This window comes from Myotis yumanensis, unplaced genomic scaffold, assembly GCF_028538775.1.
Source record: "Myotis yumanensis isolate MYYU_CA2020_CCGP unplaced genomic scaffold, mMyoYum1.0.hap1 SCAF_13, whole genome shotgun sequence".
NCBI lineage: Eukaryota > Metazoa > Chordata > Mammalia > Chiroptera > Vespertilionidae > Myotis > Myotis yumanensis.
The window spans coordinates 184,173-254,335 of NW_027223764.1; the positions used below are offsets into that span (position 1 = coordinate 184,173).

Genomic DNA, 70,163 nt, shown 5'->3' on the forward strand with positions numbered 1-70,163 from the left:
AGGTCTTGGGCAGCCTGCTCCTCTGGCCAGCTCTCTGCTGGACCCGGAAGTGTGGTTCCTGCTCGGTTGCTGACTCAGTCAATGAGCCCCCATCTGAGACAGACCCCTGTGTCGGTTGCAATAAAACACAGCTCTCGGTCGCCATGCTGCTAAGGACTCCCTTGTCTCTCTGCAGAGCATTCCGAACGGCTTCCCACAGCCAGCGATCGATATCCCAGTGGGTCTCTACTCTGTGAATGGAGGACCCACTGCCCGGACGGATATGCGCTGACGCCACCTGTGGGTCTGTCGCCGGCTGTAATGATGCTGAGGCTTATTAGCTGTTGCAGCAAGCAAGGTCTTCTGGGAGTTCTCGTCTATAATTGGCTTTTACTGTTGTGGGTTCTGAGTGTCAGAAATAATGAGGTGACATTTGGATCTGACACAGCATCATTAGAGGACTGGTAATGCAGATTATCAACACGTTCATTTAAGGGAGAATAATAAATCAAGTGGAGAAACACTTGAGGAGTAGTGAGGGCCATGTCCAAATCCTAGTATATGCTCCTTCGGTCCACGAATGGCAGCAATTACTTCATGGCGCTGCCCCCCGGGGCCCGTGGGCCCCAGCTAAAATAACGCCTCAGGCCCCTGGAAAACACCTTGGTGGGTCTCTGCGGAGAAGCTGAAGACCAACTGCTACGTGCAGGGTTGGGTGGGGTGCCGATTGGTCCATCGGGACCAGGAGGTGGGGCGTGTGGTAGCCCAGCCTTCCCAACAGCTTTATAGGCTGCTACACGATTCCAGCAATACCACGGTGTTTGAAAAAATCATTTACTGTTTATAATAGTCCTTAAATTGTGGTGAGTTATGAGTGAGCAGCATTTCACCCTAGAAACACTGCAGGCTGTGTCCTTACCACTCAGAGCAAACCAGTGCGGAGGCTGGTCTCCAGCTCCACATCCTTTCTCTTGGGCTGGGCATTATGAGAGTTCGCACAGCTTTGCTCATTATGAGATTCATAATTTCTGGTACCGTTGTCCATGGGAGCAATGTTTGTGGGTTGCCTGAGAGTTGGAGTGTGGCCCAGATCTAGCCATTTCACCCGTGCATCTTTGACCCACACACCCACCCCAAGCTAGGATATCTAGTACCCAAGAAGGCCAGGTGTCATGCTTTCATCGAGGGTGGGATGTCTGTGATGCCGTCCCTGCCGTCCCTTCGGCCTCCATCTACCCCAGTTCATCTCTTTCTGTCTCCATCTCTGTCTTTGCCCACTTTGTCCTAAACTCTTCTTACCTTAATTTTTAAATTTTATTTTAAAGGATAATATACATATAGAAAAGAGCCCAAATCATAAGAGCTCAGCTGAGGGAATTCTCATCGACTCTGACCAGCTCCCTACGTCCCCTGTAGTCCCTGCCTGTCCCGGGCAGCCCCACCCCTGCCTCCGACAGCGTAGATGTGTCTGCAGCCCTTACAGTTCATGTGAAGGGAAACGTGGGGCTCTGTTTGTGAGGCTCCCCACCTGGTGAGTGGCTGTAAATGGCCGTTCTCACTGGAGGGCACTAGCTCCTTGTGCGCATGAGCCACAGTTCACATGTGCACCCTTCTATCCATGGGCATTGTACGTTCCGACGGGGGGCTGTTGTGGAGGGTGTCCCTAGGAACATTCCAGAATCTGTCCCCTGTTCAGAGAATGCTCCCATACCTGTCCTATGGTTATAGAGGCTTAGAAATCGCACAGTTGCCATCTTCAAGCTGGAGACCTGGGAAAGCTGGTGGTGAGGTGCCTGGCCTGAGGCCAAGGCCAAGGGTATGGATTCCAGTCCCAGTGCCAAGGCCTGAGGCCAGGAGCGGTGAGCAGGAGAGCATCGCCGTCCCAGCTCTGCGGTCAGGCAGTCGGGGAGCAGAAGCCCAACCTTCCTCCTCTTCTCTGTTCTGTCCGAGCCCTCAGTGGAGCCAGGAAACCCACCGTGTTGAGGGGAGTCGCCTGCTTCGCTCAGCCCACGTATCCAATCCCTAACCCCTTCTGGAAACATGCCCCCCACACATACACACACAGAAATGATGTTCAACCAGGCATCTGGGCATCCATGGCCCAGTCAGGTTGACACGTGAAACGAGCCATCAGAGGCTCTTTAGAAGGTGTGGGTCGGGGAGAGAAAACGCGAGGGTGATGCAGGGCTCGGGGGATGTTCCTACCCCTGGTCTTGGGGGGCAGCTGCTAGGACCCAGGAGGATGAGCCAAGCTGGAGGCGAGAGCCTTCTACTAGGTGTACCAGTTAATAATGTGGATTTTGTAATCAAAGAAAACACGATAATTTCAAGAGAAACATCAAAAGTGCTTTATTCAAAGTAATGTCCATCACTAGCTACACATTTCCCCATCTTTCAGGTAATTTGTGGATATCGTCCCAATAGAACTTTTCTTGTTTTGAGGCAAATCATTCAGAGACCCAATTTTCCACTTCTTCATATGTTTTGAAGTGCTGCTCAGAAAGTGCGTGTGCCATTCATCAGAACAAGTGATCATCTGAAGGAGCAAGGTCTGGTGAATATGGCAGGTGGGTTAATACTTCCCAGGCAAGATCTTTTAACATGTCTTGAACTGGTTTTGAAGTGTGTGATGGTGTGTTATCATGAAGCAAAATTACTTTGCCATGTCTTCTGGCACATTCTGGTCATTTCACAATCAAAGCATGCTTCAAATTGATTATTTGTTGTCAATAGCAATCAGTATTAACGGTTTCATCTGGTTTTAGAAGCACATAATACACCACACCTTCCTGATCCCACCAAACACAGAGCATTGTCTTCTTTCCGAAGTGATTTGGCCTTGCAGTCAATGTTGATGGTTGACCTGGATCAACCTATGATTTTGTGCGTTTGGGATTCTCAAAATAAATCCACTTTTCATCGCCAGTCACAATTCGATGCAAAAAATTCTTTCGTGCAGTTGAAGCAACATTTTACTGATGACTTTTTGGTTTTCCATTTGTCTTTCACTCAGTGGATGTGGCACCCATTTTCCTTCCTTTGAAACCTTTCCCATTGCTTGTAAATGATCAGAAATTGTTTGCTGAGCAACGTTTAATCTTTCTGCAAGTTGTTTTTGAGTTTGATACACATCTTCATCCAGTAATGCTTGTAATTGTTGGTCTTCAAACTTTTTTGATTGACCTGGACGTTCTTTGTCTTTCACATCGAAATCATCACTTTTAAAGCGTTTAAACCAGTGTTCACAAGTATCTTGAGATGGAGCATGTTCACCATAAGCTTCCCGAAATATTCAGCAGCACTTTTCTTCAAAATAAAGTAATGAGTTAAAACTTCCCGCAAATGCTCTTTTTTTTTGGCACGAAATTTGACATTTTTAGGTGTAAAAATATCTATGATATTAACACCTTCAGAAAATTTGACATATGAAGTTTTGAAGCTTATTGTCAATACAACAAAATAGCATACATATCAAATGTGTAAGTCCATCTATTGAAAAAAATCCGCATTATTAACCAGTACAGCTAGTAACAGGCACTGGGGAGAAGAGGGGCCGTGGTAGAGGGACCCGGCCAAGCTGGCGAGACAGAGACTGGGCCAATGGGACATCACACCCCAGCTTCACTTCCTGCCTCCGTGTCCTGGTGGTGCCTCTCAGGATGGAACCAGCAGAGGAGCCTCTAGGATGCAGTGCAGGTTGGAGGAGGACGGAGGGCGAAACTGTAGGGTCAGCAGAAACCATCCAGACCCAAAGCCAAGGTTGGTCTGTGGGGTGAGTGGGGTGAGTCAGGTGAGGAGGGGAGGAGGAGCCAGCGCAGAGAGTGGGCGGAGGCCCAGCCCCCCAAAAACCCATGTGCAGCCAATGAGCTGCGGTTCAGGTCAGAGCAGTTTCTGCAGGGCGGTGCTCCTGCTGCATCAACAGGATAGGTTTCCTTCTTCCCGGGGAAGAAGCAGCAAGTGAGGGGGTCTTGGATAGAGTTGAGAAAACACTAGAATCTTATAGCCACACCAGTTGGGCTGAGAGTCAGAACAGTCCTAGAACACAGAGGGTCCAAGACCCTCAAAGGACAACCTATGTGACTATATCATGCAATTTACCTCCACCTGGACACAACAATCCAAATATTTCAAATGCATATTAATTTAAACTATCTGGATAATTAACTCAAAGTTTCTCCTTAAAGGAGTCTTCTTTTTTGTATGGTACATCTCATTTATGAGAAAGAATTAAATTGATGGATTTTTCAGTTAAATGGCACATTTTCCCCTTTTCTCCTTTTGACAAACTCCAAAGTGACATACATAGATGTAGTTTTTTTGCTCATAGGCATTTAAAATACATTTTTCTTGTGGGAGCCCAATGAAACATTATGTAATAATTTATACAAAGAGATGTATTGAGGTTTCTGGGGCTGTTAGGAGTCTTCAAATGTGAACTTAAACACTTCTGGGTCATTTCTGTGATTTATTGTGAGGTAATAATAAATACATATTTAGGTGCCCATTAACATTAGGTTTCCCATAATCTGAAGATTATGGAGTTCTTCAACTTTATGATGCACCCCATTAGTTGGCAGCATAGAGCCATTATGACATTAACATAGATTTGAGCAGTAATAGAAATACACGTACAGGAGGTTAAAGGAGTAAGGTCCACTTCTAATGGCTCCCTGAGCCACTTGGAGCAAGGGAGTGCTTGCTTGGCACATTGATTTGAATAATGGGGTCATAAGATTTTTAAAATACTGATTTCTGAGTGCTATCCTACAGTACCATTTCCTGTAAAACATCTGAAAATGTAAGCATTGAAAGTAGCCACATGGAGCTATTCTTTTCCTCTTCCGTTTTGAAGATGCCAGGAGGTTAAGAAAGCCCCTGATAGAGTCTGTCAGGGACACTGTCTTCTGCCCTCTGGGGGATGGGGGTCTTTAAGGAGAGGGCCAGCGCATCTGCAGGAGCCGTGTGGGAACGTCTGCAGGAGCCGTGTGGGAACGTGCTGGAGAGGAGTGAGGACTGCACGGCAGGAGAGCGAACTAGCCCTGCCAGTAGCTACAGCTCTCCACGTCTGCAGTTGGGTCTTTATGATGTTAGTCCTGTTGGCGCCCTTCCCCCAGCTGTTGAGAGGAATCTGATTTCACAAGTTCTTCGTTGTGGGTGGAGCCGTGGGTGAAGCCACGCAGACCTGGAGGCAGGGTCCCCAGTCCCTGGGCCAAGTCAAAACCCTGTAAAGATGGGAGTTACGGGACCCAAACTTGGCTGAGTCTTGAGCCCACATTCAGTGGTTTAACACAATGGCTAGTGGGTTCCACAACAGTCCTTGGTGTTGATGATATTGTGTTGTTCTTCCAGAGGCTTGAGGCGATAACCACACTGACTTCCTCCGCAGTGGGAGCTCGTGGGCGCAGGGCTTGGCTTTGTGCACATCAGCGTCATCAGAGGCGTCCGTGCTCACTCACTGGGCCAGTTGGAAAGGGCACGTGTCTCATACACATAACAGGACGCTGAGTATCCAAGTGCATTTTGTCTGGTTGTTTCTAAAAGAGAAACAGTGCTTCCTTGTCAATGAGCCGACGACCTTCCATTGCAGCTTCTGTGGGAACGTGAGCAACACGGTCGGAGAACCGTTGTCTTCAGGTATCAGCCCTTCCCTGGCATCTCTCCAATCTCGTGATAGGATTTGCCTCTGAACCAAGCAGGACAGTGACATTCATATTCCCAGCTCTCTTTTTTACAGAAATCACACAAAATGTGTTTAATAGTTCAAACAGACTCAATCTTTTCACTTTATCCTTTGCTCTTTTAGAATTTAGAATCTTCAGAGTGGTATAGTTTCCTTCATATGAATTTTCCTAAACTATTTTTAAAAAGTTGAGGACCTAATATAATTTCTGAACCTCACAAAATAAAAATATTATTGGTATTGCTCTAGCAAGATGGAAGGTTTCAATTACTTGAAGAAAATGTCATTTTAATGAAATGCATCGTCTCATACAAAGTTTGATTCCATACTTGCTAGAAAGACACAGAACTCAGGCTTTTCTGTCACATTTCTGATGGATTTTATGATTCTCATTTCAACTCTGACAGTATTCGAAGGATACATTCAATACTTTCACTAATGACATTAAACTGCTGTTGTTGTGTTTTTCAAGGGAATAACTGGGACAGAACCAGCTCTCCTGGTTCCAGGCTGCTGGGCTCTCAACTGGACGCTATTGTTCAGGACATAGTAGGCACCTGTGGGGAGGGAGCCGCCTGCCTCCTCTCTAGCATCTCCCAGGCAGCAGTCTACCAGCAGCTTGATTGGCGGCCCTTGGGTCTCTGGCTTATTGGGTCTCAGGGTGGATTCTGGATCCCGGCTGGACCAATTAGATTTGTTCTCTTGGGAAATACATGGAGAACCAGAAGCCAGGCGTGGAGACAGGTTGTGTAGCAGAGACAATGGCTGGCCTTCGTCCCTGGTTCTGGGAGGGAGCTTTAACCCCTGGAGCATCCCACGTGGCAGGAGTGTGTTTGCTGTTCATGGTGGTCCACGGGACTACACCTGAGTTTATGCTCCAATGGCTCCAGGGGGAGGGGAGGGGCGGGGGCTGGTCACACCAGAAACACTGACCACGTGTTAGAGGGTTGGGCTTTGAGTCGGGTGGCACATCCCATGGAGACCAAGTCCAGTCACGTGGCCAGTGGTTCACTCATCTTGTCTACAAAAGGAAACTCCAGCGAGAACTCTGGGCACCCAGGCTTGGCTGAGCTTCCTGGTTGGTGAGCACAGATGTCGGGAGGGGGGTGTGCCCTGACCTCATGGGGGAGGACGCAGAAGCTCTGCCTTGGAGACCCTCCCGACCTCATCCTCTGCGAGCATGTCTTTTCCCTTGCCTCGTCCTTTACAATAAAACGCAGCTGTAAGTACACACTTTCCTGAGTTCTATGTCTTTCTAAACAATTATGGAATCTCGGGTTCATGTGAACCTTCTGAATTTGTAGCCAATTGGTCAGAAGAGCAGGTGGCCCGGGGACCCTGACCTGGTGACTTGTGTCTGAAGTGCGAGTCTTGTTGGGGACTGAGCCCTTAGCCTGTGGAGTCTGTGCCAACTCCAGGCGGTTACGTCAGAGCTTCATGGCAGCATTGCAGAGGCACGTCATCTTAACGGTAGAGATTTCAAGCAAAAACCTCAGGCTCCTCAGCCATTAGGACTGCTTCTGAGAGCGTCCTTCCAAGAGTTTCCTTTCGCCCTCCCCGCTCCCATCCAGCTAGAGCAGGGCTGTTCCTGGCAAAACAAAGAGACTTTGGTCATTTGGGTGGAGGAGGAGGCCGTCAGGAGCCCATGGTGCCCCTTCCCAGCTGGGGTCTTGCTCCTGGTTTTCCCGAATCTGCTCCCCTGGAGGTGGCCAGAGGGAGACCACGGTCCCTGCGGCCCCATCCCACCTCGCATCCCCACATCTGGTTTAGGCTGCAGCCGTCTCTGTTTCTTCCTCCAGGACAGCCCCCACCACAGCAGATGCTCCCAGGGGATTGGACGAGGAGTGGGGGGGGGGGGGGGGGCGGAGGGAACCTCCAACTGCAGCCTCCGGAGGCCACCTGGCGCTTTCCTGCAAGTCTGCCACTTGACCTGTGTGTTCACATCTTGATGTTTGTTTCAGGAAATGACAATAGAAGAACCTTATTGTCTTCCTTTTTCTTTAATTTCTAAATATTAAATTTAGAATTAAGGGTTTCTAAGGGGAAACCAATGATCTATATTTTCAATATACGCAAGAATGGACGATACAATGAATATTTAATTGAATATTTTCTGGAATACTTTCTAAAATATTCTGAGTTAACTTTAGGCGTAAAAAGGTACAGATGTTTTTTCTCTGTGGCCTCCACTTACTTTCTGTTTTCCTTGGATTCCTTATGTTATTATCGGGATGTGACTAGTTGGACTGTCAGTATTGTTTTGCTTTCTTACTTACTTGGGTGATTAAAAAAAAAAAGTCTCCCAGTGTTTTCACTAATTTACATGTGGAAAAATTTTAATGTACATGACAGTTTTATTTGGACATATATCAGCCCTAGGAATCTTTGGGTGTTTCTACAGTTTTTCTGATGAATATTAAAGTTAGAACCACCACTTCATAGTTTTGTAGTTCCTCTAAGTGCATAATTTTGTAATCCTTTCTGTCCCTTATAAGTGGCAACACCTCTCTTCAAATAAACAAGAAGGGGAACTGGAGTGTCATGTTAAAGAGTCAGACAGTAGGAAAGTGGTATTTTATTCCAGAGCCAAGCGTGGAACGGGAGAGGAGCCCAGGGGATGGTTGAAGAGGAAGGAACAGAGCATGGCCACCTGGGGGCTGGGAGGAGGCCCTTAAGGGGTGCAGGGGAGACAGGAAACAGAAAAGGGGAAAGAATGGGTGTAGGTAGCCTTCAGGCCACCATTACTGCCTCTGAGGCCCTGGCCCTTCTGGGTGTTAAGCACTTAACGCTCATTATGTCAGCCCTTACCCAGCAGATGCCAGGTGTTCACTGTGGGTGACATACACATTTCTGGTGGCATTTTGAGCCTCGTCTCACAACTCCAATGGCAGGTGACCTCCATGCTTTTCCGTTATGTCAGGTGGGCCATTTGATTTCTGATGCTTCACGCAAAGCAGTTATACAGGGCTCAGCCTTGTGTTTTGTCAACTGCCACCTACAGTCTACAGCCCCCCCCCGCCCCCCCCCCCCGAAGTGCCCGATCTCATCTCTAAACCGCCATCTCCATCCCTGCCCAGCCGTCACTCCTGTCCTGTGGCCACAGCCAAGCCTGGCTGACATTCGCACCTGGAGTTCCCGGGAGACAGAGCAATGCCAGTGAAGGGCTCAGGTCACAAAATTGGAAACAAAATCTCGTACAGCTGAGTCTCAGTTTATACGTCAACAGGCAACATAATATTTTATTACAAAATTAATACATGTGGTTTGCTAAAAATTAAAACCCAACAGATGAATATAAATTAACTAGTGAAAGACTTATTCCCTCAACCCTCTCTTGTCCAACTTCCTAGCTAACAGCTCGATGTACCCTTAGCCAGACCTGTAAACACACACACACACACACACACACACACACACACACACACACACACGGCTGTTGTCCTTTTCATTTGGGAAGAAAGTGTGATGATGCAAGGTATTCCCCTAGCCCTCAGCAGTACGCCAGGGACACCTTATATGTCCACATGTGTTTTACAATTGATCTCTGTTCCTTATTCCCTATCGATTGGTATTTTGGTTGTTTCCACTTATTTGATCATTCAAGAAACATTTATTAAGCATTTATGAAATGTCAGCCTCTAGACCAGCGGTTCTCAGCCTGTGGGTCGAGACCAGACCCTTTCACAGGGGTCACCTAAGACCATCCTGCATATCAGATATTTACATGACGATTCATAACAGTAGCAACATGACAGTTATGAAGTAGCAAGGAAAATAATTTTATGGTTGGGTCACAACATGAGGAACTGTATTTAAAGGACCAGAAGGTTGAGAACCACTGCTTTAGACCAAGATTCCTGCCCTTGTGGAATTTCTGGCTGTGGACACTCACATACCCCCTTCCTGACCACAGACAGAGGTGGGGTCTGGTCCTGCCCCCAAACCACACATCTGACTCTAAATAGTCTCACAATCTGTGATTTCATCTCTGTGGGAAGGGTCATCTCTTTCCCAGAATCCTGGCTCCTGTGAACCCATGTGAGAGTGATTACATTTTAATCAGAAATGCGGAAAGAATAATTGAAGTCATAGTGGAAGAGACCTTTTGTTTGGGAAACACCGATGGGATTTCTCCCTTGAATTTGGCTCCTTCCCTTTCTCTGCAGATGTAATTTAAACTGTTCAAAATCTCATCACTCTGAGGCTTCTTTGGCTTGGAAGTGTCTGGGGGCTGACAGGTCTCACGGGAGATGTGACATCGTCCTAAAGCTTCCAGGGGAGGGAGGGTGTTAGAAATCAGAGATCAGTTTCAGCCTCCTGGCAGGAAGAGTTTGGCTGGCCCTAATTCAACTTGGCTGGTGTCCTCCTAAGAAGAGGGAAACGTGGAAGAGCCACACGAGGAGGCCAGGTGACGAGGATGGAGTGGAGTTTGGAGTTACGCAGCTACAGGCCAAGGAACAACAAAGGTTGTTTTCGCCGCTCCCTTAGTTTCTCAAGCTGACAACATTCTCCCCTAAAGCCTTTGAGAGAGAATATTCCTGCCCACACCTGGATTTCAGACCCTGGCCTCAGACTGAGAGAGAATATTTTATGTTGTTTCAAGCCGCCCAGGTTGTCGAACTTTGTTACAGCTGTCCAAGGGACTGCCACAGCCACCCAGGGGACTGACACACACAGTCACCCAGGAACTGACACACACAGTCATTCAGGGGACTGACACACACAGTCATCCAGGAACTGACACACACAGTCATCCAGGAACTGACACACACAGCCACCCAGGAACTGACACACACAGCCACCCAGGGGAGTGACACACACAGTCATTCAGGAACTGACACACACAACCACACAGGGGACTCACACACACAGCCACCCAGGAACTGACACACACAGCCTCCCAGGGGAGTGACACACACAGTCATCCAGGAACTGACACAGTCATCCAGGAACTGACACACACAGCCATTCGGGGGACTGACACACACAGCCATCCAGGAACTGACACACACAGTCATCCAGGAACTGGCACACACAGCCACCCAGGGGAGTGACACACACAGTCATCCAGGAACTGACACACACAGCCATTCAGGGGACTGACACACACAGCCACCCAGGAACTGACACACACAGCCATTCAGGGGACTGACACACACAGTCATCCAGGAACTGACACACACAGCCACCCAGGAACTGACACACACAGTCATCCAGGAACTGACACACACAGCCACCCAGGGGAGTGACACACACAGTCATTCAGGAACTGACACACACAACCACACAGGGGACTGACACACACAGCCACCCAGGAACTGACACACACAGCCTCCCAGGGGAGTGACACACACAGTCATCCAGGAACTGACACACACAGCCACCCAGGAACTGACACACACAGCCACCCAGGGGAGTGACACACACAGTCATTCAGGAACTGACACACACAACCACACAGGGGACTCACACACACAGCCACCCAGGAACTGACATACACAGCCTCCCAGGGGAGTGACACACACAGCCACCCAGGAACTGACACACACAGCCTCCCAGGGGAGTGACACACACAGTCATCCAGGAACTGACACAGCCACCCAGGAACTGACACACACAGCCACCCAGGGGAGTGACACACACAGTCATTCAGGAACTGACACACACAACCACACAGGGGACTCACACACACAGCCACCCAGGAACTGACATACACAGCCTCCCAGGGGACTGACACACACAGCCACCCAGGAACTGACACACACAGCCTCCCAGGGGACTGACACACACAGTCATCCAGGAACTGACAGTCATCCAGGAACTGACACACACAGCCATTCGGGGGACTGACACACACAGTCATCCAGGAACTGACACACACAGCCACCCAGGGGAGTGACACACACAGTCATCCAGGAACTGACACACAGCCTCCCAGGGGACTGACACACACAGCCACCCAGGAACTGACACACACAGCCTCCCAGGGGACTGACACACACAGTCATCCAGGAACTGACACACACAGCCATTCGGGGGACTGACACACACAGTCATCCAGGAACTGACACACACAGTCATCCAGGAACTGGCACACACAGCCACCCAGGGGAGTGACACACACAGTCATCCAGGAACTGACACACACAGCCATTCAGGGGACTGACACACACAGTCATCCAGGAACTGACACACACAGCCATTCAGGGGACTGACACACACAGTCATCCAGGAACTGACACACACAACCACACAGGGGACTCACACACACAGTCATTCAGGAACTGACACACACAACCACACAGGGGACTCACACACACAGCCACCCAGGAACTGACACACACAGCCTCCCAGGGGAGTGACACACACAGTCATCCAGGAACTGACACAGTCATCCAGGAACTGACACACACAGCCATTCAGGGGACTGACACACACAGCCACCCAGGAACTGACACACACAGCCCAGGGGAGTGACACAACCACCTCAACACTTCCTGAAACCCACGAGGCTGGGCTCACAGTCCTCACAGAGATGTGTCCAACCATCGGGAGGGTTCGAATCTCAGACTGTGGATCAGAGGAGGCTGTGAGGAGCTTCTGCATGCGGGCAAGTCCTCACGGCCACTCTGCCGCTGGCGTTGGAGCCACAGGAGAGGCCAGGAGTGGGAGCAGCCAGGTGTGAGACAGCCCCCAAGCCTGGTGTGCTGAGGAGAATGACAGTGGAAACGGCACCTAGGGCTCCAGGTGCTGCTGAGACTTCACAGCCCAGCTCTCTGAAAGCTTTTTTGTTATCTCACCTGGTGAGGTTGGTGGTGGGATTAAGAGGAAGCTGCTCACATTACCTTCGGCTTTAAGCTGCCTCCTTCTGTCACCAACTGCAGTGACAGGTTAAAAATGAAAGTGAGAACCTCACTCCATAATTAAAGAATGCAAAGCAAGCCACAAAGAGATGCCATTGTTCACCTATCACATTGTCCAAAGTCATGAAATGTGGTTGGGGTGGGGGAGGGGAGGTGGCCATCAATGTCAGAAGGTCAGTGGGAGTAGAGATACTTTCAGCTGCTGAAGGACAATCTGAATGTCTACCAGGAGGCGTGATGCCTGAGGCTCCTGCACAGGCAGCTCAGCCTGCGTGGTAGGGACCTCCCTTACTCTCAACAGTCCTTGCCTCTGTGCAGTTTTCTTCTCTTAGCTACTGAGCTGGATCTTATTTCTTCACCTCTCCCTGGGCAATGTAGCTACCATTGGTAAAATTATAAACCCCAAGCAATTGTTTCTTAATAAGTTTTAGGAAGTGACACCGATGCTGGATGCCTGAATGTTAGAAGAAGGCTCGTTATGATTACAGGAGCTAATTAGTCATGCACCAACCAGCAGGGCCAGTAGTGTGGGGAGAAGAGGCCTCTCTGGGGAGAAAATGGCTCACTGTGGTCTTGATGGATTACAAATGAGAGGAGGGATTTGCATAAAATCTATCCTTATAAAGAGAAATGGGGGAAATGAAAAAATTTGAAAGGCTTCTGTTGTCTAAATGAAACAGTAAGCTTCATGTCTTACACTTATCAGGTGCGTAAGGGTTTAAATGGATGGATAGGTGGACAGCCAAGTGGACAGGTGGACAGAGTGCACAACTGGATGCTTAGGTGGGTGGTGGGTGGATTTGTGGGTGAGTAGATGGATGGGTGGGCAGGTCCTAGTGATGCAACATTTACAATGACAAATGCACTGTGTGTTCCTGATGGGCACCATGTGTAGTAGAATTTATTAGACACCCTGTTTGTGGCCCACAACCTGTGACAGTGTTACAGACAGTGAGTTTAGCGGGCAGAAGGTGCATGTTTTCTTTGTCCCAACTATCCATAAGAAAAAAGAACTATCAGTCAGCCTTGTTAGGGGAAAGACTGAACTATCTTTCCATTCTCTGTGTAGAAAATAACACAAAGTTATTGTCAAGTGAATTGGCAAAAGAAGTAGGAAAGAAAGGAACACAAAGTGTGCTAAGCAGCTAACTCATAAAAAAAAGTTATTTTTCTGGATTTTGGAATATCTGTTGAGCTTTAAATTTTTTATGATATATTTTCTCATTCTAAAAATATACTCACTTTTATGTTTAATTCGGTATTTGATTTTGTATGCTTTTCCTTGAAAAGGGGCCCCAAACTACTTATATTTCAGGCCCACAAAACTGGATTCCTCCTTATGCATCGCGTAAACCACACTCCCTGGTCCCCCTCCCCCAGTTCTTCACACACCTGACGATGTCCCAGCCCCGGGGAAGCCAGCCCCCTGTTGGCTGACCGCCATGCGCCTGAATGTGGCGGATAAACATGGGGCTGAGGGGATGTTTCTGAGCTCAGAGTGGGCGCCCACTCTGCTCCAGCCCAGGCCGTTTTCCGGTCAGTTCTCCTCCCCAAGCTTCCCGATGACCATTTCACACCATGTCTTCCTCAAATGTCTCACACCTTCCCTGTCTACTGTCCTGCAGTCTCTCCTCCTGGGCACCAGGCCCATTGCTTCAGAAGATGCAAAGGTCTGAGAGGAGCAGGTGCAGTGGGAGTCCCCACCCCCACCCCCTATTTCCCTTGACCCAGCCTGGAGGTCACAGAAGAGGGGTTGCTTCCTGGGATCCACCTCCCTGTAAACTACTTGCACCCAAATCTTTGCTCCTGGTCTTCTCAGTCTTCACACTGCACCCCAGACCCACTGGGCTCTCGCCAGCACTTCCCCACCAGGTTCTCCTCACACCTGTGCTGTCGTGATAGCTTCTCTCTTTCTCTGTTCCCACCTTTGCACCACGTCACAGTCTGTTCTACACTGAGCAGCCAGAGTGATCTTCGTCTTTGAAATGAGTCAACCAAGTCATGTAACTTCCCTGCTTAAAATCCTCGGATAGTTTCCTATCAAACATATCACAGCCCCTCCCTTGCCTACACCTGGCTCACGCCCCTCCCCTCACTCAAGGTCACTCATGAGTCTGTGCTCTCAAATGTTCCAAACTCCTCTTGCCTCAGACCCTCTGCTCCGAACCCATCACCTCCGCCTTCCTGGGCGACTCCTTTGCTTCAGTTAAATCTCTGCCCAAGTGTCACCTCCTCACTGGGCCTCCCAAGGGACAGGATGCCAGGTGGGTTCTGCCATGTTGAGGTGACATCACTAACCCCCCCCTCGCCCCCCCAGGAGGCCATTCATTGCTCCCTTTCCTGGAGTCCAGCCCTCAGGATAACAATGCTTTGTGCATGTTTTTGCCACTGCCACGATTTCGTTCTGTAATTTCTCCTTCCTCATAGCCTCTGTGCACGAGGAATTTCCATCAACGCGTGATTTTTATCCCTGTGGTTCCTGCACTGCCTTTCAGGGAGGAGCAAATGCTGGTTGTACACACTGGGTCCTCGTCGCTGCCAACAGTGAAGGAAATGCAGGTTTGCAATGTAAACTGCTTTTGATCAAATGAACCCATAAATTAGCGAGGCTGTGACCCTAGCACCAACAGTTTCCCTTGGGAGGCAGAAATGTACCCAGGCGTTTCCTCATTAAAGGAGAAAGCACCTGAGCCACCTCAGGCCAGTGTGAGATTAGCATTTTATAGCAATTGAGTGCGTTCTTTCGTCTTTTCTGCTGTTACAGACTTTAATGGCGTAAACAGGAGGGAAAAACATTAGTAAAATATGAAAGGGTGAATTCAGCAGACTGCTAATTCTTTAGCAGAATTAGACTCAGATGCCTCCAAGGTATTTCTGGCTGCTTTACAGAAAATAGCTAAATAATTAATTCACTTTATGTGTCCTCCTGTGGCCACAAATGCCAGATCTCTTTAAAATGTGGTAACATTCCTTTCTGAGTTTCTCGGAAAGTGACACAGGAAGGGTTTTAGGCGGCGGTGCTCAGATTCTCAGTGTCTTACCTGCTGTTGGGAGGACGAGAGATTGTCAGGTGTCTGCAGTGGACCCTGGCCTGCCTCGTGCGGGCGGGGGCGGGAGGGGGGGCAGCTCCCATCACGCAGGAGAAACAGCTGATGACATGTAGGGGAAGGTGTGTGGGTCCATAAAGCAGGGAGCTTCCTGGCCGCCCTGAGACTGGCCCAGACACCCAGCTTCGCCTCCTGGCCGTTGTAAATCCTGTCAACATGCCGGGGGCTGGCCCCGAACAGCAATTGTCCATATGCTTATTCTCTAGAACTTTCTAAAAGTGGACCTTTTATTTTATAAAGAAAGTCAACATGGGTTGAAATAAATTTCCGTCAATTCCAATGGGCGGTAAGTCATGTTTGTTTAATAGAAGGGTGGAAAGTCACAGCAGTGCTTGCAGGGTCAGCACTGAATGCCGGTTGGCGTGTTCTCAGGCAGTGGAAGTGGTGGGAGTGGCCATTCCGGGCTCCCCATTGGCCAGGCCCACAGGCCTCTCCTGGGTCACCAGCTCCCCGGCCACTCGGTCATCACTGGTGGCCGAGCCATGCCAGTCTGCTCGTTTCAAGTCTCCATGCATTTTCCTCATCTTTCTCTGCCTTGATGCTCTTACTCATTCGTCTCCTCCATGGAGCCTTAGCAGATCTCCTGTCCAAGCTAAGGACCTCAGACTTGTTTTTAAATGTTTTTATTGATTTTTAAAGACAGAGGAATGGGGAGGGATAGAAAGATAGAAATATTGATTGGCTGCCTCGTGTAGGCCCCCTATTGGGGGTCGGGCCTGCAACCCGGGCATGTGCCTTGACCGGGAATCAAACTGGTGACCTCTTGGTTCATGGGTTGATGCTCAACCACTGAGCCACCGGCCGGGCAGGACCTCGGATTTTCCCTCAGGTCCCTGTGCCTGTGAGTGTTCAGCACTCAGCAGAGGGATGGAGATGACGTGTCCTGAGCCTCCAAGCTGGACGGGAAGCCCCAGGGTGTCAAGGTCCGCTTCATGGCCGTCATCCCCAGGCCTTCCTCTAGGGCAGCCGTGGGCAAACTACGGCCCGAGGGCCGGATCCAGCCCGTTTGAAATGAATAAAAAAAAAAAAAAAGACCGTACCCTTTTATGTAATGATGTTTACTTTGAACTTATATTAGTTCACACAAACACTCCATCCATGCTTTTGTTCCGGCCTCCGGTCCAGTTTAAGAACCCATTGTGGCCCTCAAGTCAAAAAGTTTGCCCACCCCTGCTCTAGGGGCTGCTTCTCTCCTTGCTCAGCACGTGGGCTGCGCACAGTGTACCAGGTGCAGGTCACAGGTGCTGCTGGGACAGGTGTGGAGGCAGGAATTGGACATTCAGGGAGGGGCCAATCCGAGAAATAGTCATGGCTTTGCCGAACGCCCAAGTTAATTAAGACATTGGTTTCATTAATGCAACTAAAAAACTCAACTAACCAAAAATGACTTCACCTTCCCATACATTGAGCCAACCTGTGTCAGAATCCTGGGAAGAGAGCACAGCCGCAGGGAGGATCCTGCATGCACAGAGAGAGGGGAGGGTCCCACAGAGCGTTCATCCTGCCTGTCCCGGCCCGGCTGCGAACGGCCTCATCTCCCCTGTGGGTGTGCCAAGTTCCTTTCTCTTCAGCTGTGAGGCTGAGGGGCTGGCGAGGACATTCACCTGACTTCCTGGTGAGGTAGGAAACCCTGCGGGCGAGGAAAATTAAAAACTGCATCAATTGGTCCGCAGCAGGCCCGGAGTCGACGGTGGGTGCACAGGTAGGGGTCCTGAACCTTGGATGAAGCTCAAATGCTGAGTCAGAAATAAGCCAGGAGTCAGAATCCGAGAGGCACTGACCGGAGTGAATGAGGAGGCAAAGCAGGTAAACGAGAAATGTTAGGAAGATGACCCGGATCGAGCTGTGTGACCCCTGGCGGGCCTCATGCCGAGCCCTGAGGGATGTTCCCAGGGGGCACTATGCAAAGCGACAGCACAGTGCTCTATAACTTTTTATTTCAGTGTGAGGTTTTTGATATATATTTTTAAAATCCCAACACTACTTGACTACATTTTCATTATAGAAAAGCAAACATTTCAGATTTAGTCAGAACCTCCTTTCTCCTCCTCTTTCTCCCCGGAAAAAGAATTTGAATTTGCTGAGTAAGAATTTGAATTTGCTGAATAAGAATTTCATGAATAAGTATTTGCTGAATGTGCTTTCAAAACACCCCCAACATTTCATAGCATGCATTTATACGTGTGTGTGGGCACGTGTGTGCGCACGCACGTGTGTACGTATATAGGGCTTCGTGTCTTTCCTTTTTAAATACATCAACAGGATTATTTCGTGCATAGTGAAGAGTTACCTTAACTTTTTAACTTGACACCATACCATGTAGATCTTCACATGCCACTGCATCTTGATTAAAGTCGTTTAAAAAATTGTTCCAGAATATTCCACACACTATGGTGGTACCAAAGTGCATTTAATCCATGTCCCTATTGATAAATACTTGTTTTCTATGGTTCAGTTTTGGGCCATTTCATTAGCTACCTTTCATATTCCTCTCCATAGATGTGCAAGTATATTGGCAGGAAAGATAGTTAAAAGTGAAATTGCTGGGCTGAAAAGGAGGATGTATTTCAAATTCTGTCTGCTGCTTAGAGATAGGATGATTCTGCAGATCTCCCCCCAAAAATACCCATTTTTCTACCTTGGTATCCGCCCTGCCTAGTCCTCCCCATCATCACAAAGAGGCTGATCTTGTGTCCAGCCGCCTTCTGTGCTGCCGCTGTCGCCCCCGAGGATCTGATGCAGGACTCTCTTCTGCAGGACCTCCCGCCTGCACTCCTCTCTGTCAGTCACTGCGTGTCTCCACCTTGGGCAGGTGTCCCCTGATACCCGAAGCTCTCAGGTAGCCCTACAGTTATTTGTACTTTTGCAGGTGTTAACTAATTATTTATCTTGTCTTCCAACCTTGACTCATTTATTCGTTCTTATATTCATTTACTTATTCACTCATTCATTCATAACACTGGCTGACAACTCTGGTGTAGGGTCAGGAGTCCAAATGCCGGAATCAAACTTCCTGAGTTCAAAAACCAGCCTGTTTCTTACTAACTGTATGACCAAGTTGCATAGCTTCTCTGCCTCTATTGGTACCCATTTCATAGGCTTGTGGGGATGACTAATTAAAACACTCCATAAAAAGTAAAGCACTCTAAATCAATGCAATCTATTGTCCCTCATTACATGCCAGGCAGTGTGCCAGCTGCTGGGGATCCAATCGGGAAGAAAACAAAGAACTGTCCAAAAAATCAAAAATTTCACAGCAACTAAAAAGGAAATGAATGCAGGGTTGGGAGGGGAGATTCCTCTCAGATGGTGCCATCAGGAGACGCCTCTTTATAAAGATGGCTGTGAACTTGGGGCAGAGGGATAGATAGGGAGGCATAAGCTCTGAGAGAGTTGGGAGAAGAGCATTTTAGGCAGAAGAGACAGCAAGTGCAAATGTCCTGGGGCAGGAACAGGGTGTGTAGGAACAGCCCATGTGATGGGAGAATGGAAAACAGAATTGAGGGGTCAGGTCTGGGTCCTGTTCACCAGGTATTGTGATACCCAGTGTAGGACATAGCACTGTGTGGTACCCACCAGATTCATAGAGTGAGTGAGTGAGTGAGTGATGAGTGGATGAACGAGTGAGGAAAGGGATGATATGAATGGGTGAGAGCCTTTCTTCTGCTCTCAGATACCATCTGCCCTGTTCATTCCTCCCATTCATTCTGGAGAAGAAGCAGGTGAGCCTCCTAACCAGTTGGAGAATGAGAGAGGCAAGTAGACCTTTAGTTTGGAGGGATTTGACGGCCTCTCAAGTGACATGTGGCTCCTAGGTACTGTCATTCCTTCCAAGAAACTGATCTGTCTGGAAGATGAAAATTTTGTGACTCAGGGGCACATAAAAGGTGCAAGGACGTTTCAACCAGACCTGTCAGCCCCATGCCCAGTAGTGAAGTCATTCGTCCTGAAGCAAACCCAATGCTGAGAGGCCAGTCACCAGGAATTTGCTTACAGGCCCGGATGGCCTGGGTTTCCGCTCAGTGACTGGTGTCCTGAGGCTGTGTCCACCCTGCACACACTTCTGCTCTGCGAACCTCACACTCGTCTGACCCTCTGTGTGATGTGCTTGCTGAAGGCAGCAGAATAGTGATATTTAATACCATGGAAAAGAGAAATGGGGTCCGAATGAGCAGAAACAAGCCCCTGAATCCGGTGACATGGGATTAAACAAAAACCGTTAGCAGTGGTTTTGCACTGTAGCTTTTGCAGTATTTTAAGCATGTGCTGTCTTACTCATTATCATGACCACCCTCACTGAGACAATCACTTACTAGTGGCACCTGATCCTCAGGGAGATGCAAGCTTTCCCCCCGACAGTGGGATGTTCCGTACACCACCAGTCGCTGTATTCTCCCAGGCAGCTTCATGGGGCAGACAGACCTGTATCTGCATTAAGGCTGTGTCAACTAATAGGAGAAGTCCACCTTACAAAACACACTCCTTCATTCAGATCTGCAGAATAGAGTTTTGAACAACTGCATCCCAGGGCAATTGTTTTCGATGTCCACAAATCCTGAAATAGTGGGATGAACATTGAAGTGGTTTTCATTGTTTTCCTGTTCGTGGTTCCCAGCCCTCTGTCTGTTCACGCCATGCCTGGCTTCATGGGAAAAGCCCTCCAAACAAGTACACTCCCCGGGGCTGAGTCGGCCTGTTACTTGTTTTTTAAAAAATGAAATCTTTAACACCAGGGCGATCTTGTTCATGAAACTTTCCAAATCTGAAGGGCAAGGTTGCCGAGGCAACACGTGGAAACTGACAGTGCCTGTCACCAGATGAGCAGCTGCCTGGCAGGCTCCTCCCTCAAGGGCTGCCGCCCATCCAGGCAGCCAGTGCCTTCCTGGCCTTTGCAAGAGCTCATTCCAGCCCCGACACCGACCACCCCTGAGGCTCCTGTCCTATGGGAGCCTCGGGACATAGTCCACGAATGGCTTACATCCTCCGGCATCTTCACCACATCACCATCGAACCTGTCAATAGAGCGAGACACTTGTGTGATGGTACAGTTTTTACCATCTGTTCTTGTGCCAGTACCAGGCAGTTTTGAGAACAGGGGCTTTGTAATACAGCTTGTATCACAGGGGTAAAAAAAAATTTTTTCGAGACTCATAGGAGCCCAAAGACCAAGGAAGAACATAAGCAAAGGTCATATTTTCTTATGTTTTTATCTTTTAGAATAGGAGACCTCTAGAAACACTACAAACTATACATCCTAAAAGATGGCATGGAGTAGAGAGAAGAACATGGGCAACTGTTCACAGGACAAATATTGAGCACCTATTATATGCTAGACACTGTCCTAGATTCCAGGATTGAAGGGGCTGAGTCAGGTGGTCTCCAGTTAGCACCTTGCTGACGGTGTGTGAACAAGGTGCTTTATGGCTTGTTCAGTGGAGAGAGTGCCCTGGAGTCTGCCTTCCATGGTGTCTTGTACACAGCAGGGGCTTAATATTGTCAGTGACGGTAATCAGGGTGCGGAGCAGTGGATTTCAAACCAGGACGCCTGGCAAAAGTCCCTTTAGCCACTCTGCGCCTGCTTCGTTTTTTAAAAAATGGGAATAGTAATTCTCCCTGCAAAGGTGTGAAATTAACGAGGTGATGTCCCTGACAGGATCTCCCTGGCTGGCACCAGGGCACTCCCTGAGGAATGTCTGTGAGGCTGGAGCGGGTGTGGGGGAGCCGGCCTCTGAACAGGTCACAGTGGCCATCTTGGACTTTCTCCTACAGCAACAGGGGCCCTGGAGGGTTCTAAGTGACAGAGACTGGCTGGCTCTGAGGTTTGGACGCCCCTCTGGCTGCTGCCTGGAGAGTGGCCTGGGCTGGAAGGACAGCTGGCTGGCTGCTGCCCTGATGCAAATGAGTCACAAGGACAATCTGTGCCAGGAAGTGCGGCCGGAAGGGAAGCAGCAGGTGCACATGGGTGGGTGCATGGGAGGTAATTAGCAGCACCTGGGCTTCCGATTGATCCCTGGTGGGCGTGCAGGAGGCAGGCAATTGATGAATCACTTATGTTTCTCTCTTTCCCTAAAATCAATAAAACCATATTTATAAATAAACCCAGGAGGGTGGTATTTAACATCAGGCGGGAAGAGTGAGAGCTTGGGCCAGTCACACAGCCCCTTGGGGCTTCAGCTGCAGCACCTGCACTCGGAACGATGGCGCTTTCTCCACAGTCCAACGACCTGTCCATCAAAGCAAACGAAGCTGTTGCCCAGTAACAAGGGAGGCACAGGAAAGCCGGGCTCTGTTCTGATGTCCTCGATGGCGCCAGAAAGAGAAGCGCATTTGCTCACTGCCCAGCAGCTTCCTCAGAATCAGAGGCCCGGGGCAGGTGAAGGAGTCAGGCCTCACAATTAGACTCTGGCCCCCAACTCCACCTGCTCCAGGACTGAGGTGGGAGACAGGGTGGAGGTCTTGGCTGCACTGCGCTTTATGGCCACAAGAGGGCTCACAGCTCACAAACGTTTTTTCCTGTAAATCTTCATGTTCTTTTTTGCGTCTCATTGAAACGTTTGAAAAATTGCTATTTAATTATGCACGATTTCTGGACAATTGCAAGCACTTCTATGATAGCTACACATTAATTTTGGCACCTTAATCTTATGAATGCTTAAAGGCGTTTTCTCATGCAGAGCAATTCAGATGCTAATGATTAAATCAAAGGATTGTTTTTAGAATTTCCTGGAGCTTTTTCCTTTGAAATGAAACTTCCCCAGTAAAAGTTTCCTTTCCTCGTGCTCTCGATCACCCATTGGGGTCACGTTAACAGTGGCAATTGTGCTCTCCCTGTCACGCCAAGTTGCTGCCTCGGCGTCAGATTTGTCAGGCTCCTGCACGAGCATCGAGTCCTGCTTACTGATTCGCTGCACAGCCCTCCAGGTCAAGCTGGAGAAAAGGAAAAAGAGGGATCTACAACAGAGATCTGGGAGCGTCACTGTGCAACAGGGTTCACGCTGAGATGCCAGATCGGCACAAGCACAGGCAGGGAAACGACGCAGGCCCAGCCCTTGCTCAGATGGAGAGGACGCCCGTGGTCATGGTGACTCCTGTTCATGGAGGTCAGCAGCAGCCTTGAGTCCCCTCCCCCCATCAGGCTTGCTTTCCTGCCCTGGTTCCTCTGAGCAGCGGCCGTGCTAAGCAGGTGCTCAGGCGGTCACAGGCAGAGGTTCCCAGCCACGTACTCACCCAGCAGCGTGCGGCTGTGGCGTTGGCCACCGACCTCCGTCACGTACAATAAGGGTCTGCCGTCAGGATGGGATTGGGACTCAGTCTCCTGAGTAGAGGGGCCTTTGCAGAAGGCGGTGACGCTGACCCCCAGAAGCAAGACCTTGAGAGCAGATGTCTTCAGTGCCCAGCCATCTCACGAGAGGCGTGTTGGTTTCCCTCTGTCGTGAACGCCTTGCTGGCTGTCTCACCCTTCGGCACCTGGCCCGCTGGTCCCCAGGACCTCTGCGACCTGATGCAGGAGCCCCTTTGTTTGGCCTCAGCCGGTGGTTCTCTCCCTGTGGCCACAGTGTACTTTCTGCTGCTTGTTCTTGCTTGTTTCTTGGTGGTGGTTTGTTGTTGTTTTGAGTCTGGCTCTTTGTCTTTTCTGTCCATGTTATAAAATCCATCTAAAGAATTGATTATTAAGTTAGTTAACTTTGGTTTCTGTTCTATATGAACAAGTCCCTCGATGTAGCTACTTTCCTCGCTTCTCAATTCTTTTTTTCTCATCTGAGACTGAGTGGTTTTTTAAAATATATTTTTATTGATTTAGAAGAGGAAGGTGAGGGAGAGAGAGAAATATCAATGATGAGAGAGAATCATTGATCAGCTGCCTCCTGCACACCCCACACTGGGGATTGAGCCTGCAACCCGGGCCTGTGCCCTTGCCCAGAATTGACCTGGGACCCTTCAGTCTGCAGGCTGACACTCTATCCACTGAGCCAAACCGGCCAGGGCAGACTGAGTTATCTTTTTTGCTCTTCTTGCCCAGGGCTGGCTCCACCCTCCTTTTGTCTCCTGCAGATCATTTCCTGAAGCTAAAACCTCAGCACTTTCCCTGAATTTAAGAAACCTTCCAGCCAGCACCTCCTCCCTGGCTCTTCCCCTGGCTGTTCATCTTCAGGTCCACACGACCCCTCTTCCTGGAAGCACAGAGCTTGGGACAGAGGGATTCAAGTCCCCAGGTTCAACTCCTGCCTCCACTGCTTACTCCTGTGTGACTTTGTGCCCAGTTCTTAATTTCTTTGTATCTCAAATTCCTCATCTGAACGATGGGCATAATAATATACAGGTTATACTGTTGAGTAAGAATTAAGTTAATGAAGAATGTAAAGTTCCTAAGACAATGCTTGGCTATAGCGAATGCTGAGAAACAATAGCTGTTATTGCCTTGGCTGGTGTTGCTCAGTGGGTTGGGTGTCATCCCGTGCACCGAAGGGGTTGCTGCTTTGATTCCCAGTCAGGGCACATGCCTGGGTTTCAGGCTCCATCCCTGGTGGGGGCCATGCAGGAGGCAGTCGATTGATGCTTTGCTCTCACATTGATGTTTCTCTCCCTCTCCCTTCCTCTCTCTCTCAAAATCAATAAAAAATCTTTTTTTAAAACCCCACAAAACTCCTCTCAAATACACTCTTTCATCTCCATTTTCAACAAGGAGAGAGTAAGCCCAGGACAGGCAACATGACGAGAATGTAGCAGTGCTTGTTTGGATCCTGTAGAAAAGAAAAAAGTCTGTCTTCATACAGCTACACAGCTACAAATACGAACACCGGATTTCTAAGATCTCCCTTTCAAACCAGCATGGATTCTTCAGTTAAAGTTCCAGAAGCATGAGAGATGGGCAGTAATTGTTTTCAGAACTGAATCATTAAGATCTAACAATCACTCACTGAGAGAGGTCATTGAGAGGACATGACAGCTGGTTGGCCCATGAGCTGAACAGTGAGTGAGTTCCCCATCCCTGGAGGTATTCAAGAAGACATATTTATTGAGATCATCATGGAAGATACTCGTGTACTGGGTTGAACTTGATGACCTCTTCTGGAATTCTTCTTGGATCCTTGGTCGTGTAGGCTTATCAGCAAGTTCACACCAGGTAACCCTGGAAAGCCTGGATGTATGGTCCTTATAGGTGAGGGTCGCCATGGCGACTGTCTCATTGGGAAATGAGATTATAAAAAATTGTTGCTAAGTGGTATTCTCCAAGGTGGCTTTTTCTTTGAAAATAGTCTGGTCAACATGGGGTCATCCTCCTGGACAATGCTGTTTGGGGATTTAAAAGACCCTGCAGCAGAGGCACGGCTGGGGAGGTGATTTTCTTGACATGCCCATAAGCTCGACAGGAAACGAGAGATTTCACAGAATGGCACTTGGAAAGCATTGGGGATGCTGCACTTACATGACTGGCTGCATCCCGAAGTGATTTTTCAAAGATGAGCCTCACACTGAGTCACGGAGCTGGTTTGTTCAGGGAAACCTGTTTGCTCTCTGATGAGAGCGTTCTGAGCCTGCCGGGCGCTCCGCTCTTCACTAAGAACACGGCACGGACCAGAGGAGCTGCGGGCTGGGCACCTGGGTGCTGGGCTGGATGACTTCTCAACCTGCCTCCACTGCCTACTCTGCCCACGCATTTATCCGCTGGGAGCAGCATGGCACCCAAGGGCTGTATTTGGTGAGTGCTCACAGCTGGGCAGCTGCTGGAGCCACCACCTCCACACCCGAGCACTTGGCTGTCTGCCTGTGGGATGTGTGACACCAATCGGGCTATGTCAGTCCTTTCATAGGGAGCAAAGCGTTACTGTCCTTGCGAGGGACGGGTCCTTAATTATAAATTCTTCCGAGAGAGAGAGAGAGAGAGAGAGAGAGAGAGAGAGAGAGGGGGACCCCCCCCCCCCCCCCCGTTCCCCCAGACTACCCTGTCCCATGGCAGGGCCACCTGGCTCCCGCCGAGTGCTGCTGGGGAAACTTCCTAGAAACAGAATTCCAGGTCGGGGAGGTGCGGGCGCGGGGTGGGGGGGGGGGGCCCGGGGAGGGGGGCGGGGGAAGGCAGAGAGAGGAGCGCGGCGCCGGCGCCAGCGCCAGAAGCTCAGAGGATCCCCGGCGCGTCTTGTGCTGCAGGCCACGTGCGTGCCTGTGCCAGGGGGCGTGTGCCGGGGCGCCCACCCGGAGAGGAGAGCGGGTGCGGCGGGGGGGAGCGGGGCGCCCACCCGGAGAGGAGAGCGGGGAGGCGCAGGGACCGCGCGCGGAGAACAGCGAGCTGCGCAGGGGCCGCCCACCCGCGGGGAGCGGCGCGCAGGCCGGGGGCGGCGGGGTTTCCCCTCCCGCGTGGAGGGGGCAGCGGAGGAGGAGGAGGAGGAGGAGGCGGCGGCGCTCGGAACCCGGAGTCCCCAGGCGCGGGGACCCGGGACGGGAGCGTAGGACGAGCTGCCACGCGTCCCTGAGCCCTGGCCGGAGGCGGGAGGTTCGGGTTGAGCCCGCCCCGGCGCCCGCCCCCGCCCGCGGCCTGGAGCGCCTCCCCGGCCGCCCTGGATCTCGGGAGCCGCCGCGACACAGTCGCCGCCTGCGGGGTCCGCTCCGGCTGCACCATGCGTGAGCTGGCCGTCGAGATCGGGGTCCGAGCCCTGCTCTTCGGCGTCTTCGTGTAAGTAGGAGCGCACAGGCGCGGGGACCCATGGACCGAGCGATGGTGCGCCCCAACTTTGTTTGCGCCACCGCGTTCCGGCGGGGCCTGGATTCCAGGTCCCGGCCCAGCTCCGAGCCCGGGAGGCGCCCTTTGGGACCGGGGGACCCTCCTGCGACCCTCCGCGCGGGTCTGAGACCTGCTCCCGCCGCCGCCACCAGCGGGTGGGGGAGCGGGTCCAGCGCCCTCGGGTCCTCCTCGCCGGCACACCTGCCCGGGGTTCGGGGATCCCCTGGAGACGGACGCGCCCTCGGGAAGTTTCTACTCTGAGCTCGGAGCCCGTTTGCAGCCCTGGCTCCGGGCTCCTCTCCCGTTGCTCCCGCCGCCCCAGGCCAGGCTCGGGGTCCTGGTGAGCGTTTCCCAGGAGGCGTTTGTGGTACTTTCGGCTGGAAAATTGTTGCTGCGGAAGCTCGGGAAGTGGGGGCCACCCCGCAGCCCCGGGTGTGGGCTCCATGCGCCCGCCGCCCTCTGCGCGGAGGCCAGGCCCCAGGACCCTTTAGGCTGCGGCGGGTCCCTGGAATAGAGACGTTAGAGGAGGCCATCCTGGCAGAGATGTGGGTGCCCCTGGGCCCGCCACCCACCGGTCTCCGGCCCCGCAGCAGGGAGCCCTCGCGCCTCCTCATCTCACACCCACCCAGGCCTGCCTTCTCCTATCACCAGGGCTCACACCGGCCTTGTCCCTCCATTAGCATCCGGTTCCCTCTCCCTCTGCCCTCGCTGTTTCTGACACAGGTCACACGTTAAAGTTGCGTGAACTTTCTGGATCTGCGGGGCTGTTTTGCTCGTTCGTGTTACTGAAAAGCGCGCTGAGCCATTCCAGTCTGGAGGCCCCTCCTCTCGGGGTCTCTGCCGGAACCCAGTCGCTGAGGGCAGGTGGGAGGCTGGGAGCTGCTGGCAGCCGGGCACAGGGACAGGAGTGCCCTGTCTCGCCTGCTTTCCGTCCTGGGGTGAAAGCCAGTGTTACTCCCCCATCAGGAGGCCTAGCCCCCAGGTGCAGGCAGGCCCCTCCCGCCGCAGGAAACACCCATGATTCAGGGGAACAGGGGCCAGAACTTCAGTGGATCTTGGGAAAAGGGAGAACACATTTCCCTCTTCTTACTCTACTTTTCTAGCTTTGAAATAAACATTCAGACTAGTGATTGGACAGTTTCCAGTGGCAGAGAGACTAAACTCCGTGAAATGATGTGTCAGAAATGAGAGCATTGGGTGCAGGTGGAACTGAACCTCTGCTGGGTGACAGCGATGCTGAAGGGAAGTGAGGAGACTCCGAGTGGCCTGGTTTGCCTGCTGCTGGGAACCTCACGGTGGGACAGGGTCCAGCATGCCCGGGCCGTTTCGGCTCAGTGGATAGAGCGTTGGCCCTGGGACTGAAGGGTCCTGAGTTCGATTCAGACTCAACCTCATCCCCGGCCCCAGGTTGGGGAGCGTGCAGGAGGCAACCAATTGATGTGTCTCACATGTCGATGTTTTTCTCTCTCCCGCTCCCTTCCACTCTCTAAAACCAATGGGACAATATCCTTAGGTGAGGATTAAAAAAATAAGAAAGGGTCCAATCCTATTTATATTGTTCTCAGGTTTTCCTTCATGTTTCCTCAAGCAGTTAGAGATGTTTACAAATACGTAAAGGTCTGTGCAGTGGATTTGAAAATTCAATGATTACTGTTAACGTGCTTCTTGCACCCCTTAGGATGATACGTAAAGCCAGCCAGTTTATACTCTTCTCTCCAAACGCCCCCTTGGTATTAACGACCTCATCCAAAGGGAAACACCTGGGCATGGATGGCACTTTTGGCCGATTCCCTGGTTTTCCTATCAATCGCTGTGCCAACTTGTGGCTCCATCACCTGCAAAGACCAGCTCTAGTGCTGGCGGGAGACTCCCTGTGGGAATCCTGACTGTGCAGAGCTGTAATGGGCAGGCAGATGGCAGCTTCCGGAAGGACAGGCTCTGGGCTCACAGACACAGATGACCCTCTGTCTTCTCAGATAGGCCCTGCGAGGTGACAGAGGCTGGCGGGGGAGTTGTATTCTTCCTTTGCCAGCGCTGGTCGGATGGCAAGGTTGGGTGGGCTGTACTCACTTCTGCTCATGAGGAAGGTGGTCTCAGCCGAAGGGCCTCACCTGGGCAGGTGTGGAAAGTCCCTTGGGGCAGGCAGAACCCAGTATCTCTGCTGCCGGGTCAACCTAGCTGATAGAATTCACCTGGTTCCGCTGGTGTTTCTACCCTGTTGATTGCCCAGGATAAGAGAAAAATCCGGTTGGAGGGATACCTTGTGTTGCAAACTGGTGCCTCTGGGGAAACACCACCTGTGGACACACCTGTTCTCTGACCACATTTGTTCTGTACGAGGCCAGAAAGCCCATCCCCCGTTGCCAGGTGCTCCTGTAGAGTCTGCATTTGCAGGAGTGAAGTGCATCTGGGACTGCGATGGGGGGATGACAGGGTCCCCAGCTCACCTGGGGAACCGGTGCTCCGTGTGCAGCAGGTGCTGGTGACTCGGGATTCTAAGGTGCTCCCAGCCCCCAGAACTGCCCTGAGAGATGCCCCGAGAGGCGCTCAGTGCCTTAGGGACAGTCCAGCCTGAGAACTTGAAGTCACTGGAGGAAAATGAGGGATGAGTAATGCAAACTGGAGCTGCCACAGGAAGGGCGACCGAACAGGAAAGGCACTGGTAGGGGGACGCAGAGTTTAGGAAAAGTCGAGGTGGAGGCTGCGCTGGGCACCGTGAAGCTCTGGCCCAGAGGCCCCTTGGCCCTCACCTATGGGTGTGGGCAGAGCAGGAGCAGGGCACACGGGATTCCTGTGTCCGGAGCGCCCCGTCATCCAGGGGAGATTCTGGGAGCGTCTCTGCAGATGCTGAAGCCCACGGCTGCGTGAGCAAGACAGTGAGGAAACATGGCGGCCGGTCAGCAGCCCTGAGACCAGTGCCCCCTCCTTCCAGTTTTACTCCAGTAGTGACTGCTTGCGGGGCTCACCGTGTGCCAGGAGCTGAGGAAGAGGGTCACATTCTGTGAGGAGCCCGTAGACGGGAATGCTGCCATTGCTGTTCGCAGAAGGAGACACAAGCACAGGCGGGTGAAGGCGCTGCCGCCTCACAGAGCTGAGATCTCGGTCTCCGAGCTTCCACTGCCTCGTCCGGGCTCTCGATCACCTCACTGAGCTGCTTTAGCAGAAGCAGCAGCCAGCGTGGGTCAGTCAAGGGCCTGCTCTGTGCCAAAGCTACTCCGTCTCACTCGAAGTGGACACTCTAGATTCTGTCCACCTTACGAACAAAGAGACCAAGGTCTGGAAAGGTGAAGCAACTGCCTGAACACACTCCACTAGCTGAGCCATCGCCTGGATTTGGACAGGCAGTCGGCCCCGCACCGTCAGCCACTGAGCTAGAGCGTCCAGCACCAGCTGCAGACTGAGCGGAAGTGACCGCATCCTAGAAGGAGGCCCTGACGCGGCCTGATCTCCAGGAAAGCACATGTGCGGCCTGGAGCCACGTGGGAGGGAAGAGCATCACTCAGTTGTAAAGTCTGACTCAGGACGACACCTGAGCAGTGGGGAGGCGGCAGCTGTGGCCCACATCCTCGAAGAGATGGGAGTAGGACACGCTGCAGACCCTGAGGGTCTTCCTTAGGTCTTTGGAGCCCAGAGGGCGAGGTGTGTGAGTCCATTGCTGGTAAGAACATACATGGCCCTGTTAGAGAATTATCGGCAGCCCCTTCTCTCTCAGCTGGAGCATCGGGGACAGGCATAGAGGGCCTGGCCCAAGACAGCTCTTCGGACAGAATGTCCTGGATCAAAGACCTGGAGGCCTGGGCACACATGGTGGGTGGGGATTAGGTCACAAGGTGTGGCCTCAGCACAGAGTGTGAGTGTGTGTGTGTGTGTGTGTGTGTGCGCACGCGCGTGTCGGGGGAGGCGGGTGGTGGTGGCAGGAAATGAGCCAGAGTGCGACGTCTTCATGTTCTTCACGGAAGCCTGGGTGGTCCCTCAGAGGCACTGACTGGGGATCCCCAGGAGACTTGAGACAGAAAAGTGTGTGATCAGACCCCATGGACACGGGCCCTGTTCACTGTTGTCGGTGACGGTCCATCCGATCATTGATGTTTCTGTCTCTCTCCCTCTCCTTCCTCTCTGAAATCAATAAAAATACATTAAAAGAAATGGGCATCCTTCTGTTTGAAGTGCTATTGGCCACTGTGAAGGAGCCACTGTACCCAGATTCCTGAGGCCTGATGAGCTTTCTCCCCAGCGATCAGCGCGTAGCACTACGAAAGGAGACATCCCTTCATACTGTGGGCAGCGTCATCTTAATAGTTCTGGAGACAATGCATTTATGCCCCACACAAGGCTCATGAGAGCTCCGTGACTCGAACTTCCTATGATGGTGGCTGTTTGCACGTCAAAGTCATCTTAGTGACATTGCTTCTCTGAGAAATACATCTTGATGTCCTGTGAAGGAATCGCACTTGCTGGTTCGCAGGGAGGAGGTGGGTTCAGGCAGGACCATGACTGGCCATATGTCCCCATCGTTCAACTAAAGGCACAGGGTGTGGGGGGAAGAGGCTGGAGACGCCCAGAACAGGAGCCCCGGAGAGGAGCTGGGACTGTGGGAGCCAGGAACAGCGTCATTACCCTCTTTCAACATGTGAGAGAGAAACGGCCCCCAGAGGAGCCCTGGTTGTCATTCTGTCTCCACCAAGAGAAGGGGCAGGAAACAGCGGAAGCTGCTGGAGCATTTGGGGAGTTTCAGACAAGTACAGCCGCCAGTACATGCTGCTTTGTCCTTTACCAGAGGGTTTGAAAAATGTGTTTTTATTGAAACACTAGAGGCCTGGTGTACAAAAATTTGTGCACTCGGGGGGGAGGGGATCCCTCAGCCCGGCCTGTGCCCTCTCGCAGTCTGGGACCCCTTGGGGGATGACCACCTGCTGGTTTAGGCCCGCTCCCTGGGGGATTGGGCATAAGCTGGCAATCAGACATCCCTCTGGCAGCCCGGGAGCCCTCGGGGGATGTCCACTTGCCAGCGGGGAGCAGGCCAAAGCTGCAGTTGGACATCCTTAGCGCTGCTGAGGAGGCGAGAGAGGCTCCCACCACCACCACTGTACTGGCAGCTGTCAGCCTGGCTTGTGGCTGAGCAGAGCTCCCCCTGTGGGAGTGCAGTGACCACCAAGGGGCAGCTCCTGCATTGAGCGTCTACCCCCTGGTGGTCATTGTGTGTCATTGTGACCAGTCATTCCCAGTCGTTCTGCTGTTAGGGTCAGTTTGCATATTACCCTTTTATTATATAGGATAGAGGCCTGGTGCATGGGTGGGAGCCGGCTGATTTGCCCTGAAGGGTGTCCCGGATCAGGGTGGGGGTCCCTGCTGGGGTGCCTGGCCAGCCTGGGTGAGGGGCTGATGGCTGTTTGCAGCTGGTCACACCCCCTTCAGGATGGGGGTCCCCACTGGGGTGCCTGGGTGAGGGGCTGATGGCTGTTTGCAGGCTGGTCAAGCCCCCTTTTCCCCCCCAGTGGGGATCCTCACCCCATGAAGGTTTGGCCAGCCTGGGTGAGGGTCTGATGGCTGTTTTCAGGCTGGCCACACCCCGTTTAGGGTGGGGGGGGTCCCCCACTGGGGTGCTTGGCCAGTCTGGGTGAGGGGCTGAGGGCTGTTTTCGGGCTGGCCAAGCCTGCCGGCGACAGAAGCTCCCAGCCTCTCCTTTATTTCCTTTTCTTTTTTATTCTGGGATTTATTTACCTTCTATAATTGAAACTTTGTAGCCTTGAGAGGAGCTCAGAGCCGGCCAGGGCGGGCGGGAGGGAAGCTTGGCTTCCTCCATCGCCAGGGGCAACCCAGCCTCCTGCTCACTCCAGCTCTGTGGCCACGGCCGGCTGAAAGCAGGTATCTGGGGTTTATTTATCTTCTATAATTGAAACTTTGTTGCTTTGAGTGGAGCTCAGAGCCGCCGCTTCAGGCAGGAGCTTGGCTTCCTCCATCATTGGGGCAACCAAGCCTCCTGCTTGCTCCAGCTATGTGGCTGCGGGCCGCCATCTTGGTTGGGTTAATTTGCATATAGTCGCTCTGATTGGCTGGTGGGCATGGCCTAAGGCATAGTGAAGGTACGGTCAATTTGCATGTTTGTCTTTTATTAGTGTAGATTAGTTTAAACCACATGAACTTGCTGGCATTTCACTGTTTTGACCTTAAAAAAAATAGGAATTTGATTTAGTTCAACCTAAAAATAGCCAAAAGTCTCCTGTGGTCAGCAAACTGCGGCTCGTGAGCCACATGCGGCTCTTTGGCCCCTTGAGTGTGGCTCTTCCTAAGCCTTAGGAGTACCCTAATTAAGTTAATAACAATGTACCTACCTATATAGTTTAAGTTTAAAAAATTTGGCTCTCAAAAGCAATTTCAATCATTGTACTGTTGATATTTGGCTCTGCTGACTAATGAGTTTGCCGACCACTGGCCAAGACAAAGTGTGTGATTCATAGTTATACAGCTGCCAGGGACCCCCCCCCCCCCAATCCCCACCCACCATTGAGGGTCCCACCACCTGACTTCTGGCACCATTTTTGAACTCCATGTAAATGGAGTCTTACAGCGTGGACTGTTTGGTGTGGCATTTGCCCGGCATGTTTTTTCTTAAATCCTCACCCAAAGAGTTGTTTTTATTGATTTTAGAGAAAGAGGAAGTGAGAGAGGGGGAGAGATCCCCTACTGGGGATTGAACTCGAAACCTGGGCATATGCCCTGACTGGGAATCGAACCTGCAACCTTTTGGTGTATGGGCAACGCTTACCCAATGGAGCCACCAGCCAGGGCTGCGCAGGTTTCAGAGCTTCCTCCACGTGGTGTGTGGTGGTGGCTTGTCGACTCCATTGCTGTGAGCATCTCGTCTCACCCTGGACCTCCGCTCCTTTACTCCTTCGGGGACCTGGGTTGTCTGTTGGTTTGGGCTGTTAAGCTGATGCTCCTCTTGCTGGCGAATGGTTTGTAGTCTCTGTTGGTCTGTACTCAGGAGTGAAGTGCTGGGCGTTCACCTGAGGTTCAGAGGATTGGCTCCTCTCTCTACAGCCCTTGTTCTGAGAGAGAACGGCCCTGGACGGTTAGGGCTCACTTTTATATTTCTTTGCAATTTCTATTATTGTGCAGGTAAGTTGAAAGTAAAAAGGTGGGAAAATATATTCTGTGCAGACATTAACTCAAGAAAGGTAATGTAGCTATGTGTTAGCATTAGATAAAGTAACTTCAAGATAAGCAATATTAACACAAAGAAGGTGGTCACCGTGTAAACATGATTGTGGGTAAAATAAGAGTTATAGGCTCAGCCGGAGGGTCTGATAGGCTCCTGTCTTAGGCTCGAGTTCTGCACATCCAGAGGCTGTTTTGGGTGCTGGCTGGTTCTGAGGGAGGGCTGTGTTCATTGCTGATTCTGGGTGAGTGAGGTGTTACAGTTGTTACCGAGTCTGCCCCTTGGGGACAAGGGGAGAAAGTCCTCCGGCTGCTGAAGTAGTTGGAGGTGAACAGCAGAGCATCCAGAGAGCAGGCATTGGCTGTGCTCTGGGGTGCAGCGGGGGGCGGGGTGCTGCCTGGGCCAGGCCTCAGGCCTCAGGACTCTGACCTCCCGTGCAAGGTTTTTATCAGCAACTTGGATGAAGACATAGAAAGCAGGCTTATCAAATTTGCGAATAACAGAACCAGGATGGAAGGCTAATCTGTAGGATAATAGAATCAAGGTTCATAAAAATCTTGGCAGGAATGATGGGCTGAACCTACAAGGGAGCCTAACAGGATTACCTGTGAGCCCTGCTGGGCCAGCAGGAGGGCCTGCAGCTGGGGGGCCGGGGAGGCCCAGCCTGAAGCAGGTTGTGCCCAGCAAGGCCTGGGGTTCCCAGGTGGTGATTTTAAATGTAACGTGTGTGTGATTAACTGCAGTAGGAGCTGCAGATCTCAGGATGTGAGCTGCTCAGTGCCTCCTCTCCCCGGAGCCCCACTTCCAGAGGGCCCCCCCCCCCACACACACACACCCTGACGGATCTCACACGGGCTTTCGGGCCCAGCTGGGCTCTGACTTTTCCTGGGGAGCTCCTCCGAGTCTGCAGCGTGGAGTGGGTCATGCTCGGCTGAGCGCCCAGACAGCCTCTCCCACCGGACGGTGCTCCCCAAACGTGGCCACTGTCTGACTGTCCATCTTCCGCTTCGGACTCGGGGCTCCTGCAAGTAGGGACTGTCTGCCTGTCAGACCTTTGCCCTGAGCAGTGACTTTGTGACTGGCACACAGCAGATGCCCGCGGTGCCTGGCTGGGGCTCTCCATCCTCAGAGTATGGGCTAGGGCTCTGGACCCCACATCTTTGGATCTTTACCTGCCTCGCCACCAGGTAGTGACAGGTGTGCAGACCTAGCCTGTGGGGAGCAGGTGATGGGACTGTGGATGCAGCACCAGACAGTGCCCAGGTGTGGACCATCCTGAGAGTCCGAAGCAGCGGAGAGGTGATGTGGGGGGGTAGGGGGGGTTGACTCCGCCCCTTGAACGGAGAGATTTAAAATCATAGGCGCCATCTAACCACGTGCAGGCTGCTTGCTTGGCGGGGTCTCCCATTAACCTCCAGCTGATAGTGGAGAGGGTTTTCCAACTGGAACGGGAGGAGTAGAAGACGAATGATAGCCCCCGGCGGCGGCTCAGTGGTTATAGTGTCGGCCCGCAACTCAGGGTCATGGGTTTGATTCCTGGTCAAGGGCACGTACCTGGGTTACAGGCTCGAGGATCAGGGCGCATTTGGGAGGCAACCAATCTCTCTCTCTCGCTCTTGCTCTCACTCGCCTCCCTCTCTCCCAGTCTTTCTAAAACTCAATAGAAAATTAGCCTTGGGTGAAGGCTGACAAACAAAAAGCTTAGGATAATAAGCACAACAGCAGCACTGCTTCCTGGCCTCCCAGCACCCGGCACTTGTGCAACAGCCCCCACCTCCTGCCTCCCTGTGGGGTGGTGCACTCGTGCCCCACCAAGCAGACGAGGACCCTGAGACCCTGTCATCAGGCCTGGCCGTCAGGAGCTGGTCACGGGTCTGGGCCCAGCTGAGGGTCTGGGTGCTGTGAGTGCCCTGGGCTCTGCAGCTCCTGCTCCTGCTCCTGCTCCTGCTCCTGCTCCTGCTCCTGCGGGATCAGTGCTGTGGACCTGCCCCCGCCCCCTCTGTGTATGGGTTGGCTCCTCACTTTTTTTTTTTTTTTTTTTTGTGAGAACGATATTTTATTTAGTCATTCTTCTTTCCAACTGGAACTCTGGGAATTCAGAATGAACGTCCTTGCCCATGAGCTTCTTATAGACACGGGAGGAAGTTTCATCCTTGTGCCCGGCGCTGCTGTGCTGTGCTTTGTCCTGATGCACCTGTGAGCCGGCTGCGTCCAGCTTCTTGCGGGTCCTCTGCCCACGATCGCACTCGGAAGACGAGGCCTCCAGGATGGCGGTCGGCGTGCGGCTCTGGGCGCTTCTGCTTGTTCTTTGTCCGGCTTTTTTGGGTCGGCTTAGGCAGACCCTCCTCTGCCCGAGGAAGACCACGTGCTGCCCATGAACTTCTTCTGCAGCTCGAGTACCAGCGGACGTGGATTTTCTGTGAAGACTTGAGGAACCGGAACGAAGATAATAGCCTTCCGACCGCCACCAACTTCAGTTTCCTTGGCCGCTGTGATGTCCGGTCCCGCAGCTGGGCCTTGACGTCCACATTCATCTCCAGTCCCAGCAGAGTCTGGGAGATACTGGACTCGAATTCTGGCTTCTCGCCATTGGGCTCCACGATCTTGGCGCTGGAACGGAGCGTGGCTCCTCCTGCGTGGGCGCCGCCGAGAAGAGCTTGTTTGTTAACCTTCACCCATCACAGCTTTCCCTCCTCGGTGTACGGCCGCTCGGGTGGTGGAGATCCCGCGGACAGCTTGCGGCCAAGCACGTGTGCGTCGGTGCCACGCAGGCGTGGTTCTCCCACGGGCCGCACGGACCACAAGTTGGACAGCTCTGGGTTCGAGTCCCTGCCACCACTTCCTGGCTGTGGGACCACGGTCCAATCACTTGCCGTCTTGGAGCTCAGCTGTGAAGCGTAGGGTGGTCTCCAGTTCTGTAAAGCACTCGCTCGGGCCCCTGACGAAAGCTGTTCCCGCCTGCTTTCGGGGTCTCAGACAATTAGACGGAGAGTTTCCACGTGAGTGCAGCTCATTCATGGACCTTTTCCTAAGAGCCAGGCGTCGGAGCAGAGGGGAGGGAGAGCATCAGATCGTCCGACTCCTGGCCGCGTGCTGTGCCCTTTGCCATCTGCCGGCACTCGGCTTTCCAGGTGTCGGGGAGGGGGGGCGGGGTGACCCTCAAGGTAGAATGCATTTCCATAACTCTCTTCTGCAGCCAGAAGTGCGATGACGATCCTTTATCAGAGGGGACCTCAGGGAACGTGTGTTCCCTCTGAAATTAGAGAGGGGCCACTCAGTCTCCGAAGTTCTTTTGGGCATCTGCTCGGCATCAGGCAGAGCCAGACCCATTCACTTTCCAATCCCCGGGGCTTAGGGTCTTTGCATGTTACGCTCACAGCTGTTCTCATGCCCAGAATCGGTCCACGCTGGCAGGTGGCGAGGGAAGATGCCACCAACCCTGTCATTCTTTCTGTCTTTCCCCGGTTTGTCAGGGCTGAGAGCCACTAGCAGGGGCAGCGTCATCCTTCCTCTTCTCTGTGGGCTGGTCCTCCCCTGGGGGTGGAGGCTGGGCTGGTCCTCCCTGGGGGTGGGGGGAGGGCTGGTGCTCTCTGAGGGGGTGGAGGCTGGGCTGGTCCTCCTGGGAGGGGGGGGGGGGGACACGGCCTTCCCCGAAGTAAGACAGCAGCCGATCGCTCGGCCCTCACGCACCTTTCTTTGCTGTTTCAGTTTTACTGAGTTTCTGGACCCGTTCGAGAGGGTCATCCAGCCGGAGGAGGTCTGGCTGTACAAGAACCCCCTGGTGCAGTCGGACAACATCCCCACCCGCCTCATGTTTGTAAGTACAGGTCTCCGCCGGCTCGGCCTTTCTCCCGAGTGAGTTTCTCCTTCAGCTTTTCTAACCCCCTGGAGACGGTGAGCAGTCCATCAGGTTCCAGTTCAAAACCAAATCCTGGCGGGCGCTGCCGGCTCGCGTGAGGAGTGATGGCGGGCGCTGGGAGGAGGGGCCTGCCGGCCTGAGCTGCGCTGAGCTGTCCCCAGTATTCACAGTGAAATCGCTGGAAACTGCAGCTCCACCTGCTTCAAAGAGAAGCTGAGGTCTTCGCCGCTGGTTTCAGTTGGTCAGCTGTCGCCACCGACGAGGCAGCCAGTGTGACTCCACCCCTGGGTAGTGCCTGGGTCTCGGCTTCTGGAATAAGTGGGCCAGCGCACGGGAAGATGGTCTCAGCGCGTCCCACCCACACCCCGTGGAAAGAGGGTCTTTATTTCCACGGTTGCAGGTGCAGAACTGCATTCCAGCGAGTGAGTGGCAGGGCCAGGAACCCCATCTGAGCGGCCAGCCCCGAGCCCCCTCAGCGAGGCTGCCCTCGGGCTGGGGCTGGGTCAGGGCTCCTGGCTGGTGCCCAGGCCGTGCCGTAGGGAGATGAGCCCCCGTCATGCACCGATGACAGAACTGGGTGGCAGCCTCAGGGGGAAGGTACTCCTCTTTGCCAGACCTGGTGCCTCTGGGGACGGAGTCCCTGGTTCCAAAGCTGTCCTAGAGCACGCGAGAAACGTTGCATTTAGAAAGAAATCCCCTGATTTTATGGAGGAACTCCTGTTCATTAGCGATGACTAGTGAGCATTCAAGTCTTATTTTCATCGCTTTTTAATCATTGCTTTTCTGCTGGAAAATAAACTGGATTTTCATCAATCTCAGAGGAATTAAAAATTAGGGTGGTTATGAGGAGATCACTACCTAACACTTGAGCATTAAAATGAGACTCCTTCCATTTTGGCTCTAAGTCAAATCTACGAATCCTAGAAATAAAGGACCTGGGTGTCTGAGTAGTTTGCTGTGTGTCTTTCATGGGGAGCTTCTCTTTATCACGTACCCCCCCCCCCCCCCAGTCTTCAGGTTTCATGTGAAACATACTTTAGAGATGAGTGTTCGTGTGGGGTAATGTGAGAGACATGTGGCTGTGTCCTGGGCTTACGTGAGCAATGGGTTGTTTCAAAGTCTAGATACAAATGCTACAGATCTCTGGGTGCAGAGCAGGAGAACTGAGGCAGGGGGCAGTGCTGAGACGCCCCGTGGCCATTGAACCATGAGCCTGAGCGGTGGGTCTCCCGGGTGTGCCCCCGCCTCCCAATCGTTTGGCAAACTCCTGCTCAGATTCTGAGCCTCTTGGGGAGAGTCTTCCAGCTGGTGCTCTTTTCTGGGTCTTGTTTCTGTCTAACTGGGTGTATCATCCGGATTGTCCTGCAAGGCTTTCTTCAGTGTGTGCTGTTCCCACGTTTAAGGTGTGACTGGGGTCATGGCAGAGCTGTTTGCTGTCTGTTGGGGAGTGGAGGCCTGCTCTGCGGTGCCTAACGTGAGAGGAACAAGGAGCCAAGGACATCTTGACCTTGACTCTAACTTTGGACGTAGTGAGCGTGCCCACAGTCACCGCTGTTTGCTTGTTTACTTATTCTGGGTGGGGTGGTTGGTCTTGAGCCTGCAGGAGCAAGCTGGCTCCAAACCCCCAAGTCCAATTTCTTTGCCTTTAATTCTTATGTCCGAAGACAGGGAACCACAGACAGGCCTTTGCAGGAGGGTAGTCACTGCTGTTTAAACGCCGAGTGGTCTGAGTGGGCTGTCCCCAGCATCAGACCTGTGGAGACGGAGTCCAGCCTGACCTGGGCGCGTGCTTGAGGGACCGGCAGAGACTCAGGCTTGAGAGCTCTGGGCTGGGGTGGGCGGGTGGGGGCGGGGGGGGGGGGGGGAGGGACGTCCCAGACGTCCAGAAGCCCCAGGAGTGAGTGTCCTCCTGTCCCGGGGCAGGCTCTGCTGCTCAGCTTCCCTCTGAGTCTCTTCCAGCAGCTGCCCAGACCTGGGCCCCTTCTCCTGAATGCCCTCCGGGGTGTAAACAGCCAAGTCATTCAAGGCCACAGCTGACAAGAGGGCTCTTGCTCCCACTCGTGGTCAGAAAGGAACAGTGAGCAGAGGGGTTTTCAGGTCTCATGGATGGTCTCCGCAGACAGTTCCCAAGCTTCCCCTCCCCCCCCCCCCCCCCAGATGTTCTGAGCTCTGGTTGGAGGAGGTGACAGAGCCTGTTCGTATGGATGAATTCTGTCCTGACAAACGTACCTTCTGGCCATGCTTTGTCCGGTTAGGAAGCCCCTCTTCCTCATTGTAGACCAGGTGTGGGAGACAGACCACCTGCCCTCAGAGCCTGGCCGCTCCCACCAGCTGTGTCCTCAGCCTCATCACGGAGTTCCAAGGGGGCCAAAGGGGCCCGACCGTGGTGAGAAGGGACTCCGCACCTGGGCAGAGCTCCTCCTCACAGCGGGTTCTGCAGGGAGTTGTTTGCACCCGAATCCCACCTCCTGCTCATTAAAGTGCTCCTGACGTCTGTGCTGTGGGTCCGGGCAGGAAAGGGAGGGAAGAGAAAACGTTCCTGCTCACGGATGGTCTCTGCTGCGCGGAGACGAGTGTTCAGCAGAACAAGAGGGGAATGAATGATGGACACTGAGCAGCCCCACGGGCTCTCGTGTGGCTGGAGAGCTGGGGGGAGAGGGGGCTCCCCCACCTGCTGCAGGGAGGACTCGAGGGGCTTCCTGGCAAAGACGAGTCGTCATAATTACAGCCTCGTCCTTTCTGTTTGAAAAGCCGCCACTTTAAAACGGCTCCGGCAATTCCACATCAATTACAACCTGCAATCAGCCCTCAGTTCAAGCGTCTGGAGTCTGCAGTGTAGATGCAAAGCCTCCTCCTCGGGTGGGGTCAGGAGTTCAGTCAGATCATCCACCAGGGAGCCCGATGCAGCCACTGGCCCTGATGACCCACCAGCCATTGGCCCTGATGATCCATTAGCCATTAGCCCTGATGATCCATCAGCCAATCGGTCACTGGCCCTGATGGTCGATCAGCCATTGGCCCTGATGGTCGATCAGCCATTGGCCCTGATGATCCACCAGCCAATCGGTCACTGGCCCTGATGGTCGATCAGCCATTGGCCCTGATGGTCGATCAGCCACTGGCCCTGATGACCCATCGGCCTCTGATGGCCCAGCACTGTCCTCACAGGGACTGTCTGTTCTCCCTTCCAGGCCATTTCTTTCCTCACGCCCCTGGCTGTGATCTGTGTGGTGAAAATTATCCGGCGAACAGACAAGACTGAAATTAAGGAAGCCTTCCTAGGTAGAGTATCCACGGCTCTGGTTTAGGGGGTGGGGCAGGACTGAACTAGATCACTGGGTTTAAGAAAACCTCAGTTGCTCCCAGCTAACTTTCTCTCGGTCAAGTCAAGCTTGGGAGGAGCAAGACTAAGTGTTGTGAGCCCGGGAAGGTCCAGGGCACAGGTGGAAGCAGCAGCGCCGCCCCTCAGCCCGTGGCCGCTGTCCGTTGTGCTGAACAGTAGCGTCCGCCTCCCTCAAGACCGGTTGCCTGGGCTCAGGGCAGGGCAGCTCTTGGTGGCAAAAGAAAACGAACCTGAAACTTTGTCACCCCTGCCTGTCCAGCTCACATTGTGGCGAATAGGTCCACAGTACAGGCAGCTCAGAAATCACCCCGTCCACACCCCCAGAGACCCTGGCTCCATGGTTTCTCGGGCCTGGCCACGGAAGTCGTGGTCTCCGGCCTGGCCATGGAAGTCGTGGTCTCCGACCAGCCTGTGGATGCCGCCCCCTTCCCCTCCCCCAGGCCAGGCAGGTCCCCGGCTGCTCCTCTGTGGTTTCGGGTTTGGTGGTGACGCGGCCCAGTTTCCGAGGCTGGTGGTGGAGAGGTAGGCTTTTCCAGACAGGGCACGGGGGCCCCTCCCACACGTGGCCCAAGCGGCCGGGGCTGGGTCAGGATGGATAGCACTGTGGTCCCAGGATGTCCTGTTGGGGGTCTTCGCAATTGACCTGGAAATCCCTTCCCCTCACTTTAAAAAATTATCTTTATTCTTGAAAGTATTGCAGATGTCTCCCTCCGGCCTCCATTGATTCCTTCTACCCCACCCTACTCCCCCTCCCCTCCCAGGCCTTCCCCACACTATGGTCTGTGTCTGTGGGTTCGGCATAGATGCACATAAATTCTTTAGTTAATCTCTTTTCATGCCCCCCCCCACCCCTGCCTTCCCGTGAGATTCGTCAGTCTGTTCCATGCTTCTTTGTCTCTGGATCTATTTTTGTTCATTAGTTTATTTTCTTCCCACATACGAGTGAGATGCTGGGACACTTGTCTTTCTCTCACTGGCTTCCTTCACTCAGCATCATGTCCCCAGGTCCCTGCAGGCTGCCCCAAAGGGTAAGGGATCCTCCTTCTTCGCAGCTGCATAGCATCCCATGGTGTGACTGTCCCACAGCTCTTACCCACGCGTCTGCTGACGGGCACTCGGCTGTTTCCAGATCTCAGCTCTTGTCAGTGGTGCTGCGATGAGCATGGGGCGCACATGTTCGTCTGACGGGGTTTCAGATTCCAGGATATCGCCCCAGAAGGGGCATCGCTGGGTCAGAGGGCAGAGCCATGTTTGATTTTTGAGGAAACTCCAGACTGTCTGCATCCCCACCCCTCGCCCTCACTGTTTCTTCATCTCCCCTCTGGTCTGAGACCCCAAGACCTGTGACTGTGGGGAAGGGCCTCATGGTAATTTGCCGGCGGCTCTTGAGGTCTGGCTGTGGTGACGGCAGCAAGGAGCCCACCATGGCTTTCTCCGGGCTTTTTCACTCTCGGGGAGTCTTCCTGAGGCGGCATTTCGAAATCGCACCCCAGACCCGCCTCCTACACATCAACAGAGAAGGTGGAGGTATCGGGCGTCCTGTTGGCCTAACAAATGAGAGCCTGCCCTGGAGAAATGATGGCGAGCCTCACGTTTTTAAAAAGCCCCTGCTTTTCGGAAGCCTTAGAAACCGGGGGAGGAGGGAGGAGCTCTACAAAGCGAGGACAGGCCCGGCCGGTGTGGCTCAGTGCTTGAGCGTTGACCTGCGAACCAGGAGGTCACAGTTCCATTCCCGGTCGGGGCACAGGCCCAGGTTGTGAGCTTGATCCCCAGTGGGGGGCGTACAGGAGGCAGCTGATCCATGATTCTCTCTTGTCATGGATGTCTCTCTCTCGCCCTCGCCCTTCCTCTGAGATCAATAAACACACATTTAAAAAGCAAGGACAGAGACTAGGTGCAGCCTCCCAGTGTCTGGAACTCAGGACTTTCCGGGGAGGGCCTTCGTGCCCTGGCCCCTTTCCTCGGGCACCTTCCACAGACTGGATGCCATGCGCTCCCCTTCCCTGCATGGCCAGTGGCCACCTCTGTGCATCACTGCTGGACTGGAGGAGTGAGGCTGGGCCCACACAGCTTCAGGCTTCCAGGGACACAGGCAGAGAACACTGTCCGTGTGACGAGAACCCCGTCTGGAAGGAGTGCTAGCTCCCCAGCAGCAACGAACGTGACCAGGGGCCTCGGAGCCTCTGGGATACCCGTTAGTCAGCAGGTGCCTCTGTTCAGGCCTCTTGCTGGCCAGCTCACACCGCGTGGCTTTGGGTTTTGTCAGCAGACAGTCTGGTTGCTGGCTGACCTCTCGAGCCCGCAGTGCGGTGGGGTGCTGTCGACCAGACCCCTCAAACCAGGGTTGTTACTAGTCAGGAAGCTCTCGGATCAGGTCACTCATTTCCTGCATCTGAACTCGGCTGTCTTCTCTCTGGTGTCTGTCGGTGAGAGGCCCATGCTGATGCCCTGGGGTGCTGTTCAGATGGAAATAACCACCGGTCCAGGTCGCTTCCAGAATGAGGAGTCAGGCTGTGGTTCTGGCAGCAAGTAGCTCACCATCGCTTTCATGAGGAGATGCCATCCGCCCTTGATATTGTCACCCCAGATCCCCCCTCTTCTCTCCTTCGGGCTTTCGGGTCAGGAGTGAAGCTGCCAGCCGTCAGGACGTGACATGCAGTTTCCAGCTCGGCTACTTGGGTCTTTCCAAGACCCGCTCTGTGCAGGGCGAGCCCAGGGGTGCAGAGGTCGGGTGTGTGGGGTTCTGATTGACACCTCCCCTTGAAGTTCCCCGAGGCACTGGCAGCTCAGCTGGTGATGCTTCTTCCGGAGACTTTGTCTGTGCGAGAGGCCAGGCCAGGGCCAGGTGGGAAGTCAGACCGGCTGGAGAACAGCAGGGCGCCTGCGGACCAGGGTGTGGGGGAGACCCAGTCATGTCCGGGTGTCCTCACAGCCTGTCCGTTGTCATGGCTCCGGGACAAGCGGCATGAAGACAGCCCAGGGATCCCTTCTCTGCCAAGGAGACCTTCCCGCAGGCCCCAAGCTTGCGAGAGGGCAGGGAGGCCAGCGTTTAGGGAGGAGGGTGTGTGCACGCGGATGCAATCAGAGGGTTTCCCTGCGCTTCCCCCTCTCGTTTCCATTTCTGCACCCCCCTCGCAGGTGTGGTGTCTAAGTGGTAGGACCACACGGCTGAGCCGCCTGTGGCCCCTCCCTCCTCGCCCCCGCCGCCACCCCCCCCCCCCCTTGAGATATGCAGTCCTCCCCTCACACTCGGGTGGTAAACCTTCCTCTGACAAAGGAGTCCGTTGGAACCGGAGATTGGAACCGGTTGCTCCATTCTCTCTGCTCCCACGACTTGTTGCCAGCAGGTAGGTTTCCATGTGCACGTGCACCACAGCTGCTCGTCCACTCGCCTACTGATGGCACGTGGGCTGCTTCCAGGTCTTGGCTGTTGTAACTAACGCTGCAGTGAGCAGGGGGTGCACACATTCTTTCCAAGGGGTGTTTGCGTTTCTTTGGATATATTCCCAGAAGTGGGATCACTGGGTCATGCTATTTCTTTTTCTTTCTTTCTTTAATTTTCGGGTTTTGTTAGTCTTCACCCGAGGATATTTTTCCATTGATTTTTTAGAGAAAATAGAAGGGAGAGGGAGAAACACAGAGAGAGAGACATCGGTGTGAGAGACACATCGATTGGTTGCCTCCTACATGCACCCTGGCCAGGGCCAGGGACAGAGCCTGCCACCGAGAGGTAAGTGCCCTTGGCTGGAATCGAACAGGAGACCCTTCAGTCCCCGGGCTGATGCTCTACCCACTGAGCCAAATCGGCCAGGGCTACTGGTTCATTTTTAATTTTCTGAGAGAAATCCATACTGTTTTCCACACTGGCTGCACCAGTCTGCAGCCCCACCAATAGTACATGAGGGTTCCCTTTTCTCCACATCGTTGCCATTTATCAATGATGCCATCCTGACAGGTGTGAGGTGATAGACTCCTCAGCTGTAAAAAAGGAGGAAGTCTTACCTCTACGACAGCATGGATGACCTGGAGAGCATTATGGGAAATGAAGTCAGTCAGTCGGAGAAAGACAAGCACCATAGGGTCTCACTCATGTGGGATCTAATGAACAAAATAGACAAACGAACAGGCGCATAGATACCGAGAGCAGCCTGACAGCTGTCAGAGGGGAGGGGGTTGGGTGAAAAAGGTGACGGGGTTGAGCAAAAAATAAGTAAAACTGGTAGACACAGCAGTGCAGTGAGTACCAGAGGGAAGGCGGGGGTAGAAGAGGGTAATTGGGAGGTAAATGGTGATGGGAAGAGACTAGACTTTGGGTGGTGAACACACGGTACAGCACACAGATGTGCACCTGAAACCTTTATAATTTTATTGACCAATGTCACCCCAGCCCAACACAAACATTTTTAAAAGGCAAGCGGCTTTCTCCAGCTCGTCCCTGTGCCCGCGGTGCCCCCTGGCCACTCCAAGCTCTCTGCTCGTAGGACAACAGGCTCGTTCCCTGATGGCCATGAACAGCTCTTTCCTGAAAATGTCCCCACGGGAATCTTGGCTCCTGTTGAGTCCTTCGTATCTGCCAGAGGGAAGGGCAGCTCCTGTGCGTCATCGTTCAGCAAAGCAAGAGGACGGGCACCCGAGGGCTCTCCGTGTGCACGGCATCGAGCTCCCGCACACGGACTCGCCATGTGTGAGGTTGCAATGAACACGGGGCAGCTCCCTGACTCCGTCACGCACATTCTCGGGTGGCCTGTCCATCACGCATCAAAGTCCTTCGGAGCCCCCTGCTGTGTATTTTAGACGAAGTATTCTGGAATTCCTGGTGCTTTAGGCCAACTTTCTCAGAACCCACCAGGTCGTGGGACTCCTCACCTCAGACACAGCGCCTGCTGGATAGCAGATGGGCAGCTGTTGGCAGGTGACAGGTCGACAGGAGGTAGTTGCCGCTATCAAACTGAAACGCTTCTGCACAGCAAACGGAACCGACGGCGAAACAAGAGGCAGCCGCCAAATGGGAGATGGTATTTGCACACAGGAGCCCCGACAAAGGTTTAATATCCAAAGTATATAAAGAGCTCAAAGAACACCACCAGTCAGACAACCCAAGGAAAGAACGGCCATCGGTGGGTCAACAAAGAACTCGTGTGCATAGACACATAACCTGGGGGTGCAGACAACGGGGTGGTGAAGGCCTGGGATGGGGGCGGGGCGGGAGCAGGCTGGAAGAGGTCGATGGGGAATAAAGGGAACATATGTACTACTTTCAAAATAACGATTTTAAAAAATGGCCATAGGACCTGAGCAGACACCTCTCCCAAGAAGACATACAAATAGCCTGTCAATGTATGAGAAGATGTTCAACCTCACTAGCAATCAGGGGCGTGCACAGCAAAACTACAATGAGAAACCACCTCACACCTGTTAGAACAAGACAGGTGATAGCAAGGCTGTGGAGAAGGGGAACCCTCGTCCGTCCACTGCTGGTGGGAAGGGAGATGTGCAGCCCCTCTGCCTACATACGGAGTCCCTCAAAACCTGAATAGAGCTGCCACATGGCCCAGCAGTCCGTACCCGAAACCCCTATGGCCATATTAACCCACGTCACCCCAATAAGTTTAATAAAAAGGAGAATTGCCAAATGGGAGTGTCCTCTTTTGCAGAAGGATGTTCTCATGAGAACTGACTGAGAAGGTTGCAGAAGGAAATGAGAAGTTCATGTTTCTCGCTTCCAGCAAAAGAAACTGCCGGAGCAGCCTTACATCTGCCCGTGGCAGACGGCTCCTCTGCGATGCTGAGCATTCAGTCAAGGAGGAGATCGATCTCCGGCTCAGGACTCGGAGTTTTATGAGTTGCTCTCCAAAGTCCTGTCCTAATTACATTTTACTCGCCATCTAAACATCCTGTTTTTAAAGCTGTTGGCTCGTCTTCCTACGGCCATAGATGAAATAGTGTTTTGTGATGTGGGTGATGACTTTGACTTGAGACCAGCCGGTGACTTTTCTGTCTGTTGGTTTTGTCCTGTAGCCGTGTCCTTGGCTCTCGCTCTGAACGGCGTCTGCACAAACACCATTAAGCTCATCGTGGGCAGGTGAGTCCCCCAAAGAAACGGCTGGTGACAGGCACCCAAGGCCACCTGTGCAGGCACCGTGACCACGGGGAGGACGCAGCACGAGGCAGACGCCGGCTCTGCTGGTTCCCTCGGACGCTGTCCTGGGTTGTGTCCTCAGCACAGTCTTTCCTCCCCTTCGAATTCCGAGCCCCTGTCTCGGGAAGCGGGAGGTCAGTAGTAAAGAGGGATCCACCGACTCCACTTTGGGGTTCCCAGTCCATCCTGTGCTCCACCCACTCCCGGCCGCTCCTCGGTTTTGCCTCCAGAATCCGTGAGGTCACCCTCTGTTGTTCCCTCGGGATAAGAACGGTGGATCGGCATCGGAGACGCTCTGACCCTCCTGGGAAGGATTTCTGTTCTCCGTGTTGTGCCTTCTCCCCGCCCGCCTGGGAGGGCCGGTCTCTAGAGAACAGTCAAAAGGCCTGAATTCGAGACCTGCCTGGGCCCTGACCAGCTGTTGGCCTCAGGCAGGTTGTCTCCCCTCCCAGCACCTCGGCCTTTACTGACCACCTACCTGGGCAGGTGCGGGCCGGGCTCCGAGAGGGCAGGGAAGGAACACCCATCGGGCAGGCGGTCCATGACCTGGGCTGCTGCGCCCACGAGCAGCCCCTGCTTAGAGCTGCCAGGGGCCCTGCTGAACTGCTGGTTCTCAGGCCTGGGCTGCTCGGAGGGTGTGGTTCAGACCTCTGAGAGATGACTGATATTGATTATAGGCTGTTATTGATGATTACGGGGGCCTACCTCCTAGAGCTGGGAGTGCCCGTGAGCCACTGTGTATGAACGGTGCCCCGATGTGTGCGGAAACGGGGCCCTGTGTTTGCAGCCGTGCCCGCGGTGGCATTACTGGGTTGACTCGATGAGAGGTGGTTGGCCATCGGCCATCGCACACCTGGGAGAAAACCCTCACTGGAACGAGGCAGAAAGGCAGGGTGAGGTGTGTGGGTGCAGGAGCCCATGGGGGGCGGGGTTCGGAGCTGGCTGTGTGTGACCCAGAGGGGTGTTCCCTCTCGAAGCCTGCGTTCTGCACCTGTAAAGGAAGGTGCCCAGGGGCTGCCGCGGGTTGTCACGGGTCCTGGGACAGGCACAGGTGCACGCTCAGCACCATCTGGTCCCAGGCTGAGCTGAGCCGAGGCTGCGGCAGGAGGCCCGGGCCCTCCCACCACACTGCGTGGCGTGTACTCGCTCGTGGACCGAGACCTTCGGGGTCCTCTCGGGGGTCGCAGAGACCTGCTGTCTGCGAGGGGCAGCCGGCCACTCAAGAGTCCCAGTGAAGGGACAGGAGCTGCCCTGGGACCTGGATCCTGACGTAGCCTCAATGCAGGGCCTGGGCGGGTGGGGCGCTGACCTCACCAGCACTGAGGGAGGTTCCTCCTGAACCCTATTCCCCTCAGGCCTCACCTTGTAGGTAGTGGCCACTCCTTGACAGACGTGGAAACAGGCTCAGGAGGCACTTGGCCTTCCCAAGGTCAGGACACTCGTAGGCGGCAGAGCAGGAGTCCAGCTGGGCGTCTCTCTGACCCGAGGCCTAAGCTCTACCGTGTCTGTCGTGTGTGGGACCCAGGGCGGGGCTGGGGTGTGGCTGGGGGGCTGGGGTGTGGCCAGGGGGGCTGGGGTGTGGCGGGAGGAGCTGGGGTGTGGTGGGAGGAGCTGGGGTGTGGCTCGTGGGGCTGGGGTGTGGCTGGTGGGGCTGGGGTGTGGTGGGAGGAGCTGGGGTGTGGTGGGAGGAGCTGGGGTATGGCTGGTGGGGCTGGGGTGTGGCCGGAGGAGCTGGCGGGGTCAGCTCGGGCTCGTTGTGACGGCAGCGTTTATATGGAATGTGTCCGTGGTGTCTTTTGTAGACCGCGCCCCGATTTCTTTCACCGCTGCTTTCCAGATGGGGTGATGAACGCGGAGATGCACTGCACAGGGGACCCCGAGCTAGTGTCCGAGGGCCGCAAGAGCTTCCCCAGCATCCACTCCTCCTGTAAGTGCCCGCGGGACACGGGTTCCCCCACGGTTCCCGGTCGCCCTGCGGGGTCAGCCGGCGGGGACAGTGAGGGCCGGGAGTGTTGGGCTTGGTTCACTGTCCTCACTGTGGGGGGCGTCGGCTCACAAATAGGACCTTCCGCTGGAGGGACAAGGGGTGGACGAGGCTCCAGCATTTAGAAACGTTGGTGCTGCTGCTGCGAGCCCGACAGGGGTAACACGTGACCCTTCACCCGTGTCCGTGGGACTCAGGCGCTGGACCGTGCTCACTGGGCCACCGCTTTGTAGCTCAGGATTCTCTCGAGTTTATTCCCTCGGAGACGGTACTGTGTGTGTGTGTGTGTGTGTGGTCTGTACCACTATGTAGCACACATATGTACACATGTATACCTCCACACAATATGTGATCTATTGTAGATGTTCCACTGGGACCAGCCTTAACGCCAAGACTAAATAGTGTGAATGAGGTGCAGGGAGGTGTGCTGGAGAGAGGGGTGCAGGGAGGTGTGGTGGAGAGAGGGGTGCAGGGAGGTGTGGTGGAGAGAGGGGTGCAGGGAGGTGAGGTGGAGAGAGGGGTGCAGGGAGGTGCGGTGGAGAGAGGGGTGCAGGGAGGTGCGTTGGAGAGAGGGGTGCAGGGAGGTGCGTTGGAGAGAGGGGTGCAGGGAGGTGCGGTGGAGAGAGGGGTGCAGGGAGGTGCGTTGGAGAGAGGGGTGCAGGGAGGTGCGGTGGAGAGAGGGGTGCAGGGAGGTGCGGTGGAGAGAGGGGTGCAGGGAGGTGCGGTGGAGAGAGGGGTGCAGGGAGGTGCGGTGGAGAGAGGGGTGCAGGGAGGTGCGGTGGAGAGAGGGGTGCAGGGAGGTGCGGTGGAGAGAGGGGTGCAGGGAGGTGTGGTGGAGAGGGGTGCAGGGAGGTGTGGTGGAGAGAGGAGTGCAGGGAGGTGTGTTGGAGAGAACGGGACTTGGAAGGGTGGCAGTGCCCGGCCCTGCCTGGCATCAGCTCTGTGACAACCTCCCTGTGGTAAGTGGGGAGATGACGCCTGTTCCTGTGGGTGAGGGTTGGGATAAGCCAGTGGTCGGCAAACGGCGGCTCGGCAAGCGGCGGCACCCACAAAATACCACGTGTGGGTACGCACGTACAGTGCGATTGAAACTTCGTGGCCCATGCGCAGAAGTTGGTATTTTGTGGAAGAGCCACACTCAAGGGGCCAAAGAGCCGCATGTGGCTCGCGAGCCGCGGTTTGCCAACCACGGGGATATGCGATGCTGACCCCAGCGTTCCTGCAGCGCCCGCCTTCTAAGCGTTTGGTGCACTGTCTTATTTGCTCCCCTTGTATGTCAGGTACTTGGTGTAGCCCTTTAGATGGATGTCGTTATCTGTGTTGCTGTTTATCGCCAGAGCCGAGGTTCCGGGCTGTCCTGCGCGTTCGCTTTGTCATATTCACTGAAGGGCTTCATGCTGGACGCGGTGCAGGCACTGGGGACACAACGGTAAACAAGATGCATTGCGCCCGGCCGCGTGGCCCAGTGGCTGAGCGTTGACCCATGGGCAGCATTGTGTGGGTTCCTTATGGCTGTTTCAGGCCTTTGGCTTTTAGCTCAGACTTCCAGTTTGGGCCCAAAGATCGTCCAGGATATTACGTGTATTCTAAAAGTGGAAGCTCACATCACCATGTCCTCTGTAACAGACATCTTTTGGGATATGGGTAGATTCATGGATTGATAAATGGGTGAAAGGGAGGAGAGAAATCAATCCATCAATCAATTGATCGATCAATCATGAGCCAACAGTGTTTCACAAAACCCTCCTCTGGAAAGTGTCCACGCCCTGAGTGGGTGCCCGACCTCAGCTGGCACAGCCGTAGGAACACACGGCCTTTCTTGGTGCTTTCTCTGACCCGTATGTGGTGTGCACATCCTCAGAAAGATGTGTGCTTCCTTTCCCTTTTGCATAAAACTCAGAAACATCCCTGACTAATGGCCATCGGGGTCTCCAGCCGCCGTCTCCCTCCCGGCTCGCTCCTCACGCCTCGGAGGGCCTGGGGCTGCCTCTCCTGTCTGCTGGCTGCTTGGGAAATGCAGAGTCACTTTAGTGGTAGCTGGACCCAGCTTCGTTAGGAGGCGAAGTCGGCCGGAGGACACGATACCGCTCTCTCCCCAGCCAAGTCGGGGGTGTGGGTGGCAGGGCTGGGCCACCTTGGGGAGTAAGGAGGACCAACAGGACCCACTGCCCCGGACCTGCCCCAGCTGAGTGAGGGACGTCCCAGTTCCCAGCAGCCAGGTCCCAGTTCCCAGCAGCCAGGTCCCAGGGACACTCAGCATCTGCGGCACCAACACCTCATAGCTCCCGCTGCTCCCCGGCTTGTTCTTGCCTGTAGACGCGGAGGTGGAGGTGGAGGTGGGGGGGTGCCAGGGCTCTGTGGTGGTGAGCCGGGCCTGCGGGTCCCTGGAACGTACCCCGTTTTCTCACTCTGCCCCGGGGAGGGGGCGTCGAGGCAGTGCAGCGCGAAGACCGCTGGACGGAGGCTTGGCTGTCCTTCAGCTTCGCGTGTAAATCCTTCCCGGGATGACACTTGGACCCAGGCGACCTTCCGACGCCCAGGTGCACATGTGCCGCCTTCCTCTTCCGTCCTCTTGCGTGGAGGCCCCCGACGCCTCGAGGCTCCTCCGTGGCTCCGGCCTTGAGACCGGGCTGAGGGTCCCTCAGAGCAGCCGAGCAGCTTCTTGAACAATTCACCGGGAACTCTAGTCTGGGGATCCCCAGCCAGGCTGGAGCGAGTTGGGTTTTCTCTCCGTGTGAGTCCGGGTTCTCCTGAGAAGCAGAACCAATGGTGTAGCTATAATGAGATTCACTGTGAGGAATTTTAATAAATAATTCACGTAATTATGGAGGCTGAGATGTCCCACGATCTGCCGTGAACAGACGGGGGGAGGGGGAGCAGGAGAGCTGGGGGTAAGTTCCAGTTTGGGTTCAAGGCCCAAGAACCAGGTGCTGATGGCGAGGGTCCCAGTCCAGGGGCACGAGGCCGAGTTCCAGCTCACACTCGCCAGCAGGAGACGCAGTTTCTCCCTTCCTCCACCTCATTTCAGAGAGGAAGGGAGAGGGAGAGAGAGAAACGTCAGTGATGAGAGAGAACCATTGATCGGCTGCCCCCTGCATGCCCCACACTGGGGATCGAGCCCACAACCCGGGCATGTGCCCTGACCGGGAATCGAACCCTGACCTCCTGGTTCATAGGTCGATGCTCAACCACTGAGCCACGCCGGCCGGGCCATAGGCCCAGCACTTAACCAGGGTCAGGACACTGGTTTCCGAGAGCTCCTGGTTGCGCCTGCTCTCCTCCAAGGCCTGCAGCGCTGTTTCCTGCCGGGACGCTCTCTCTAATGCCCTGTGACTCCCGCTCCTTCCACCTCCTGACTTTACACACCGCCATTCCTCCCGGTCCCCTCCAGCTTCTCTACTCTGAGAGTCTGTTCCCTTCCTGACATTCCCCACGGTTTGTAATCACTTCTGTTTCTACTTCCGCTGAAGCCAAGAACCAAGCCTGTCTCCTTGTTCAGCTGAGTGTCATACCTGGCCAGCTCTGTAGCAGGAAGTGAATACATGTTTGTCGAAAGAACACCTTTACGGTAGAATCCTTAACCTCCTAGCCCCGTGGAGATGTGGATGGTCGCTGTTTTCGAGAAAGTGTGTGTCTTGTGACGTTCGCCTATTTTTCTAGATCCTGGCAGGTCAGGTTCTTCGTCTTGGACAAAACCTTGCATTGAGTTAGGGAATAAAGTCATCTTCCTCTAGACCAGGGCTTCTCAACCTGTGGGTCGCGACCACTTTGGGGGTCGAACGACCCTTTCACAGGGGTCGCCTAAGACCATCAGAAAATACATAGATAATTACATATTGTTTTTGTGATTAATCACTATGCTTTAGTTATGTTCAGTTTGTAACAATGAAATTGTGGGTCAGCACAACATGAGGAACCATATTAAAGGGTCGCGGCATGAGGAAGGTTGAGAACCACTGCTCTAGACTCAGGCCCTTGGCTGCCTTGACTCGATGGCCTTTCACGGAATCCCAGCTTCTTGCTCTAACGAGTGAAACACTGAAGCCGAGATCAGGGCGATGCATCCCCCCCTTCCCAGGGAAGTCGGACTCTGACTGGGTTGCAGGGTGTTCACACTTTCCATCGCGTTCCGGCGTCGTTGTTGGCATCGAGGATTCGCCCCCCCTTCTGGGGCTCCCCACGTGCCCACCGTGCTCATTCCCAGGAGAGCTCCTGGCTGGCAGGCCAGTGGGCGTCGGGACTGAACCGACGAGTGGCTGCTGCGGCGGCTGCTTTTTCTTCAAAACAAACACACAGAATTGACTGAAACCATGACCTGCTGTCCCCTGAGCCTCATTCCCCACGTGGAGGGTTTGCTCAGTGATTGGAAGGCTGTCAGCTCCCCCGGCTGCCGAGTCTGCCCGAGGGGTGGGAGCCAAGGAGCTGGCGCAGGGACAGCCTGTGAAACGCAGTGCAGGGAGCGGGGCCCCTGGCTCTCTCCTGCTGCTCATGGAGGCAGAGCAGGCAGAGTGCCCTTGAATGGAGTGGGGTGCAGGCGCCCCTGAATGGAAGGGGGGTGCAGGCGCCCCTGAATGGAAGGGGGGTGCAGGCGCCCCTGAATGGAGGGGGGTGCAGGCGCCCCTGAATGGAGGGGGGTGCAGGCATCAGGCTGCAGGAGGAGAGAGCCGGTGGCCCCCGCTCCCTGCACTCACTCCATCGGCTCCCGCCTGGCAGCCACCGGCTCAGGCAGACTCGGAAGCCAGCGGAGCTCAATGTGAGGGGGCCAGACATGGGGTTCTCGACACCCAGGTACTGTTACCTGCTCTCTTCAGTTACGACGCACAGGGAAGTGGAAGGTCAATATACAGTGAAGAGTAGGTCGCCTCTGACATCAACCAGAGCCTCCTCCAGCCCCGGACGGAGCGTCTGCGATGTTCTGGGGAAGCACCCGGTCGTCCACAAGCTCGTCTTAATCCTCAGGAAGACACTCTGAGTAGATATTCCCATTGATCCCATGTTGCCGGTGAGACCACAGGTCAGGGATCTGCCTGACGCCACACGAGTGTGAGTGGGGAACCAGTCCTCCGCTGCAGGACACTTTGGTTGCTCCATGTCTTGGCCACCGTGAATAATGTTGCCATGAACACGGGGGCTGGGGGGGATTTCTATTGAGGCTTCATCGCGGAGGCTGATTAATCTTCACTTTGTTCCCAGCCCCTCCCCGGCTCTGGAGAATGGGGGATTGGGCTGAAAGTCCAAGCTTCTCATCACCTGGTCTTCCAGTGACCGTCCTCCATTCAGGACCCACCCAGGCACCCACCCACAGTCGCCTCATTTGGATAAAAGCTGTGCCCAGTGCTCGTATCACTTAGGTTTTAGGAGCTCTCTGCCAGGAACCGAGGGCAGAGACCAATAGATAGTTGTTATCTTACACCTTCCCTCCTGTGTGGGCTCAAGTCCCCAGTCAAGGCGGCCTGGGGTCTGATCAGAAGGGTTGTTTTTTCCTAACAAACCAAAGTGCAGGTGGCACAACATCTCACAAAAGGCAGGTGCCTTAGAGGCCATCTCCTCAGATGGTGGCTGGGCAGTGGCGGTCATTACCATTTCGAGGACTCCTGAGGTCCCTGCACCCCAGGAGAGGGTACACAAAGGGCTGCTGTCTTCGTAGTTGTTTCTCGAACGTGTGCGTTGCGATTCAAATCTTGCCATCACTTTTATGTTCTACTAAGGCCTTCGGAAGTAAAATGCAATTATTTTTCATAAAAATGTTATCTTTATGTAATCCTGCTCAGGCTCTCAGCAGCTCCCCTAATGGTGATATGGAGCAGGGTAATCCCTCCCTTCTGAAGTCTTGTTCTTATATTTATGTTTCTGATCATTGTGGCACATCATCAAGACGGGGAACGAAAAGGTTGTCCTGGGGATTGAAACTGCTTTCCATCTTGGTGACCGTTTGTAACTCTCTCCAGGGTAAGGAGTAGCATCTAATAAGAATTTTTCATTGAGTAGTGCAGGGTGAAGGGAGGGGCAGAGTGGCTTCTGTCATTTCAAAGTCCTAATCCTCCCAGGCAAGCCCTTGCCCACTCCCAGGACCACAGGGTGGACCAAAGGGCGGCCACCTTCTCCCCCCAAAGCCCGTTCTCCCCTGTTCCTCATGCTTCCTCAGCGCCTTGTGCATTGTGCCCAGGTGGGATTTTTTTTTCCCCGGAACAAAGTCCTCTTTGAAGATGCAAACTGGTGCCACAGAAGGAGTTTATTGTCTAATTTTTTTCTGTTTGCATTTCCTGCCTCTGATATTTGCTTTCAGGCTAATTACCAGCATTTTAGTTCCTTTTCCCCTTTGCTCATTCTCAAACAAGATGCACCATCATTTCTATTCTGAGATGGAAATCTCACCTGGCTCAGGTAGCTTAAGCATCGCCCTGCCTTTCTGCCTCCAGGACGGTGGCCTGTTGCAGGGATACCTAACAGAGCCGGTCATGTGTGTGTTCATTCAGCTCCATGGATTGGTGACTTCCCTTGTCTTCCCTCTTTATTAACTCAATTCTGATGGCCACGCGCCTACAGGGGTATAAAAAGCAAATGGGCAGTTAGCAGTCCTGTGACTGCATTCGGCCAAGGAATCCTATGATTTTTTTCTTTTCTGTTTAGAAATAATTCACAGTTGTTGGTGGTTTTTTAAAAATACGTTTTTATTGATTTTTAGTGAGAGGAGAAGGGAGAGAGATAGATAGAAGCAGCAATGAGAGAGAGAGAAACATCATCGATCAGCTGCTCTATGCATGCCCCCTGTAGGGACGGACCCACAACCGGGCATGTGCTCAGGCTGTGAATCGAACCAGCAACCTCTTGGTTCATGGTAGATGCTCAACCACTGAGTCACACCAGCCGGGCAATTCATTTTTTTTAAGGGCAGCATTAACCTTCAGTAAATACTAGTAATTTGACTATCTGAGCCTCTATTTCTCATCCATAAAATGGACCTATTAAATTACATCAGGACCCAAATCATTTCCCCTAAATTATCTAGTTGAATTAATTGATATTTTTTTAGGTTGTTGAATTATTGCCATCAATAATTGCAATGAACTCTTGTCTTTAAAAGACATTGTAAAGGAATTGTTGGTGTGAGATTCAGAAGATTTCAAGGATTTTGAGAATTCTCTTCAACCCAGCAAAGACAGGCTTTGTTTCCTACATCAGAGCACAAGTATCTCATGGCCGAGCGTTTAGAGAAGCAAGATTTTTTTTGGAAAAGTTACTGTGCGTACTGAGTCTACTCTGCAGTTTTCATCAAGATTTTTCCTTGAAACTTGAACTCTGGCTGGGTTGCTACATCGGATGTTAATGAACCTTGTTTGTTTCATGAGGAAGAAATCACTGCCTTGCCCAGTTGCTCCGTTGAATGGTTTCACCTGTAGATGCACCGTGCACCCACCTTCTCAGATTTGTAACCGTCTTCTTTCACCCTCTTGTTGAAAGTGAAATCCCTTAATATCCTAGAATACGAGTGAGCAGAGCTTGTCATAAAAAAGGAAAACAGAACAAGCATGTTAGCTGGGCTAAACTATGGATTGAGAAATTAAAACTATAATTGAGAAACTGACCATATTAAGGGATTTGGGGCCACGGGGCATGAAAACAGGTTCCGAAAGTGAAATTTGTTTCTGAAGAATCTTGGAGAAAAGCAGGCCTGGCCTCCTGGCTGTCTGTCCCTCTCATCTCATCGAGAGCTTCGGGCGTTCTGCGGGTGGGATGGGGAAGTATCTCTGTGATTCATCTCAGGAGCCTTCAAGTTTGTTTATTTTACCAGCTGGGATCGTTCTGCATCTGCTGAGAGCCCCCAGGGCCTCAGAATGATGAGATCTTGAGAACCTGGCTCTGGAATTCTCTCTAAGCAAGCATTGCAGTTACATAACTCAGGAGCACAGATTGCACGGGAGCCCTTGCAAAGGCTTCTCTGTCAGGATGGAACTTTCCAGACCTGAGGCTGTGCACAGCAGTGGTTACTGCAGTCAGCAATGTGAGGAGCTTGGTCAATAGGTCCCAAGCACTGTGCTGGCAATTTACAATTGCTCATAGACTAACCCCCAGGGTTACTCTGTGAATGGTGTGCTAACACCATTGCACAGATAAGGAAACTGAGGCCTTGAGGGGGAGCTCACAGTTGTAAATGGCAGAGCTGAGTACCACACCTGCTTGGTGTGTCTCAGGAACCCATGCTCCTCAACAGGACGGATGGATGATGGATGGATGATGGATGGGTGTGTACGTGGATGGATGGATGATGGATGGTTGGATGGATAATGGATGGATGCATGCATGGATGGATGGATGAATGGATAATGGATGGACGAATGGATGCATGCATGCATGCGTGCATGGATGAATGGATGATGGATGGATGGATGGGTGGGTGGATGGATGGTTAGATGGATGGATGAATGGATAGATAAAATAGAATAGATTTGGTCACATGCAAGCCTGGGAGGGCATTCTCATGGTTGAGAGCTTCATACCAGCCTGGTTCTAGCAGAGCACAGGTTGCCTAGATGGCGCCAGTGCCAGCCTGGGGGAGAGCATGATGGCAGACAGGTGCCTGGGTGCTCTGCATCCCTTCCACTCACCACCTGCCAGGTAACCCCTGCTGTTTCTCTTCGGCAGTTGCCTTTTCAGGCCTGGGCTTCACCACGTTCTACCTGGCCGGCAAGCTGCACTGCTTCACAGAGAGCGGGCGGGGGAAGAGCTGGCGGCTGTGCGCCGCGATCCTGCCCCTATACTGCGCCATGATGATCGCGCTGTCCCGCATGTGCGACTACAAGCACCACTGGCAAGGTGAGCCCTCCCCTCCTCCTCCTCTGCCCAGGTGCTGCTCCTCCTCCCGCTCTTTCTGTTCCTGCAGCCCAGGCCTGTGGGACGCCCTTCTCACCTCTTCCAGGGTTTGTGCCAGTGGTGGTGAGGCAGCAGGAAGGGCCGGAGAAACCCCAGCCGCACAGCCCTCAGCTCTGTCTTTCCCTCGTCACTCGTTAGGAAGCAGCAGTGCCAGGGCGTGGGGAGCTGTGTTCATCCCACTCTCACCTATTAGGGAACCAAGGAGGCTCAGGTTTGCAGCTGGAGAAGGGACCAGCCCGGAGCCTGGGGCTGCCGCGGAGGTGGGGGGGAGGGGAGGGCGGCAGCCAGCGGCCTGACAGAGACAGATGAGTTGTTGCTTTTCTGTGGTGACTGAGCTGCCCAGCGACCGTGGGCGGGGCCATCCATCATGACGAGAACTCGTGTGTAGCCCACGGGCATCAGCAAAGCCGGAGGCGGCTCCTTGTAGACGTCCGTTAACATGAATATGATGAGAGTTTTATGACTCCATTTCTATTTCGATTTGAGTAGCTGTGCCCGGTGTGGGAGTTCCTCTTGCGAAGTTCCTCTGGCTTTTCGATTACAGGTTCAGTCCCGTAAACAGCCATCGTCTTCCAGGCCTTGCTCGGGGTCTCATGCCGCTCCCCAGTCCATGGGCAGCGGACGGCTCGTCCAGGGGATCCTCCCCTCCGCTCCCCGTGGTTTTCCCTGGTTTCTCTTCTTGGTTCTGTGTCCTAAACATTTCCAGAATCAACGTCCCCTTCCCCGTCCAGTGCAAACCTCCGTTGCTTGTTGCCTGGATCATTGCGATGCCTCCCTACCAGGCACTGAGTGGTGGGTGTGGGGTCTAAAGAGATGCACAGACAGTAGCCCAGAAGCCAGTGGGGCCCCGGCTCGAGCTGAGGGTTCACCTGAGCCCGGAAGGGAATGGGAGACCTGCTCGGGCCCACACTGGGAGCCTGGCCGACTTACATCCTGTGGGATCACAGACACCGCCCCTCGGGGGCCAGATGGGCCTGCCTTCCGTCTCTCAAGTTGGCTAAGCCTCTCCTTCTGGCTGGAAGCCTGCGCGGGCCTCCCTGCCTCCATTTCTCACGTCCCCTGGTGGCGTCTGCTCGCCCTGCAGGGCCGGCCTGCTGGTGGCCACCCCAGTGGTGACCTCACAGACTGCACTTGTCCCTCGTGGCAGGTGTCACATAAGAGCATCAAACACCTGCATGGAGGCTCAGAGGAATGTGAGGCCCAGCGTCAGCCTGCTGTGTGGACGGCAGAAGGGCAAGCAGAGCATTAGGGACTGCTCAGCCCTGGTTAGTAGCCACCGAGGTAGGAGGGGAGGGTGAGACTCTGAGAGAGAACAGTGACCCTGCAGCCCCTCCCTCCCCCGGCGCCTGGGGCTGTAGGGGAGGAAGGAATTTCCCTCTGCCCTTCTAGGTTCCTTCTGCGGGTCTAGTGATTAAACCAGCGTGAGGTAGATTCACATGAGAAAATGACCACGTTTAATTACATACGTACAGGAGACCCACATACATGAGAGAGTTAGAGACCCCACACACATGGAGATTCAGAGCCAGGAAGGTAAGACGAGGTGTGCGTGACATTCTGAGCTAAGGATGAGGTAAGGTATTGACCCTCAGAGAGGAAGGGAGAGGGATAGAGAGAGGCATCGATCGCTGCCCCCTGCACGCCCCACGCTGGGGATCGAGCCCACGACCTGGGCATGTGCCCTGACCGGGAATCGAACCCTGACCTCCTGGTTCATGGGTCAATGCTCAACCCCTGAGCCACGCCGGCCGGGCTCCAGGACACATTCTGAAGGGATGTTTAAGGTCTAGGACAGTTTGCAGAGCCTCCAGGTTATTCCTCCGGCGCAGTTTCTCTCCCTGGAGGCTGTCGGGCCCGGCCAGCAAGCGGCTCCTGGAACACGTGCCCCCGGGAGACACACGGCCCACGTGAAGGACTCGCAATCGTAACCCTCCTGCATGTGCTCTCTCCTGCCTAGACTCGTTCGTGGGCGGCGTCATCGGCCTCCTGTTCGCCTACATCTGCTACCGGCAGCACTACCCGCCTCTGGCCAACACGGCTTGTCACACACCCTACGTCAGCCTCCGGGTGCCGGCCTCGCTGAAGAAGGAGGAGGTGCCGGCGGCTGACAGCGCACCCAGCCTGCCCCCGGAGGGCGCCACCGAGGGCCCCGTGTGACCAGGGCTCAGGAGGTGGACGTGAGCTGGCACCTTTCTCACTGACGTCGTCACACGCGAGGTTCCTGCCGTGTTCCCATCCGTGTTCCTCAGTCCTCCTGCCTCCGTGTCGCCGTCGTCTCCCGCCACTTCAGATGTCGACCTTCCACTTTCTTGGATTCGCAGAGGAAGGACATGGGACCACCCGGGAGGGGGACGGGGACGGGGACGAGGCTGGGGTGGGGGGTGCAGCGCAGTCAGTTCTGCTGCCGGAAGGTTCGCTGTCGCGGCCACTCCCTGTGTTTTCGTGGTTGTGAAACATAATAAACCTCCCACGTGGAAGACAGGAGGCGGGGTCATGGCAGGTGCGCGGGTTTCACAGGCGAGGGGGGCGGGGGGCGTGGTGCTGTGGCTTCACGCTCGGCCTTGCGTCATGGCTCCGGGGGCCGAGCCTGTCTCCTAAAGACCCACTGACCCCACAGCGTCCTCAGCAGGCAGCCTGAGCCCGTGGCAGCGGAAGTGGCTCCGTGTGTGGGGACCAGCGCAGAGGCCTCCGGGCTCAGAGCTGCAGGTGGAGGCAGAGCTGGCTCAGCCCCGGCTCAGCTGTGGGCTGTGTGGACGGGCCCTGCCCTCCCCCGGCCCCCGGCCCCCTGGCCCTCGCTCTTGGGTGCAGGTGGTTTTCTTGTTGGTCTGATGGCCGTCCTTCCTGCCTCCTGCGGCTCCTGAGTCAGATCCCGGGATGGCGAGCGGGAACCATGAGCCCTCACTCCAGGGGACCCTCGTCCCCTCTGGCCGGGAGCCCAGCCTCGGCCTCCGTGGTCCTCGAGGGACAGGATGTGGAGGAGGCTGGTCTGAGGGTGACCTCTCCCAGGGAGGGAGGCGTCTCCACAACGAGTGCTCACTCACTTGTGGTTGAGATTTCTGTCAGCTCGCTGTGTGCTGTGGGACCGCCATGGGCTCCTCCCATCAGCTACCCCATCGTTGGAACGTGAGTCACTCTCTAGGTCCTGCCTTCAGATACACCTCGCACGCCACCCCCACCTGGGGCCCCCTCTGCCAAGCGGCCCCCCTCGCTGTGGCCCCCCTGTGTCACCCACTGTGTGACGCCTCCTGTCACATGTCCGCCTGCTCCCTCATCTGTCTCCCCTCAGGTGGACGAGGGTGTCTGTGTCCTTTATTATTAACGGTTCTTTACATAGAATGATGTCACGTGTGTAAGTGCCCAATTTTGTTGTTGCTGATCCTCACCAGAGGATATATTGGTTCCCACTGTTTTTAGAGAGAGTGGGAGGGTGAGAGAGAGAAGCATTGATATGAGAGAGAGGGAAAGGGGGAGAGAGAGATCGATTGGTTGCCCCCATACGTGCCCACTAGGGCCGGAGATCAAACCTGCAATCAGGTACCTGCCCTTGGCCAGGAATTGAACCCATGACCCTGCGGTCCACTGGCTGCTTCCTCATCTAGACGTTTCCTTCACTCCTCTCCTTTCGTTGGTTGTTCAAGTTTCACCTTTTCCAAAATGTCATGAAAACAATCACACACCACGTGGCCTCCTGTTTTTCACTTCTGTCTGTTTTGAGATCTGTCTCCCAACACCCACCCCGTGTGGGTCTCCTGGAGCCTCTCCCCTTTGCTCACGGTGCCTCCGCTCTGATCCTCTAATGCTGCACGGTTGCTTCTGCGCCCATGGCCCTCCCTCCCCACCCATACCCCTCCCTGCCGTGGCCCTCCCCCTACCCCCTCTCCTCACCCATGGCCCTCCCCCAACTCGCCACCCTCTCCTGGGCCCTCCGCACCGGCAGCTGCCTGCTCAGCTCCATGAACCTGGGGTCTCTCTCCAGGTCTCAGCTCAGACACCCTCCCCACAATGTGAGGGTCCCACACAAAGGTTTTGTTTTGTTTATAAATGTGGCACTTTAAAATATATATATATATATATATATATATTTATTGATTTCAGAGAGGAAAGGAGAAGGAGAAAGAAACATCAGTGATGAGAGAGAATCACTGATTGGCTGCCTCCTGCACGCCTGTGTTGTCGCCATGCCCCCACCCGCTCAGCACCTGTGTATGCAAATTAATCCATCATCTTTGTTGGGTTAATTTGCATATTCACGCCTGATTTGCTGCTAGGTGTCATGAAGGTACAGTCAATTTACATATTTCTCTTTTATTAGTGTAGATATATATCATTTCAGAGAGGAAGGGCAAGAGAGAGAGGGAGGTTGTGGGCTCCATCCCCAGCAGAGGGCCTGCAGGAGGCAGCTGATCCATGACTCTCTCTCATCATGGATGTTTCTATCCTCTCTCCTCTCCCTTCCTCTCTGACATCAGTAAAAATATATTTATTTTGAAAAGATGACAGCTTCCTTCACAGCGGCATCTGTTTCGTTTTCCGGGGGGAGGGCATGGGGCAGCCCCCTTCCTGTTCTCTATGAAACTTGAGTTCACCCTCGCAGCTCCGCGGGGTCCTGGATTGAGTGAATTGTGCGGTGGTGAACGGGCGTGTGGATCTTTCCTTGGAGACCATCCACATAGACACCCCATCGCTCGGCGATGCCTCCATGGGCAGGTACCTCCTCCCTGGTGCTCCTTGGCCTGAGGACTTCACTCAAATCTCAAACATTAAGGACTTCTCCGTTGACCTACCATTATTCGCAGGCATTGCCTGGTCCCCTGCTTGGGGTCGTAGATTTGGGGGCTGTGAGGATCCTGGAGTTGATCCACGCCTTTATTGACGGAAGTTACCTGATTCCCGAGAGGTGAGTTTATTGCTCAGGTCACTGGGCCCAGAACCCAGGTCTCCTGACACCATCAGAGCCTTTGCCCTCCAGCCGTCCGCCCAGGAGCAAGGTCGGGAATCGAACCGTGACCTCCTGCTGCATCGAGGTCAACACAACCACGGCACCACACCGGCCGGCAGGAAGTGTGGGGGTGAGTGGACCCGTCTCAAGCACTTCTCGGGGGCAGCAGACCCGGAATAGAGGGCACACCCTCTATTGGGTGTGCTCTCTGAGCTGTGCTCTTTCTCTGAAACGTCAAATGCCAGCGTTCCCATTTCTGTCCTGATTTGCTCGTGAGTGTCTTTATTGGATGATTTGCCGTCGTCTTTACTGACAGAGCTTTAGAAGTTTAGTGTCATTTTGGGGACACAGTTCAGTATTTGATGTTATATGACTGGCTCTCTCCAGCGACTGCAGCCACTCAGATGTGTCTTCCCTTGTTTTATGACACGAGGACTATTCATGCACAGGCTGTCAATATGCAAGCAGGACCCGTTGAACTTTGCTCCTGGGGGAAGCCGTGCAGGGTCAGGCAGACAACTAAGGTCTTTTCTGCTGTAGCCCGGCTGGCGTGGCTCAGTGGCTGAGGGTCAGCCCATGAACCACAAGGTCACAGTTCGATTCCCGATCAGGACACATGACCAGGTTGCAGGCTCAATTCCTCATGCGGGGTGTGCAGGAGGCAGCCGATCCATGATTCTCTCTCATCAGTCATGTTTCTCTCTCTCTCCTCCCTCCCCCTCTCTCTAAATCAATAAAATGTCCAGAAGATGCAGTAATGTTCCTCTCTCTCACTCCTTTTCCCTCCCACTCTCCCTTCCCCTCTCTCTAAATCAATAAAATGTCCAGAAGATGCTTGCTTGGATCTCTCAGAGACTGAAGGCACTACCAGCCGATGTCTGCTCTCCTCTCCCCTGAATCTGGGAGCAGTGAGTGAACATTTTCTCTGCTGACGCGTTCAGAATAGTAATTGCTTTCACACCAGGCAGTTTTATGAAATCAAATAATGAACAAGGTCTTAAATTCTCTGTTTCCCTTAAATTTCATGAGCTTAAAAAATTTCTATTGAGAATTTTATTTCTTATGCTGTAACTTTAATGACTCCATTACAGCTTCCCTGTTCCCCCGACACCCTGCTGCTACGTTTGGGTGCGGGATGTTGTTTTCTCTGGCCACAGCTGAGCGTCTTAAAATGTTTACTTTCTTCTAAAATGTGAAGCAGGAGTTTCTCCTGGGAGAGTGATGGGCGTAGGTTGACATTCAGGGGTCTGCAGACTTTTTCTGTGAAGGACTAGGTAGCAAATCCTCAAGACTTTGCAGGCCATGCATCCCCGCTGCTCCAGCGCCACCCGCAGACAGGACCGCCAGGTGCGGAGGGCTGTGTCATCACATTTTGTGTGGACGTTGGGACTGGGGTTTCATTTACTTTTTCATAATATATTACTACTGTTTGCGCTTCCCCAACCATCCAAGGATGCACGATCATCTGTCAGCAGGATGACATGGGAAGCAGGCGTTGGGCAGTTTGCTGACTCACACGCCTGATTCGAGTCGTTGAGTGGATGCGGGACAGCGTCTCCGATGAAAAGCAAAACAGGAATGAGAACATCACCCTTTTGAGGTCCCCAGTGAAGTGGCAGATCCAGGCTTATGGGTTAGGAGCTGCTCACGTCACAGGAGAGGCAACCAGACATGCCTCCCAAGGAAAGAACACGGAACACGGAACACGGATGCTTGTCGTCCTGCCAGGGCCCTCAACCTGGAGTCCAGCCGAGCCTGAGGCTCCGCTGCCATTGCAGGAAACGCAGGGAGGAGGACAGACTGACCAGAAGGACAGACTGAATGGCACAATGAGTGTCTGATCGACGAAGCCCAGACCACGGGCAGCCCCACAGGCAGCCCCACAGGCCGCGTGACACAGGTGTTTCCAACATAAATGAACAGAAAGTAAAAGGGGTAGAGAACACGCTGGAGATGACGAGATTTAAAAGATGCATCCAATAACTTTTAAATGGCAGGATGAAGCCAGTGTCTAGGGATACACACTTGGGTGAAAAAACTAAAAAGAAAGCCAAGGAAGTGGTTGTTAAAAATGTCAGGGGTGGGGGGGGTGGGGGGGGTGGGGGGGGCAGGGGATGCCCGGGATGCCCGGGAGGAGCTGACCACGGCCCGTGGCTGGGCCTGGCTGGTGGTTAAAGGATATAAACATGGTCCGCGGAGCCATTCGTTGTTCATTGTGTCTCTGTGTCTTTATTTGTAAAGAGGGGTCTGGCCCCTGCTCCAGGGGGGCTGGTTTGGCCCACGTGTCTCCTTGAGCTCCAATTAGGTCAGGCATGGGGGTGGGGGGCGGGGGTGGGGGAGGAGTTACTGTGTCTAAGGCCCATTCAGGGCTGCGAAGCCGCGCCCACAGGTGGTTCTCAGGGACTGCAGCTGCAGGACCACCTGGAAACGGAAGGAGGTGCATTGTCTCAGCTGAGAAGTGCTCCGTCCACTAAGTCAGAAACGCTGTGGTGGGCATCGCAGCCTCCTGTTAGCCAGGCCTCCCTGTGACGCTGAGGCAAGCGCTCGTCTGAAGCCAGGGGGTAGCCCCGGCCAAGAGCCTCCTCCTGCTCCACCTGCACCCGGGCCCGGGGATCCGCGACGTCCTGCCAAGGCCCAGCCGGGGCTGAGATGAAAGAGCTCGGAGTGGCCCTGCTGCGGGCTGAATGCCTCGGACCGAGAGGCCCTCTGACCTCCGTCCCAGGACAGTGAGTACCAAGGAGATGCCACTGCAGATGATGGCGACCTGCAGGTCCTCGCTCCCTGATAAGGTGATGGACGGGGCGGAGTGACTGCCTTAGAGCAGGGGCCTGTGTTCAGCTCCGTGGGTTCCATGACTGAGGCCTGATGAACCTCATGATGCCATCGCTGGCGTCTGCAGGGAGGTTTACGATGCGGGATTATGCTCTCAGGACAGCAGAACCAAGCAACAGACCGTGAATCGGGGCTCCTGTGAGCACGGCCACCGCTGAGCCCACCAGGAGGCAGGCACAGGGCGGCCGAGGCCCCACCGCTGAGGTCTGGGCCCGAAAAGCCATTTCTTTCTCTTCGGTGCCGGCCGGGGTGGGTTTACTCGGCGTCTCCTGACTGTGTAAGGGAAGGGTCTGAAATTGCTGTTTTCCTCCCAGAGGCCTTTTAGGGGACCTGGCTCTGACGGGAAGCGTTTCCACTTGGTTCTCAGCAGAGGGGGTGTTCAGAGTGATGTCGGAGGGACTGTGATCCCCGGGGGCTCTGGCTCTGCAGTGGTTCCCAGTCAGTGGGGTGTGCGGTGGACCAGGCCGGGGAGGCACAGGCCTCGTGCCGTTTCTCCAGGACTCGGAGACAGCGAGTCTCAGCCCTCCGGCCCCCACCCGGGCCCCAGCCCCCACCCGGGCCCCAGCCCCCACCCCGGCCCGAGCCCCCACCCGGGCCCCTGTCCCCACCCGGGCCCCAGCCCCCACCCGGGCCTGAGCCCAGCACACCTGTGCACGGGGCACCTCAGCGCCAGCAGCGCCTCCCGAGGGGGTCCCACTCCAGAAAAGATGATAAGACAACTCAGGGAGGAGGGTGACTCTCCTGCCCCATCTGCCCCGGGACCAGGGGGTCGTTACATCCACACGCAGATCAACTGTCCCACGTGCAAGTTCCACGAGAATCTGTGGGTACAAACGAGGCAGCGAGGACCCTCGGCCTTGGGACCCTGCAGTCGGGCGGGAGACACACGGCCTGAGACCAGGACACGAGGGCGTGGTCACTGCTCGTGGTGTCCTGGGTCTCAGGTCAGGGGACCAAGCGGCTTCACCCAGACACCAGACTTTGAGCTGAAGAAGGAGGGGTGTTTGGGGGGGCCGACGGTGGGGGAAGCTGTGATAAGGGGCGGCATTGGCTGCCGCTGGAGCAGCGTCTCGTCCTCTGGTTCTGGTTGTTCCAATCGAGGCTGCAAGGTGGGAGCAGAGACCATGGTGAGCTGGTCCTCCTTGATGAGTTAGGTTTCCACCGGGTCTTGGAGGGCCGAGCGTGACGGATTCTGATGAGGGAGGGACAGGAAAATACAGTTATTCTCGGCATCACTAGCTCTGAGTGCTGTGCTCAGCGAGTCACCCTCATCTTAGTGACCCCCTGGGATGAATGGGAATGTCCTCCTCCTACATCCGTGTGAGGCCATGAACTCAGACACGATCCGCAGCTGCCTGTACTCACCGTTTACAAAAAGCAGCCAAGTCCTGACAAGACCCAGGTCAGCCGACTGGAGGGCGGAACTTGCCGCCCTCTGCAGTGTGGGGTCCAGGTGGAGGTGCTGAGCCCAGCGAGGGGGCAGCCACCTGGGGTTGGGGGGGGCGGGTAATGGCAGAACTGAGTTAGAACAAAAGATGTCTGAATGCAGAATTGTTCAGTAAGGGTTACGTCATGTTGAAGTATGCAGAAATTACACCACAGCCTCATATATGCATTTATTCATTCATTCATCTGTCACATGTCAGCTTGTACAAGGAGCTGGAGACTTGGGGCGAACAAAGCAGGCTTGGCTGCCCCCCCCCCCCCAAACCCCCCACCCCCTACCGGGAGCTCACAGCTTCCTGGGGGATTCAGGCTTAGCTGCCCCCCCCGCCCCCCTAACCCCCCCACCCCCTCCCGGGAGCTCACAGCTTCCTGGGGGATTCAGGCTTGGCTGCCCCCCCCACCCCCCCCCAACCCCCCACCCCCTCCCGGGAGCTTACAGTTTCCTGGGGGATTCAGGCTTGGCTGCCCCCCCAACCCCCCACCCCCTCCCGGGAGCTCACAGCTTCCTGGGGGATTCAGGCTTGGCTGCCCCCCCCCCCGCCCCCCCCCCCAACCCCCCACCCCCTCCCGGGAGCTTACAGCTTCCTGGGGGATTCAGTCATTGATAAAGGACTTGCCCAAACCCGGTTTACATCAACACCACGAGGCCAGGGCTTTCTGAGCTGGGAGACCAGGTAAGGAGGTGGGTAGCCCGGTGGACAGAGGACTGGAGAGACCTCACCAAGACCAGGTCTGAGGAGTGGGCGCAGCTGAGAGGTGGCCTGGTCAGGTGGGAGCAGCATCCCACCGGTGGAACCACATGCAGCGAGTCCCGGCAGGAGGGACGGCGGTGCCTAAGGAACGGGAAGGCCAGCAGGAGAGGGGATGGGAGCCGACAGGGAGGAGGCCGGAAGGTGGGGGAGGGGGTCCCACGAGGGTGGGGCCGTCCTGTGAGGACCTGGGCCTTGGAGTAAGTGCTGGGTCTCAACCTTGGTCCCTGCCTTAGCCGGGCGGAGTCCTGGGCCCTGGTTTTACCTGGTCTGGGGAGCAGCCTGGGACCTGGGATTGCAAAAGGTGCTGAGGTCATTCTAATGGGGAGAAAAGCTCGTGAGCCGCTGGATTGACATGTGCTCCGTGTGTGTGCCATCCCGTCTCCATCTGAAGCTCAGTCTGGTGTCGTGCAGAGTGGAGGGCTGGATAGTTGAGGGGGGCCCCAGGGAGGAGGGACCAGGGAGGAGGGACCAGGGATGGGGGACCCAGGGAGGGGGGATCAGGGAGGAGGGACCAGGGAGGGGGGACCCAGGGAGGGGGACCCAGGGAGGAGAGATCAGGGAGGAGGGACCAGGGAGGGCGGATCCAGGGAGGGGGGACCCAGGGAGGGGGGACCAAGGAGGGCGGATCCAGGGAGGGGGGACCCAGGGAGGGGGGACCCAGGGAGGGGGGACCCAGGGAGGGGGGACCAAGGAGGGCGGGTCCAGGGAGGGGGGACCCAGGGAGGGGGACCCAGGGAGGGGGGAGAACACAGCCCTGGCAGCGGGTGGCCAGGTCCTTCAGGGGCATTTTGGGGTCACAGTAGCCAGTGACTTGTCCTTGGTAGGCAGTTGGGAGGGGTACGTTCTCTTTTTCTCCTTGTGTTTTAAAATACGAAGTCCAATCTGTCTCCTTTAAGTTTGAAAAAGTCAGTCTAATTTCTGCTTCTTGGGGAAAAAGAGAACCAACGTCCTCTTCCCGCGGCAGCTGGTCAGTAATGGACGGTGACGACTGCGGCCTGAGCCGCCCTTTCACAGCCGACGCCCAAACGTGGACACTTCCTCGTGCCCCGGGCTCTGGCTCGTCACCAGCTCGTCCTCTTAAAATCTCCTTTTTGTGACAATGTTTTCTTTCTCTCCTTTATTTCAATGAGCCGTTTCAGCTGCTGAGGGGAAATGCCAAGGGAAATTGCTGTGCCAACAACAAAGCTTTGGTTTTAAAACGTTACCCGTTTGTTTTCCATAACAAATCGCACTTACAACAGTGTATGGAAGGGCACTGACGCTTTACTCTTGGCCTCGGAAAGCGTGGAAGTCGGCGTTTGAAACTCTAACTCTCCTAGTTGCTCTGGATGCTTAATTAACATCATTTTTCTTAGCAAGAAAGTAGAAGCTAACACGGGGGTTTTTCCTTCCATTTTTCTCAAAAATTAAAAATGTCCCCATTGGAAAACTTCTCAGCACAAAAATGATCTTCCTTCCATCTCTCTGTAAGTCTGGAGAAGTAATCGCAGCAGAAGACCGTTTGGCGAGTGGTTATTGTAGCTGGCACCAGGCTCAGTGGTTTGCACACGCCCCTCATTTAATCCCGATCAGAACTCTAAGTTGGTTATGTTTCCATTAAATTTGAAACCCTCCGTTGTGCTAACCGCATTTCCAGGGCTCGGCCGCCATGCAGTGGTGGCTACTGTGCGGGGCATCGGATGGTGGCACATCCCCAGCGTCACAGAACCCCCCCCCCTCCCGGGACACGCCAGTGCACACTTAGTTCTACATCAGCAGAGGAGAGGGAGGTGCCTTTTTGCCTCTATATTTAAGGTTTATAAGCTTTCTCCGCTTAATGCAACAAAGCATATGCTGGCTCCGATGGTGGGCATCTGTTCATCTCTGTAGGTTTGTCGATGGTGGAAATGCTCCCAGATCCTTACAAGAATCGGCTGCCAGTGTGTGTTCATTTCTGTGTTTTCAGTAGTGTTTTGGCGAGAAGCTGGGAGAGGCTGCGTCAGCGATTGCTGGTCATTTGGTGTGTTTACAGAAACCCTGGCCATGTTGTGCTTGTCTTTAAACTGAATGCTGGTCATAGACATTTTAAAAAATAAAAACCATGTGCCTGGGAGTCCAGCTGCCTCTTGAGCTCCGTGGGAAACTCCCCGCTCACTCTGGGCCATTCGTCTTTCCTCATGGGCCCTTCTCCGCACAGGGCTGTCGGTGACCTGATCACACGGGACAGACGAGCAGGGAGCCGCCCGTGTGCCATGACAGGTTGGGGGTGGGGCCCAGGAGGGGGGGAAGCAGAGCTGATTTGGAGGAGAAAAGACGAGGTGCACATCGTACAACCCACCAGATGGAGTCCGGTGAGGTCAGCTGTGTGGGCTGTGTAACAGGGACGCCTGGTCGCCTAACCTGGGGGAGGGGGCGGCAGAGGCGGGTGAGGGAGAGGGAAGGAATAGAATAGAGTGGCCCTTGAGTAATAGTCAGGAAATCAAATCCCATTTCTCCGTTGTCACCAACTTGCGG

At 54.2% G+C, this 70,163-nt stretch overlaps 1 protein-coding gene and 1 non-coding gene across 4 annotated transcripts; one reads left to right on the plus strand and one right to left on the minus strand.

The window, feature by feature from the left end:
• The first annotated feature begins 26,194 nt into the window (after positions 1 to 26,194).
• On the plus strand, positions 26,195 to 60,040 carry PLPP4 (phospholipid phosphatase 4). 3 transcript variants are annotated; one of them, XM_070433255.1, is made up of 7 exons: positions 26,195 to 26,298; positions 37,214 to 37,322; positions 40,556 to 40,646; positions 46,726 to 46,789; positions 48,649 to 48,773; positions 57,474 to 57,644; positions 59,659 to 60,040. In XM_070433255.1, the coding sequence occupies exons 1-7, from the start codon at positions 26,243 to 26,245 to the stop codon at positions 59,856 to 59,858; spliced, it is 816 nt and encodes a 271-aa protein (XP_070289356.1). In that variant the 5' UTR covers positions 26,195 to 26,242; the 3' UTR covers positions 59,859 to 60,040. The 3 variants fall into 3 exon arrangements, with proteins under 3 accessions (XP_070289356.1, XP_070289358.1, XP_070289359.1); XM_070433257.1 differs by having other exon boundaries at positions 48,684 to 48,773; XM_070433258.1 differs by lacking the exon at positions 57,474 to 57,644.
• LOC139022224 (small nucleolar RNA SNORA38) lies at positions 38,937 to 39,061 on the minus strand. The gene has a single exon (XR_011473613.1). It is a non-coding gene; the product is annotated as a small nucleolar RNA SNORA38 (small nucleolar RNA).
• Positions 60,041 to 70,163: the final 10,123 nt, after the last annotated feature.

Bases quoted from the DNA above. Each gene is read 5' to 3' on its own strand.
- PLPP4 (XM_070433255.1), top strand. From the start codon at position 26,243: ATGCGTGAGCTGGCCGTCGAGATCGGGGTCCGAGCCCTGCTCTTCGGC. The intron at 37,323-40,555 runs GTAAGTACAGGT...TCTCCCTTCCAG, and splicing joins TCCCCACCCGCCTCATGTTT to GCCATTTCTTTCCTCACGCC. The intron at 57,645-59,658 runs GTGAGCCCTCCC...TCTCCTGCCTAG, and splicing joins CTACAAGCACCACTGGCAAG to ACTCGTTCGTGGGCGGCGTC.